This window comes from Barbatula barbatula, assembly GCF_947034865.1.
Source record: "Barbatula barbatula genome assembly, chromosome: 9".
NCBI lineage: Eukaryota > Metazoa > Chordata > Actinopteri > Cypriniformes > Nemacheilidae > Barbatula > Barbatula barbatula.
Window position 1 is genome coordinate 18,987,455 of NC_136772.1, and position 67,807 is coordinate 19,055,261.

At 36.4% G+C, this 67,807-nt stretch overlaps 4 protein-coding genes across 5 annotated transcripts; 2 read left to right on the plus strand and 2 right to left on the minus strand.

Annotated features, from left to right (window-relative positions):
• Positions 1-2,923: 2,923 nt before the first annotated feature.
• Positions 2,924-6,258, minus strand: vgll3 (vestigial-like family member 3). The gene is made up of 4 exons (XM_079464846.1): positions 5,937-6,258; positions 4,690-5,014; positions 4,007-4,504; positions 2,924-3,629 (listed from the first exon to the last, which is right to left on the minus strand). The coding sequence occupies exons 1-4, from the start codon at positions 6,066-6,068 to the stop codon at positions 3,589-3,591; spliced, it is 996 nt and encodes a 331-aa protein (XP_079320972.1). The 5' UTR covers positions 6,069-6,258; the 3' UTR covers positions 2,924-3,588.
• A 6,279-nt stretch (positions 6,259-12,537) lies between these two features.
• chmp2ba (charged multivesicular body protein 2Ba) lies at positions 12,538-24,681 on the plus strand. Its single transcript, XM_079464222.1, has 6 exons — positions 12,538-12,743; positions 16,642-16,733; positions 19,141-19,335; positions 21,356-21,458; positions 21,554-21,660; positions 22,534-24,681. Exons 1-6 carry the CDS (start codon positions 12,710-12,712, stop codon positions 22,651-22,653), a joined length of 651 nt encoding a protein of 216 aa, XP_079320348.1. The 5' UTR covers positions 12,538-12,709; the 3' UTR covers positions 22,654-24,681.
• A 1,418-nt stretch (positions 24,682-26,099) lies between these two features.
• pou1f1 (POU class 1 homeobox 1) lies at positions 26,100-48,421 on the minus strand. 2 transcript variants are annotated; one of them, XM_079463779.1, is made up of 8 exons: positions 48,325-48,421; positions 47,697-47,768; positions 29,799-29,939; positions 29,617-29,715; positions 27,942-28,187; positions 27,165-27,329; positions 26,967-27,027; positions 26,100-26,881 (listed from the first exon to the last, which is right to left on the minus strand). In XM_079463779.1, exons 3-8 carry the CDS (start codon positions 29,902-29,904, stop codon positions 26,671-26,673), a joined length of 888 nt encoding a protein of 295 aa, XP_079319905.1. In that variant the 5' UTR covers positions 29,905-29,939; positions 47,697-47,768; positions 48,325-48,421; the 3' UTR covers positions 26,100-26,670. The 2 variants fall into 2 exon arrangements, with proteins under 2 accessions (XP_079319905.1, XP_079319904.1); XM_079463778.1 differs by lacking the exon at positions 47,697-47,768 and having other exon boundaries at positions 26,101-26,881; positions 48,325-48,415.
• A 15,302-nt stretch (positions 48,422-63,723) lies between these two features.
• htr1fa (5-hydroxytryptamine (serotonin) receptor 1Fa) lies at positions 63,724-64,827 on the plus strand (the record flags this gene model as incomplete). The annotated part of the gene is made up of 1 exon (XM_079463552.1): positions 63,724-64,827. One exon carries the CDS (start codon positions 63,724-63,726, stop codon positions 64,825-64,827), a length of 1,104 nt encoding a protein of 367 aa, XP_079319678.1.
• Between the last annotated feature and the right edge of the window lie 2,980 nt (positions 64,828-67,807).

The window sequence follows — 67,807 nt, forward strand, 5'->3', positions numbered from 1 at the left end:
ATATGTGGTATTTATTAAATGTTTTTCTTTAGCAGTTTTTGAAATAAGCATGCTCTGGTTTTGAAAAGGTCTAAATAACACATCAAATAATGCAGCTTCAGGAAAGATAGGCCTATGTTAAAAGTTTCAACTGTCATAGGGTTTGGTCAATCATTGCTTCATAAGAATTATAATGAAATATGACTCAGATGTTTTATACTCTGATTTCTAGGGTGAATTGGCATGGCCCTCCAGTCTTACGCACAGTGCTTTTGTATGTCACACAGTAAACCCATTCATTTCATTTCACTGACTTTAAAGGAACTATTTGAACCGATTGGCTGATTCTAAACTGTGATGAAAAGAATTTATTCATTGGCTTACCCCAGTACTTGGACATTGAACTGTCAAGTATGATGGGACAAAACGGTCTTTGAATGGTTTGCTGTTTAAGAATGTTGTTAGTTCATAATTAGACTAATTTAGACTTACTATGGCAAGGAATTTTTTTGTATTTGTAAGAATATAAATTGCTTATTGTGTGCATCCTGTTTCACATTCCATATAATAGTTGTCTATCAATCATGACATTCATCATGTTGATATTATTTCACATTTTCAAGTGCAGCTAAAATGTCCTGCCTGCCACTGTTTAGTATTTACGACTATTAACAGGATGCTTATGAAATCTGTACACATGTTGGAACAAAAAAGATCAGCATACACCCTTTGCTGTACTCTATCTGTGCCTGGTTTGAAAGTTCCTCTAATGTCTCCAAGGGGTGCCACTGGAAGCCGACAGAAATTAGCATAGAAGTGCATTACATGCTAATGTAAATGGCTGTAGCCTCAGTGCTCAGATTCCCATGATCCAGGCAGGGGCTCCATGTCTCCAATGGATGGTTTCCTGAAGGAGGAGCAGAGCCTGTGGAGCAGTTTCCTTGTACACTGCTGAGATATCATGAGCCAGAGAAGAAACTACAGCATCTTCCCCTCTTTTAAATATATATTTATTTATTAAATATATTATGAACTATGAACATTACATTAGCACTGCATCATCACAATGTGCTGTATGATTCTTTGCAGACTTTGTTTTGTGTCTATATTCAGTACTGATGTCCGCCTATTTGAAACAAATCTGTTCTACTGTATATCGCAAACATATAGTAGGTAAGGTTTGGCAGGAATGATCTGTGTCTTATCAAGAAATCTCTGTGTATGATACATTGGCTTCAAAGTTGCATTATAATTAAAGATACATTACATAAATTACTTCATGATAAACACATACAGTATTTAACTCAAATACCTTGATTGATATTAATGGTTAACCAGGCCACAAGGTATATACAATAAAAAAGACAAGGAACGACTCCAAATGGACAAAAAGGACTAAGCACCGTAAAAAGTTTTGAAAATGTCCTATGATAGAAACAGATAGAAATTTTGCTTTTCACTGAAAATCTTGTTTGACAGTATAATTGTCGCATATAATGAAACAGCTTGTATATCGGCCCTGTCCTTCTGAAAACCTCCATATTTTGTGTACAACACAAAATACAAAACGGTATTTAATCATAAATCAAAGTATAGTCCATTTCCCGAAAACAGCGAATTTGGACATCTGAGGTTTCGGAAGGACATTCACATTGGCCTGTTGATCTTTCTTTGCCATTCTCCCACACTGAAAACACAGAGTATCCGAATCCATGTGTTTTCTATTAATGATGTTACTCTTGTGAAGAGTGGGTGAATGTAGCATGCAGGTCTGTGTATCCCTCATTTATCTGCTGCTCTGCTGTCTTTTAGGGGTACTTGAGAATCTCTCCTCCTGCCTGTGATCAAAGGGCCAACCCGCTGCATCTTAAAACTTACATCATCGAGTACAGCAATTAGCAAAGAGAGATGATGTATCCATCTAATATGAGTGGACTTCTTCATCCACTAGAACACGATAACAGCCATTATTCGTGTCCCGACATTTTATTTTAATGATCAGCAATTTTTGATTGTCATCATGGAAAAAACATGGATAAAGAACGCAGATTGTGCTCTTGTTGCACAAAATACAATTCCCTTAATCATTATTTTGTTTATTCATTTGTTTTTATAATTACGAATTTCCAAATGCTATGTTTGTCTTTGGGCTCGAGCAATATAGAATGACATTGTTTCTAATTATGACTCAGTATATGAAGCAGTTGGAGAGGTCCTAGGGTCATTGCAGCCACCTGGTCAGAGATCTCACTCTCAAACCCAACACTCACACTAACTAAACCTCTCCACCCACAAGACGACCAGCCCAACAGCTGTCTTTTACAAAGAATATAATGCAATATCTGGCACAGTGCTTGAATTAAAATATTTAAAGCTGCAGCTCTCCAAAATAATGTTCAATTTCACACCAGAGTGCATATTCTACGCTCCTTGCATTCTTTGGGTGGATATGGGTCGACGTTACGCAAAGAGTCATATATCCACATTCTTTTGGTTTATCACTATTAGGACATATCTGCAATGGATAAGAGGAGTCTGTTTTAACTGCAATTGTTCAATTTGTCTCCAATTCAGATATGCCAACTTTTGACATTTAAAAGCATTCACATAAACATTTTTGGAATATAGTACAGTTTATAACACATCCCAGATTCTGTGGCTTTGTGAGGGATGAAGCCAAATGTGAATGGAATGACACTGTCCCTACTGGGATTTTGCTCTGTCTGTATTTTGTTTCCAAAATTGGTCAAGACTCTATAAGAGTTAGCCTGCTATACAACCCCACTCATGAATGTACTTTAGTGCCATTGACCTCTCAAATGCCTTACTTAGTGGCTTGGAAAAGTACACTTTATGCCAATAACATAAGTAGTTATCAAGCAATTTTAGGGACAGTACTCATAATGATTGAGTGAATGTATTCAAACAAAACAGCCTACTGTTTGCCAATAAAACTTAGCAGTTTATTATTAGCAGTAATGACGTATTCCCCAAAGGCAAGACAATGTGACATCAAAAAATAAATACATTGATGAACACATATTACAAGCAAAAAATTTAAATCAGTAACATAACAAGACTACTTCAGACAAATATATTAAAGTAAATAAACTTTTATTTGAAAGTCCACCGTTTAGTCAACATTCACAAATTTCTGCCTTTTACTGTACTAAGACATCCAGTTCTTTCAACAGAACCTGTGGTGAGTACATATAAAGCAACAACCAATGAGAAACCTCTCTTGTTTAAAGAAAGAAGGAGATATACCTCTTAAACCTCATTTGGGTACGTGGCATTGTACAGTAGATACCACTTTGTAGACTGTGGAGCTCTTTAAAAGCCCAGATGGCAGAAGAGTCCTCCTGAATTGGATCTGATCTGTATCCGTGAGCACGCATTAAAGGCACAAACTCAGGCAGGATGGTATGCTTTACAAAAACACTTGTTTTCCCCACAGCTGTTTTTGTGCCTGTCTCACTGATAAAGACTGATGCCTCCCTGAATAGTTCCCAAGAAAATCTTGTGGGGAAAGATTCCACATGCAGTACTGTGGACCCTGACAGAAACGGTCCAGTCCACGGCATAAAGTCCAATTGAATCTTCTCCTTCTTAGAACCAAACACTGGCCTTTACTTTATCTTGCTCGACTGCTGTGGGTGAAGACATAAATCAGGTTGAAATACTTTGTCTTTATTCTACAACTTCACATAAAAGCAGTGTCAATGTAAATGTGTCAACTGGTAGGAAATATGTTATACTGTTGTTAATATATTTGAATGGCATAACCGATCAGAATAAGGAAGTAACAAAATAATAGGAACCAGAGAGTGAAAGTGGTCAATATATATATATATTATATATTAATATGAGCATAGTGTGTAAGATCATAATCATCATAATACCCTTATGGTCATGAAATTACTCAAACTGTGATATACAATTTATTCTGTTCAGCACTTTACATTGTAATATTAGTGAGACAAATGCTATATACATGATTTGTTAAATTTGCATGATCTCATCTCACCTGTATCATAGATATCCACTGACCCATGGAAAGAAGCAGGCCAGCTAGGTGTTGTGATGCTGCTCGGTTCCAACTCTGTCTTGATTCCATCTGTACAGGAAGTAGGGCTACAAGATGCTCTGACACCAGGTAGCAGAAGGGGGCTGAAACGAGGGTCCAGAGCGGGGCTGTGAGCGTGATGGAGCATGTGGTGGGCGTGGGAATGCGGGTGGCGTGGATGCATGTGCGGGTACATTTCATGTACATGGGCGTATCCTGCTCCGCTTTGGCCGCCCAGGCCATAATGCCAAGAGTCAGTGAGAGCAGAATGAGGGGGCAGGCCAGTCTGCGTGAGGTTGTGGCTGCTCCAGATGCCAGTGTCTGCAGGGTGGAAGGGTGCGGTGTGGGGGAACTCGGGGTGAGAGGAGGGGATGCATGGGCTGGTCTGAGATGGGTAGCTGCTACCCCACAGGGGTGATGATATAGAGCCACATTGACTCTCAGATTGGGAGCCTCCATCTGAAACAGAGAGCCAAACGATTAAATTTTATATAAAAAATTTAAATTATTTTGAGCTAATTCAGTTGGTATCTACTGCTATCCATGCTGCATACAGTAGTTATATATTGAGCAGTTACAATATTGTATTGTATTATATAAATTTTTAAAAAGTTTTGGATCTTTATAACATTGACTTATCCTACCTTTCCATGGTCCTCCAGTTTGAAGCCTGCTGCTCTTAGCAATATTGGGGAAGGTGCTGGGCTGGCTCAAAGCTCGGGAGAAATGTTCATCTACTACATCCCCGATGTCTCCACGGAAATAAGTGAACACCACACACCTAGAGCTCAAGTATTCCGTCTCGGCAGGCTGCGCCTCCTTACACCGCTCCTCTTCTTCAGCATTCTGCTCCTCTTCTCTCTGAAGCTCAGGCTCAGAGCGGGGCTTCAGCGTTGCATTCTGTTTATTCTGGCCGCAGTGTGAGGAAAACTCTTCGGAATCCTCCATCCTGCTGTAGAGACCTTTCTTCTGAAGAAAGACACAAACAGCTCAATGTTATTTACGAAAAATGACTAGTCTGGGTTTAAAAGCCGCAGCACATGCATTGACCACCTGGAATTTTTCCAAAATAGATTACTGAGGATTGTCTTTGAATTGATGGCTTGGTGCCCACACTTGGCACATTTGTTGTAAAAAGAATTCCGTGCGACAGTATAAACACAACCAGTTATAATTCACAGCTTGGAATTCGAAAAATTCCAGATCAAATTTCATAGTATAACATTAGATTTTTAATTTACTTTATTACAATTGTGTTGAATTTAGTTATACACTACTAGTCAAAGGTTTGTTCATTCTTGTTGTAGAAATGTTATTGCATTGTAGAAAGTTAGCTATTCTATAAAAGAAACTGATTTATAACTAAAATAACAGGAATTACAGTAGTGACCCAATTACAAAAACTTTATAGAAATCTTTAATTTTATAAATATCTAAACGTATTATATTTTTAGCTTCTTTGTAGTAACAACTCCAGATAACATATTTGCATTTGTGCATTCTTTCATCCAACTTCATGAGAATCCATGTATGCATATGTATCCATGTATAAACATAATTCCTATTCTCATATCAAGACACTTAATGTCTCATCATCAAACGAAGTTGTTATTAGTCTAAATATCATTGAATTCAGTTAGGTAGTAATATAAAATGCAACCTAAATATCTTATATTATAAAATAACAATCATTGCTTTATTAAATCAACAAATATATTAAATGTTGTGATCTTTCAAAGGAATAACGTGGTATACGTTATTACCACTATATAAGTTAAACCTGTAAAAGTTTTACTAGGAAAGTGACACAGACGATGTTCAGTAGTTTTTTCTAATTCAGTAAAATAAGCAAAACTTTCTATTTCTAGCTTCTGAGTGATGTGTCACGTACCTGCTGCTGCGGCTGATGATGATGATGGTGATGGTAATATGCCGCTTTGTACGCCGCTGCTGCCGCAGCCGCTGATGTCGCAGGCAAGTAATGAGCTCCATAACTCTGATACATAACCTCCAAACAACTCATGGCAGAGGCTTACACGATCTCGAGAGGTCTTGAGAAACCGGACTCAACCACAGACAAATGTCACCATTCTCCCCCTATATAAACCTGAGCGTTGACAAAAGCGCCGCAGTCTGTAAAGGAAATATTAGCATAAAAACAAAAGTGTCCCCATCTAGGCTTCACCACCTACAGACTGACAGCGGATCAAAACAGACCGGCCGGAGCGAGCGGGTCCGTAACTGTTCTCTAAGTTACAGAAGCTTCTCTGATAGGTGGAAAGTATGGAGCGCCACGATTTGATTGGTGGAATCAGGTCTCCTCTGAACAAACTTGAAACAAATATTTATAAACCTCTAACTTATCAGTCAACACCCTATTAATGACATAGACTGCTTGTAACAGATTGAATAGATTTGATAGAAATTGAAAACATTTTAGCCTGTTTGTCTAAAATGATGAATTGATTTGTTTCCCTGCTTTGATTTTTCTTATTGGATTTAGAAAGCCTGTTTCAAATATAGTACTGACTATATCAGTTATTAAGTTGACCGAATTGTAATAACTGAGACTTAAATCCAATTGTTTTTATGCCATGTTTTTCTAATTACTTGTGGTTAAGATAGATTTGCATTAGGCATGTGCTGCCATCTGCTGTAGACTAATTGACGGTATGGATCAGATTGCTTTCCCAGTTGATCCTGCTATAAGTTTAATTGGCAAATGTAATAATGACCATGTAATAAAACATAACATTTTTTAGCAATGAGTTCTTGTTTTAGTAGCTCATGTATATTTTTTAAATAGGCTATAATTGTATCAATGTATATTCATCGGATTTGGCCTATTGTGAGGTATATATTATTAGATATAGAATACAAATTTCACATCACACAAATATTGTCCAGACATCTTATTCCAAATTAAATATATTTCCAAATATTATCCACAGCTTACTATGAAATCTGTGTTTTTGTCCATTTTCGTTGATCTAATGCAACAGAGAACAGTTTGGAAAACAATATGGATGCTTTTATTATTGGTCTCATATGGAGAAGTGTGATCCTTATTGATTCATTCCCTTTGATGGTGAGACACAATATAGAAGGAGATCTGAATAATTGAAAGGCATTGTGAAACTTTATTGAAAATCTAGGGCGCAGTTGTTGAGACTCATTGTCACAATATGCCTTGTCCTGCAGGTCTAAATGAATGAGAGGATTTTTCTCCCTGTGCTCCACTTTTCTCGAATAAGATGCTGTGATGATTCTAATCTTTTTTTTAACATGCGGTGAGCAGGAAATACTGAGCAGCTATTTACTCTGTCTTTTCCCCCTGTGTCTCTCCTTACTCACTGCTCACAAAGGATATTTCAAAGTGTATCCCTGTGGCATGGAACACCATAAGAGGCTGCCATATTATCAGATTCCACTGGCACACATTTGATCAAAACCCTGTATGTGGTAAAGTAATTTTACTTGAGAACAAAGGAAGTTTAAAGCGCAATAAAAGGAAATGTTCTTTTTTTTACTTACCGAAAAAATCTTAACAAATGCCCACCTGATATTGAAAGTGTAAATCAGTAAAGTAAACCCAAAAATGAACATTCTGTTAACATTTACTCACCCTCTTGTCGTTTTAAACCTGTGTAACTTTCTTCTGAAAAACACAAATGAAGATATTTTAAAGATGGCCGTTGTTCAGTTCAGGTAGAAAGCCATACAGTACTGAAATGACAAGAGGGTGCGTAAAGGATGACAGTTTTCATTTTTGGGTGAACTCTCCCTTTACTAAGCATTCAAAATTAATGTGATTTATGGCAAGTCTGCGTCCAAACATATTTTGTTTGGGATTACTGTTTCTTAATGAAAGCATTGCTCGTATGACCAACCTCACCACATATCTGCTTGTTGAGTGAAAATAATTTTACATTGCAACTAGTTTACAGTTCTAATCACCTCATCATTTGCACAACCAAGCTGTATACAGTAGTTCACACTGGCATCTGTCACAGGCGTAGCACAATCAAGATGCAAGTTGATGTATTGTGCAACCTAAATACCATCACTCCAGCCAGGACCTTCGCATGTCTGCACACAAGACTTGTATTAAGAGAAATAACATCATTACCCCCAATTAAATACAAAAATTAAAGGCACTTCCTTGGTTTGTGCTGAGGTAGGACTGATTATTGAAGACGGCAATTAACTTGCACGAACAAAATAACACTGAAGATAAACTTTATACCCCTTCATCAGAATCCATGACAACCAGTTTGCTGAATTTATACAGTATATTAGTGTGTTTGTGTACTGGGTAATTATCCATGATTTGTCTCCTTAGGATATTTTTGGGGAAATGAATTAACTTTGGTTAAACAATTTAATTTATTAATCATTTTCATATTTTAAAAGGATCTAAAAGGAGACATTCTATTGTTTCACACAGTTGTAGTTATGTTGTCAGTTATACTATACATGAATGTCCTTGTGCCTCTTCTCCAGATGTCTGTGCAGCCCTCAGGAATCAAGAGTCTTCAATAGAAAAGTGCACTAGAATGTTTATTTTTGCCTCTCCTTTGCTTTCTTTTTACACTTACTCACTTTATGTAAAGGAAGTCTGCAGTTTTCTGTCAGAAAAAAATATATATAAGAGGTTTTATAACATATATGATCAATGATGAAACAAAGACAAATGTTTTAAAACAAATGTAAAATATAATAGATATACTGTATATTTACATACATAATTGGTATTACTGTTTACATACGTTTGAAACTGTTATATACACATTGTAAAAGTTTATTTAAATTTCACCTTATTTATGAGATCTTTGAATGTCTTTTTGTCACATAATGAGCTTCAAATTGTCTTAAAATAGAGGTCCATGTGAAATGTTGTATTCTCCAGAGAGCTATGATTCAGAACGTTCATGAGAATCCGAGAACACAGCAATATCTAAACCAGAACGAGGCAATCATGTCTCGAGGCTGTGTTACCAGTTATCTATATGACATCTGTGAGGCTGAAGGTTTAATGGGGTTCAATTTGTGTCACTGGCAAAATCAAAGAATATAATTTCTTGGTTAAATTTAAAATCCTTCCCCAAGACAAATGTAAAATATGTCAGTGAGGTCTTAATGGAAACATCAACAAGCGTGTCCTTGGACACAAAGATACTTTTCATATTTTTAATTGTTTCAGAAACCACCCAGCTGGATGGGAAATCACATTTTCACACTGGTCCCGCATCACAAATTTAAATATTAATTGCATGTGCGACTCTTAAAAGACATCTGATTCTAGTTGGTGCGGCCACTGTGGAGCATGTTCATACAATGGCTTTTCGTCTTAATTTTTGTACACTTTTAAGACTATCAAGTCTGTCTTCAACATACTGACCGCACGAGGCTCCTCTTGGCAAATTTTGATCACGTTGGGGGGAGGGGCTACCAATTAATGCCATGGCAACATTTTCAAAGACTTCATAAATTGAGATAATCACACGTATCTTTGCTCTTGGAATGTCACTGGTGCTGTTATTTAACATCAGATAACACAAAAAGTCATTTATTCTGAATTGTTTTGAAAAGGACTTTGGATTTTACTTTTGTCTTTTTTTCTGCTTACACGGGTTTGACGCACATTGAACGCCTATTTGCTATTACAGAAAAGATGCTCCGAGTACAATTGCTCATCACGCAAGCTATTGTTGGTGACAAACCAGACCGATTCAGTCACAAGATCTTTTTCTGCTGCGCTAGCACTTTAAATAATTAACACAGAATGCAATCTCTGCCTGAATTGCTTTAATTAAATGCCTTATATTGTGAGCACTATTAAACCATGAGGTGTGTGCTGAAACACGGTTTGTCTACCTTTTCTATTAAGGAAGGACTGTGTGTGCACATGAAGGACTCGTCCTCCCAATGCCCTTCTTTCTTTAATGATTCTATTTCCCCATGCAAATACCATTCATTTGCCTCCCTTGAATAATTCTGGCTTCAGTTTAAACCCGGGGGCTGTACAGAAGAAGACCTGCAACTGGGACCCCAAGTGTGCAGTATCTCCCTTAAACATTTTGAAGACTGAGGGTCACTATCCATGCGTTAGACATATTTGGACTGATTAATTATGTGGTCATTAATGATGTGGTATGTGACAAGCACTCATGCAGAATATGTAACTGTAGCTGTGTGTGTGTGTGTAAAACAAACTCAACAGGGGTGATAATCTCTCATTACCCGGAATCCCAGTTGGCCTTGTGCAGTATGGCATGGGAGAGTCCGATGCTGTATTCTTCCCCGGGGCAGATGGAGTGGAGTCAGTCACTCGATATATTACCTGCCAGCCACTAGTCTAGAGCACTCGGGCAAAACGCATTCATCACCACAAAGATGTGACTGCTAAATCAGTGTGATAAGACTCAGACTGCACTCTTGTTTGCACATGTAATACTCTTTTTAAAAGTCAACAATTACTGTACATCATGTATTGGCATGGAAATAACTGACAGTCAAGGGCTAAACTTCTAATTTTATATGTATATGTTGGCTTTTAATATGTGTATATTGCCATACAGCAACAATTCACCCCAAAATTCTGATATCATTGATTTACCCTCATGTCCAAACCTGTATGATTTGAACGTTGGTAACCAAACAATATTGGACCTTAGTGAGCTCTATTGTATGACAACATAACCACTGACATTCCTCAGAATATCTTCTTTTGTGTTCCACAGAGTTATATACAGGTTTTTGACCATAAGGTTTAGCTCAGTGGTCAGCACTTTGTGCTATCAACGCCAATGTCATGGGTTTGATCCCAGGGATAGCATGTACTCAGACTCAAATGCAATGTATGTTGCTTAGGATAAAAGTATTTGCCAAATACTGGGAAGTGAATAAAATATTAAATAATTCATAGTTTTGGCTAAGCTATATATTAAAAGGTTTAATTGGTAAAAAGAGTTAGACATTTTTGACAAAGCTGCTCATATTTAAACGATGGAAGGAAATTCAATTTCAGTAATTTTTTTCTTTTTTATGGTGCCCCTTTTTATAGAGGCATAACAGCTCATGGTCATTCTATGAAGTTTTCTCATTTAATGAATTTCTCATCAAATGAAAGAAAGATTCATACAGGTTTTGAATGACACAGGGATGAGTAAATCGTGGAAAATATTTCAGTTTTTGTATTCCACTATTCCTCTAAAGAAAGGATAAAGCACATTACAATTAGCTTCCACGTAATAAGTGGGGAATCTTTAAGCATTATGTAAACATCAGCACAATAACAGAAATAATAAAAAGTGTCTATTTCACAGATGAGACGTCTTACTTTATATTAATGTCTGGAAACATATTTAGCACATTAACATTAAACGTCTGCTACCCTCAGGCACAAGAGCGAGACAGATAAATGTTTCAGAGAAGTCTCTGCGGTACTTCTCCAAATGCAATGAAACAGATTCGCTCTAATATGAAATGGAGATTTTAATATACTTTAAAGACACCCGCTATAGTAAATAAAATTGTAGCCTTGTCTCATTATTTCCTGCTGGCACTGGTCTGTATGCTTGGGGCAAGATAGATCACCAGTGGGCTTATTACCATTATTAGCACATTTAGTGCTAGTCCCTGATGCCAACCTTGCTGATTGTACGAAAACATCTCCCTAATAACCTTAACTAGAATAATGCCCCGGGATGGCCAATGTCCTCCTTAGAGAAAGGGTGTAATGTGCTGGGGGCCGCACATCAGCTTTCCTTCCCAAAGTCACCCATTCTGCTCCTCCTGTCTAGCTGGCTCAGTTTTCTTTGCTGTAGGGCAGTAATCTCCTGCCCTCGCTGTGTCCGCCTGCTCCACTTTACCGTATGAGAATTACACCCACAAGGAACTGAGCCACAAATTGTTCAAGTGGATGGAGCGTAAAATTGATACGAATGTTAAATTTACCACAGACAATGAAATGGCATCTAACCTGCATTAAAGTCCACTGGTGTGATGGATGTAAAAGGTAAAAGGCTTTGTTTATAATGCATGACAGTATACAATCGTTTAAGTGCTGTGTAATCCTCTACATGTGTGTGTGGCCCCCACACTGTTTTATATTTATTTAATATATTATTATATACAATTTGATATTCTCTATTGTGAACCCATTAACTGTGAAATATTATGGGTTGGAAGTCATATTTATTCATAAGAGTAGCCTACATGTATAGATTTTACGAGTTCATAAAAACAAAATGTGCAGTTCAATATCAGTAAATAAATAGGTTCAATGTTTTTTGTGAAGAGCAGTACCAATCTCATGTCAACTGTGCAGTTTGCTTCTTTGTGAAAGTGACAGAAAATCCCAAAGTAGAGCTTTTGTTTAAAAGGAGGACGAGCGTCAGTTCACGCAGAAGGTATTTATAAGAGAGTGAGACACTGCCCCCCAAAGGACGCAAAATGAGCTGCACTATAAAACCCCGACCGGTGACGTCACAGCATGCGTGGCTCAATGGGATCATGTGCTGAAAAGTCAGTTGTGCTTACAAACAAGGAAATCTCAACCTTTGAGTAGATCGATAGTGTGTAGTTTCTCCGGCCGTTAGATAGTGTTTAGATCAGCTAGTTTTATATTAGACAGTAAAAGAAAATCAAAACTAAGCAAGTATGGCATCTCTGTTTAAAAAGAAGACCGCCGATGGTAAGTCACTTTTGGTTTATTATACTTTTGACATAAGTACCGTATCTCTGCACCTGTTTGACTGCTGTCATTTGCAGCTGCATTTTTTTAAACTTTGAAACTGGGTTCAAACCAGTTTTACTGTCTGAATACCGAGTCATTGCGAACTACTGTAAGCGGCTTTGTGTTAGTTTGGTAATGAAGAGTAAATTTCATTAAAGATTTTGAAACGAACTGATTTTATTTTGTTTACTTGTGATTCAGTTTATCTAATAATATGATTTCCCTTTCTGGAAATTAACCATGGTTTTACCACATTACTATGGTATTTGTGGTATAATGGTATTTGTCTTTCAGCAATAGTTAAACCATGATATTTGTTGTAAAACAGGGGAAAAACAAATGGTAATCAATCTGCCCATAAATCATGCCTATTACACATAATATAGTAAGGTTACTTCATGACACAAGTAAAGAAATCACATCTAGATCTTTTATAATGAATCAAACACAAATGTAAATTGTATTATTTCATTCAGATGCTGTACAGGTACAATGGTAAAACCATTGTTAGCAAAAATCATATTCTAAATGAAGCAAACATACACAATTATTGTTTCTATTCATAGCTCAGTACTTCATGTACTCAATGGACACTGTGTGTGTATCGGATTGAAGTTTAGCTGGTTTAATACATGAGTTGACAAATATACCGTACTTGTGTCCTATTGTATGTCATAGCAAAAATGTAGAAAACAAACTGTGGATGTTATATAACATAAAGAACCATAAGAGAGATTTATCTTCATTAAGAAATCAAATAGGACACATTCAGCTACTCGCTTTCTAAAGCATAAAACAAGTAACTTTTATATTATTGAGACACATCGTTGGATAACATTTTCTACACCTTTAAACCACTATCAACACTTATTCACTACTCCTGTTTGTTTCTCAGTTGGACAACGTTTAAGCTGTATATTCAAAACTACAGCAGTCTCACCATCTCACATTTTATTATAATTTATTTTTGCAATACTAGCTATTATAGGATTATTGGACAACAGTATACAGACTCACACATATGACGCATGACACATAATAAATGGCAAAAGAGTATCATCACAACAAAATGAGAAAACACGTTGGTGGACGAATGAGATGAGATCATTTTAATCAGCTGTAATCTTTACTTACTTTGTAATGCATGTGTGTGGGTTAAGGTCTCATCATTTCTGAGCCTTTGTTCTCCTGATGTCAGCTGATGCCAAGGTGAGCGGAGAGTCCCCATGCCAAAGTATTCACTTAGATGGCGGAGTTGGTTTAGCTCATCAAGTTTTGTAGACGATAACCCTCCCTCAATAATACGTTGTCGGACACGTCATCTTTTGCGTAGACTCATACGTGTACACAAACTATCGAATCAATGTTTAAGGATAGGCAAGAAAGAAAATGTTAATTAAACTTATAAAAAAAACTTTTAACAATAACTATTAGAGACTTTTCTTGGACATTTACCTCATTTGGCTCATGCCTTACTTTTTCCACTTTTGTACAACTTATTTTAACTTCTTTATTGCCTTACTGTATTGTATATAAAATGAGAATTCTTAACTTTTGCTTGAGTTTTCATTTTAATTAAAATAAAAATAAAAAGTTATTTTTATTTTAATTGTATTTTATCTTTAACTTGACTTGGATTTGTTTACATTTTTAGTTTTTCATTATTCTTTTAGTTTTTTTAATAAATCTTTATTATTATATTATACCGTTACCTTTTCTTATTATATAGGTCAAAACTAATAAAGTCCAAAATCTTATTGATTAATCATCACTTATTTCTATAGTGGGATTATAAAATAACACAAGGAGTTACCTCACAAACAACACATTCATTATCTGATTCGTTGACATTTCACACAATACATTTGCTCAGCTTTATTCTTCTAAAACCAGTGTCCTCTTAATGGATCTTCTGTGGGCTCTAACAGTGTCCATTAAACACATGGGATGTTATGATATGATTGGCATTCATGAGGGCACAGGAAGGGCTGATTGCTGTGTAGGAGAGCGTAACTTCCCTATAGGCACTGTGGCTCCACATTCGGGCATCCTTATAGAGAGGAGGGGGTGCGAGGGTGAAGGTTGAGTGCGAATGCTTTGCCTGTCCCTTTAGTGCAACAAAATGTGATGTGCTTTATCTGGTAGCCCCCTGTCTCCGGTCTTATGAGGCAATGTTTGCATTCAAAAGTTATTATTGTGTAATTGACACTGAATATTCATAGTGAAGAAATAATATTGTTTTACATGTAGGTCTCCGGTCCATTGTTCACTGATTAAGTGACATTAAGCACAGACATTTAAAATAATACCAGTTTAACTTAAAGGGATATTTCACTACCAAATCAAAATGTCCCCATGTTTTACTCACCCTCAAGGTATCTAACTGAATATGGTCCATTCAGAGTTTGAAGACCATGTATCATTTTGCGTCCAAGCGGTAGAATGGGAGTGAACAGGTTTTTATTTTTTGAAGCTCCAAAAAGTGCTTCCATCGATCAAAGAACTGCTCGACATGGCTCCGTGGTCTTAACAAAGGTCTTCTGAAGCGAATTGATGCCTTTGTTTAACAGAAATATCCATATTGACAGCGCTATTAACGTTGATGTCTAGCTTACAACATCTCTCGAATGCGCGTGAACCAGGAGGCTTGTTCTTCCGGCAAATGACGGTGATGCCAGATTTGACGCTATCCTAATGGCTAAAAACGTTCATCACCTTATGACACTTATGACACATCTGCGTCATCTGCCTGAAGCTCAATTCTCTTGAACCAGCCTCAAGCCTCTGGTTCATACACCTCGTGCGTCATAAAAACCATGTTACTGCACACAACCTATTTGCGCAGCCCCATATTAAGTTAAACACGTCTGTTCCTGAAGACGCTGATCAGTTTGTTCAGGTGTGTTTTATCAGATTTGGGGCTCGGCAGGAATATGGATCTTACAGGGCAGAGTTCAGAACCACTGGCTTAAAGTAATAGAGAAAATAGAGAAATAAGTCATTTTGCTTTCACTCAACATGGAGTATAATGTGGTTAACTTCTACTATCGATAAATGTTTTCTGTCCATCTGCTTTGCTGTTTCTCGAGAAAATGCTACTCTGGTAGCAATTCTGGTATTCTGCCGTGTAATGTCAGTAAAACCAACTGCAGACATACAGTTTACAGCAGTGCAAAGCCACCTTATCCTTCCATACTGGTGTGTTTTAGTTTACACCGTGCATCTTAAATCTGGTATTTTTGTATAATTTCAATGCATGATTGTATTGTATGAGTGTGCATTATCTCCCACTTTACGGAGCATAAGCTTTACATTCCATTTCTTTTCTTATTTCTTATCAAATTTTATTATTATCGTAAACATACTCTACAAATACACATTTTCAAGCAATTGTTAGTGGTTCTAGCTTAGTCTTATTGAAGAGAGCTGCAGTTACGCTTGACAAATTTTAACACGGGCAGAAAAAATCCTTTACACATTGAAGGAAAAAGTAGAGCTTTATCAAGAAGCCAAAATCCTTATAAAGACATAAGGGCAGGTTTCACTCAGAACATCTTAGCAACTATAGCAGCACACTATCAAACAACTTAGAATTGTGTACCACTCACATTTTCTATAGAAAAATCTGTAACAAAGTTCAAATAAAAGTTAAGTTTCACTTAAACAACGTACGTTTCAATTGATCAAGGAATATATATATATGCATTTCATTTTTGTCTTCTGTGGCTGTATAAGAGAAAGATTGACGGGAGAGAGAATGAAGGAGGAAAAACTCATAGTTTCGGATCAATGAACTGCATGAGGATTTTCCAGACTGTTTTATTGCATGTTCCTCCTCGACCCTTTTGTGTCACAGATATCATTAAGGAGCAGACCAAAGAGCTGAGAGGCACCCAGAGACAAATCACCAGAGACAGAGCTGCCCTGGAGAGACAGGAGAGGCAAATGGTAAGTGAAGCAAAACACTTTCATATCTGTTGACTTACTTTATGTCCCAGCGTCCACCTCCTCCCGTGCGGCATCAACCTCGTTCAAATGATGCCTTCAAACTCTGATAGAAAGTATGTTAAGTGCTCAATACTCTTGGGGGTCACTTGAAAGTGTTCATTATGGACCCACTGCACTCTGAAGCAACTAAAATTTCTCCTCACTTTCCCCGTTGAAATGAGTTGTAAACAGAGACGTGTATAATTACCTCCCGAGAGAGGTCCTTTTTGTTCATCTTTATTGTAATTAATGTATGATTTTCTTTGTTATTTTATTTCAATTTCTTAACATGATCTAGATTGAAAGGAAGCTGCAATGTAGTCTGCTTTTCCTGATAAAAAGGTTAATTTCAAGAATACAATAATTAGATTTAGTTATTTTCTTTATTAACACAATGGACAAAGGCAGAATATCTGAGAAGCAAAAATAGCATCTTTATTTAAATATGTGTATGCACAAATTATATTTTAAAAATCAAGTTATTAATCATCTAAGTTGGTCTTTTTAATATAGAGCTACAACAAAGCCTGTGATATTGCGCTGTACTGTATTTCTGATGTTTTCTATTTTTTTGTTAAGCACATCAGTCTGTCAGTTTTATTCTAGTTTTCCAATCTAAAGTGCTTCCCTGTGGCTGACATGATCATAAAACATATCTAATAGGCCTTATTCCACATGCTCCATCTCACTCAGCTCTCTCCACATGAATATTTATAATCACGGCACATCATTTTTATTAGGGTGTAACAGTAAAAAAAGCCTTACTTCAGTCATATTTTGTTCATGACAGGCAAACATGCACAGTATGCCCAGAATGTGAAGCTAATATATAGTGAGATGCAGTTTGTGTGGTAAAGTGGGACAGTTCTGTCTGCTTGTCTGTGCGTGCGCGTCGATGCATTTAATGTGTGTGAGCGCTGGCATATTGCTTAGCAGGCATCATGTGAGCTGTAGCGTAGCACCTGGTCTATTGTGTGTGTGTTATTAGAGTCTGTTAGCTAATGTGCCAGAACAGCTGATCAGCATGAGTTTACCTGAGAGACTGACATTAAGAACACGCAGGAGAAAGCAAGATCTGCTGAGTTAAATATTAAGACGTGCAAACTTGGGCTTTGTAGTCGTAAAACGTATTAATTTTAATTATAATAATGACTGTGGTGAGGTGTTTATTTTTTTTACCTCTAGAGGCATAATGACTGTTAACAAACAGGTTTTAAAATATTCTGTCCATCCCCTCTGACCTGCTCCTCTTCGATTGTTCAAACCGTAGGTTGAGTCGACATATTTAACTTCTTAAAAAATGGGAAGTTAACCTATACGAATGGTCTCATGAGAAGAAAAGTTCACCCAGATGTTTTGCATTCTGTGTAGCAAAAAGAAACCTAATGAATAAAGTACATTATATTAAAGACCCTTTTCACCAATAATGACTTATTATAACTAAAATTGTAACGTCCACACCAATGCATGATACCATTATGTTTATTTTCCCTGGTTTTCTTGTAAACCCGTTTTTAAATGTATTTAAAAAAAACATAAAAAAATCTGTAAAGAAAAAAGAGAGAGAGAGAGAGAGAGAGAGAGAAAAATTACAGTTTTTTGACATTATACGTGGAAAAACTGAACAAATATTACAGAAAAAATCTGTAAATTTCAGTTGTCTTGAATTTAGTAAAATTTTATAGTTATTGTTACAACTTTTGTTTTTTTATTTATTGTTATACGTGGTGTAAACAAGCTTAAAGACTCAAGACTAACAAAATTAGGCTTTCCCTTTTTAAGATTCTCTAAAGATTTCCACATTTTCATGATAATTTTTGTTCTCTTCGAACGAGTAAATCTCAAATGAGCCAACATTTTTCACTTATACCAGATTCTAGTATCAACTAGTCTAGAGTTAATAACATGAAACATTTTTGTCTAGGCTTACAATAATTTCCACTCTACTAGTTTATAATCAAAATGGAGTTTGCTTTGTAAATGCAGAGCATTTAAAGCTGATGGGATGCCCCATCTATCACACAGTCCCATGGGATAGTTCTGTATACACAACCACTTATGTTTCCTGCACTAAATAAAGAAAAACATGAATTGTGTCAAGTTCTTCAGGGCATAGAGCTCATCAGACATTTACTAATGTAAAGAAAAAACAGAAATTGTTAAACAGTAAACATGACAAATTTAAGCTGTTTAATGTGCTCTGCTGAGTTGCATCTTGAACACCTCTGCGGTTGCCTAGTCTGTCTGGGTGACCTGTTTGGTTGTCCCGAAATAAAATGTAGAGGTCCTATTACAGTATGTATGGATGCTACCACTGTTGGTTACCATTGGAAACTAGCATGTAAAGTAGCATGTTTGTTTTTAACAGGAAATGGAAATCAAGAAAATGGCCAAGACTGGAAACAGAGAAGCCTGTAAAATTTTAGCCAAGCAACTTGTACACCTTAGAAAGCAGAAGAACCGAACCTACGCTGTAAGCTCTAAGGTCACCTCCATGTCCACACAGACCAAGGTCATGAACTCTCAGATGAAGATGGCAGGAGCCATGTCTACTACAGCGAAGGTACTGTAACATCCCCAAATGTGCCCGTCTGGCTATTGTTTCTGTTATTGCAGGATTGTCACTTAAATTTCAGCGGTGCCTTCCTTTGTATTCTATGAGAAAGCTGTAGTATAGAGAACCCTTGTGGGCTAGGAATCCCTTTTATTTCCCCCAATGTCCCTGTATTATTCACATGTAGTCTGGTGTTTTTTTACTGTGAAGCGCTAGAAAAACAGAATCCCTTATGCAGCACAGTACTTCAAAGGAATGCTTAAATAGGCTTTAATTAGCAGGCTGTTGAGTAGTTATTTAATTCACTATTGTGACCCAGTTTAGATTTTTTTCTTTGTGTTGAATGGAGACTTTAAGACTACGTTTACAAGATAAAACACTTTTCACGGACACACGACAGCATTATCAAACGATCTGCATTTACATGGATCTGGGAAAACGAATAAAAACGATGCTTTACGCACGCCAGGCCAGTGGATGGCGCTATAAAGAAACCCAATGTGCTTGCGTACATCCACTGTTTTAATCTAAAAAGCATTTTTAATACACTTTGTCAGCGTTTGTGTGTGTTTATAGTGCATATAAATGCTATGGTTGTAGTGGTGCAGTTAATCAATTTTGTGTTGGAAAATTTTTAGTTAGTATGTCATGCAACACAAAAATGTAGCATGAAGGCCGCCATTATTGTTTGGGGAACATTCCGCATGCCTACAGACTGAACATGTAATACGCATGCGTATGACTTTCATCGTTTTTTGGAAAATGCCGCCGTCTGAGTTTACACAGAAACGATAATGCCATCGTTTTCAAAACCTTTTTTGTTTGCTTTTTCAGTCACGCAAAAACACCTTTTTGAGCAGCCAAACGCCTTTTTGAGAAGCCAAAACGCATAAATAGCCAAAACGCATTAAAAAGTTTTCAGTTTTTAGTTGAAAATGGTCTTGTACAAACCGCCTCCATATAATTAATTTATTTAGAGCTTTTGACAATGTACTGTATATCTGCATCTCTGTGTGAAACATGAAATACAGGGTTACTTTACATACCTGTCTTTGTTGTTTTAAAGTCAAATGACGTCAAACTGACATTTTCCATCAAATAGTTCCTGACAATATAAAAAATTGTGAAACATGAGGCAGCTTTGGTGTCTACTTTAAACAATTTCCATCCACCCCTGAGACATTTTATTCACTTAATATAGACCAATTCGGAAGAAGATCTTCCTGTTTAAATTTCACAAACGTTTAAACAAAATGCAAACAACAGAACAATTATTATAACCAAATCAAAATGTTAAACATACATATTTTAAAATTGATATAGAGCGTTAAATAATAATAACAACATTTAAAAAATAAACTGGAAGTGCTTCTGGACCAGTGTTTATTTACATCTTGCGAAGTGGTCTCTATATACAATTACACCCATTTACCAAAACTATGTATATATCTGGAGCCATGCAGTATCCCACACTGTGATATATGTCATTTTATTATTGAATTCACTCTGTGGATCCCCTTTGGCGTTTTCTTTTCACCCATTCACTGTTAAATAGGCCATTTGACACTCACAAAAGATTCATTTTATCTGTATCTAATTCATACTGTATGAGGCAGGAAGCAATTATTAAAGTTTCCCCTCCTGAAACGTATCCTGAGATTTGTAGTCAATCACAGCATCGTTTATAGAATAGATATGAGATTGTTGATGATGCTGTCAGAAAGCATGTGTGTAAATAATTCTCTTTAATCGGATAGGAGTCTTCCTGTTGTGTCTAATCTGCCATATTGGAGACAAACCCAGAGGGACAGTAAAACAGGCTTCTCTCAACTTGACCTATTTTTATGTTCTGTGTTATCTACTTACTGTACGATGTTGAGATTTATGTTGAGCTGTATTCAGAATGTATTGGTCCGTGGTGGATTTTTTGTCAGGGCTTGTGTTTTTTATCACTGTTTTGTGCACTGTAAGGATGCAGCGTTTCTCCTGTGGAATCTGATGAATTGATTGAACTCTTTCTGTCTCTCAGACAATGCAGGCTGTCAATAAAATAATGGATCCCAAGAAGACGCTACAAACCATGCAGGACTTTCAGAAGGAAAACTTAAAAATGGGAATGACGGAGGACATGCGTAAGTATGCCTTTTGTAGAAATTAGTTTATTTAGTCAACTTTGGCCAACTTTCACCTGAAAAACCAAGTGAAACCATCTGTTTTCTGCCCTTAGTTAATGACACACTAGATGAGATTTTTGATGAATCTGGCGATGAAGAAGAATGCCAGGATATTGTAAACCAAGTTCTCGATGAAATCGGCATTGAGATCTCAGGAAAAGTAAGACACGTTCTACCATTTTTCTTTAGGTTTTTAATCGCTTTGGTTCTGTTTTTTTGTTCAATTGTTTTTACAACTGTTTCCTCAACATTATTAATGCTCAACCTCAACAGATAATCAAAAATGCTAATTTTAATATTTAAATGTATAAAAGTATATTTTCAGTTCATTTGAAATAATATACTAAATTTATTACACTGTAATAAGTGTTTCGTTTCGACTTGCCTTTTATTTAAAGCAATCGCCTTTCATAAGGTACTGTAAGTGGTTGTATTATTTTTACATGGTATCGACACAAAACAGATTAAACTAAGATCATTCTGGTGATTAAAATATAATAAATGATATTTAATACTCACAATATCGTACTTACTTTCAGAAGCGCAATAGCAGGTTTTGCATGAAGGAAGTTCATTCAAAGATGAAAGACGAAGAGTGATCTGTGTTGCACTAAAAGTTTTGTACTTACTAATGAAAGCAATATAGAAACCACAAAAACGGTTTAAAATGTGATACTGGAAGCCCAAAGGCTGATTTTAGCAGATGTATGGACTCTAGCTGTGCTTGTGATTACTGTAGGCAGTTTTTTACATTCATGAGATGCAGAATCATTGTGCCTATGCAACAGATGTGTGTTTCCTCAGGCCAAAGTGTTATACTCCTATTACCATAAGCACTGCTTCTTTGTCCCGCTTTTGCAAAAGTGCTTGGGTTCTGTTTTGTCGAACATTTTTTTGGGCGATGAACATATCCATTCAATACTTGCCCCAATATGACAATTAAACCATATGTCTTAGGCTAAGCGCATATTAGCAGGTGAGTTGTGAAATGTTTTACTACTTTAATGAATGGCTGTAAATGTGGTTTTTGCAGATGGTAAGAGCCCCCACAGCAGGAAAATGTCTTCCCGGTGCTTCCCCGGCAAAGTCTAAAGCTGCCACCATCTCAGACGCAGAGATCGAGAGACAGCTGAAGGCTTTGGGCGTGGACTAAACTCTTTATGCTCCACACCTGTTCACCCACTGTCACCAAAGGACTGAGTTTATACAGTGGGAACAGGGAATTTGTAGGGATGGCCGAGTAATAAATGAAGGAAGAAATGTCATTAGGCATCTGGTCCTGAATAAACATGCTGTTATTGTAGGAATGTAAAGACCGGTACATTGATAAAATGGACTGTTATAACAACATAATCTCATGGCAGTCATAATTCTTTTACATCTTGCTGAATTGGTGGGAAATATGTATTAATTTCATGCTTGCTTTTGTATGATTCATAAATATCAAATTCAAAATCTTGTTAAAAAGTATGTTTCCCATGAGATTAAGTTGAATATAATGAGCAGATCATGGATAGCAAATAAGAGTAAAGGAAAGACTATTTGGACCAGATGCATTCATATTGCAATACTATTCAAGAACTCTGATTTCTTGGCATGTAAAAACACTGCACATTTTGTAGGCTTAGAAGTTTGCCGCTGAAATTACGCAGTTGACCTTTAAGGGCGCTATATGTCCCAGCTGTGGCAATGACTTCTTCCTTCAACCATTTAAATGAATGCTTCTTAACCTTTCCCCCAACATTACAAATGTATGTTTTTTTCAACTCATTAGAATGCAGTAGATGACATCTGAACTGTCATCTGATAAGCAAAATGTGTGGTGCCGAGATAGGATTCTAAAGCCCTAATTTACATGTACATAGCTGAACATTGAAAGGTTTTGGCACTGCATTGGTCCCCATGTGTTATAGGGCTAATCAGCTCAAATACTGTATGTTTAAACTCATAAGATGCTCATTATGTTTTGTCTCTTTAGGTTATGTTTGACTTTAGGAAGTAAGTTAAGGAAACTGCTTTCTTTCACCGTGTGATTTAGTAAACATTTCCTCAAGAAAATATCTTGCATGAGATACTTTGTTGATATTATAATGATGTTACAGGTACAGTAGCAGGTGGGTGATCCTTAATCATATGTATGCATTTGACATACACTTTTATCTTGTGTGACTTACAGTGTATTTTACTGTAGTTATACTGTACATTGTTTTAATTGTATTTGTGTTCCCTGGCGATCTAACTTACACCATAGAGCTCAGCTGTTTACTCAATGTTCTACCAATTGAGCTGAAACACTCTTTATATGCACTTTGTTCAGGTGTTGCAGAGAGATCAACCCTTTTGTTAGTTCTATTTGATAATGGGATATGTTTACGAATATCATTGATACATACACAAAGTGCAGTACGGAACATTGTCCCAGGCCCTGAACTGTTGAGAAGGACCCATGAAGGTCCTTTTGGAAGTGCTTAAAAGGTTCTTTACAGCGATGCCATAGAAGAAACTATTTTGATTCTACAAAGAACCATTGAGTCAAAGGTTGTTTAAAGAACCATCTCTTTCTTACCTTTTTATAATCTGAATAACGTGTTTTTCCCCACAAAGAACCTTTTGTGAAACAGAAATCATAATGGAATTATGCTTAGGGCACCAAAATGGCTAGCAGCGGCACTGCTTCAGATGTTAATGGTTCTTAATGGAACCAAAAGGCTGTTGCACTGTTTTTTTAAGAGTGTAGTTTTCGAAAATGAGGGGTTGAATGGAATTTGTTCTACATATATACATGCCTTTCATTCATTTTTAACAAGATTGTTCTTGTGTATGACTTGAATGGTACTGTATATTGAAACAAATCAGAGAAGACAGTGGGGGCCACCGTCACAATGTTGTACATGGCTTGTCATTTATAACAATGTAGGACCCAATGTACCATAATGTTACAATTGTGTTCAAAACCACAACTTCATTTTCATATTGTGGTCATGAAAGATGAGTAATACCGTATCAATGAAAGCAGTTTTTTTGACATAACTTTTGTTATTTGTTGTCATGAAATAATTTTTACATCTGGCAATGTTTTATTATGACCAATTTAATGTTTAAATGAATGTACAGTACATTTTTATGTTTTGATTTGTTTGTTTCTGTCTGATTAATAAAATACCAATTTTTTCTCTTATTATAAGAATTATAAGGTTCTGTCTTGCAACACATTAATTTAATAATTTTCAAGAAACATATATTATTTGAAATTTGTTTTAAAACATAAAATTGGTGCTGTAGTTATGTGTCAACATATTAGCACATTATAAAAAAGGAACATTTACTGCTTTCTATAAAATTTATTTGATATTTTAGGACGGATAATTTAGCAGTGCTAAATATCTATGTCTTTTGCAGATGTTAATTCTTTATTCAAAAGAAAGTGCGACAGGTAAAATGTGTGGCTGAAATATCATGGCAATGTTTAGCATCGTTATTAACAACCCATCAATTCAATTATATCAACTATTTGATCTTTAAGGCTTATTATTGTAAAATAAAAGACATTTAAAGAACTTGATTGTATAAATGAAAAACAAAAAAGATAAAAATAGGGATTTCAAAAAACAAAATCTGACTAGCCGTCTTGTGTCTATTTAAAGTGCTGATGAACTCACCAACAGAACCAAGTTAGATTTAGTAGATCTATATCACGTAACGGTAATAAGTTGTCACAGAATAAGAATATGTGAATAGCTCAATTTTGACCAAAATGTCAGATTTAACCTTCATGACAAGTTGCTATGGCCTTTTACTGTAGATTTCACATTTCATTAAAGCAGACATCATTATTCACAATCACAACTAAGCATGATTTTCAAATAAGGTCTTAATGAGTTTGTAGAGCGACCTTTCTTAAATCAAGTGAACCATGGTGGAGTCTATTAATTTGAAACTAATTTAATGAACTATGGACGTGTAACTGCTCCAAGCACTACCAAAACCAATCCAAAGCCCACACCAAAATCCCTCAACCCCCCCACCGCCCGACCACAACCTTTGTGTTAATATGCACAAGGAAAAATCCAACATTTGATTGTTTTATTATATCATCATCTTCCTGCCATTGGTTTCCCTTTTGTGGTGTAATAATGCAATAAATACTATATTTTTTGAGATAATGTCAAACCCTGCCAACATTATCCCAAATAATATAGTATTTATTGCATTATTACACTACAGTAGGGTGTTATGGGACAAAACCAATGGCAGTAAGATGATGATATTGTAGATCATCACCCGTATCTCTCTGCTGAGAGCGCTTGTGTGCAGGTGAGAGGCCTCATTATAACGCTGTCAGGAGCAATATAATACAGCAGAAAAACTCCCTCAGTCAAAGCCAGACAGGACAGGGCTCCTCTGTGGAGCAGATATCAGGTGGACTTAATTAGTATGCACCATGGCGTTGTTACAGTAGGCCTACAAATAATCTGGATCACACTTACCATCGTTGTTGTAAATTAATGGAAAGCACGTTTTTCGCATTTTAAATGCCAACAGTTTCTTGCAGAGTGACTAATGACTTATGAGATCTTATGATAATATAACAAATCAAGTGTGACTACACTATTAATAATTTATTTTAACATTAATTATATCTGTACAAATGACATCAGAAAAAGATTTGAGAACCACAAACACAATTCTTTCTATATTTGCATATTTAGCCAATATATTAAACTGTGAATAGATTATATTTTAATCAAATTATTATACCAGAGATATCAAGACGCCGTTCTGCCGTGACAGCACTTATAAATGGTCCCTTTTGCATAGACCTCATAACACAAACATTCCATTATGCCAGAAAGATGAAGTTTATAATTTTTGTGCCACTCAACTCAAACAAAATATCTAAACCAACCACTGGTTAGAAAAGCTCTAAATTCACAGCATTTAGACGATCCGGTGTTTCTAGTCAGGATGCTCAAACTGTGTGAGAGAGCGAGTATTTGAACAATAACACCATAACATTTCATTAATGGTTACTATGCTTATTTTGTGATCTGTAAAAAGTAAAACATTAGTTCTAAGATATAACTCTTGTACTGGAAACCCAGTGACTGCCAAAGGCTTGTGTTGATTCTCCCAAAGGTGCTTTTTTGCACAGTGCATCATGAGAAGGTTTTCAGGGCCTACAGGATGCAATCTCTTTGGCCATGAATGAGCTGTGGTGTAGGCTGGTTTTGACTCTTTTCTCCCTCTGTCTGCGGTTGCAGAACCACACACGGACCACCTCCTTCTCCAGGTGCAGGCCCTCTGCCAGTCGCAAAATCTCCTGAGACGAGGGTTTACTCTTCTCCACAAAATTCCTTTCTAGGGCTTCCTTCGCCCCGAGACTGAGAATTAATTAGATAATAATTAGATGGAGATGCTGATATAATGGGTTTTGTTTCCTTAATGTGGTTCAAATTCCCCGTTTACCTGATGGTTGTTCTCCGTTTTCGTTTACGCTCATGCATGCCCATCTTCTCATTAAAAAGAGCTGAGACAAATTACAGATACGTGAAAGGCTTTCTTCAGTCTTATGATTTAATTGTTGCTCAAGAGCAATAGAATGGTGGTGGGTAAGAATACATTTAAAAATCACACTTAAGAGTTGGCATTTAGCTGTTGACTCACCACCGGCTTGCTCAGCCTCCTCCAGCCATTTTGCCAGGATGGATTTGAGCTTGCAGGCGTTTTTGAAACTGAGCTGTAAGTTCTCAAAGCGACAGATGGTGGTTTGGCTAAATTCAGAGCCGTGCACGGCCGCCAGTGCCTCACCCACATTGGTCTGTGTGTAACCTGTCAATCAAAGTTAGTTGATAGTAATAAGAATGAAAAAGCAAAGGATTTTCCTTGATGGTTTGTTAAAATATATTTTCTATTTATAAATGTGTTTTTATAGTGTTTCATAGTGTAGTACTGCCCACTTAGTCAAGACTGTGTTGTAAAGCAACCAACCACAGTTTGTTTCATGTTGAATAGATTGAACTGAAATAGTACAGTATGTTATACCAGAACAGATTAGAGTGGATCTATTTTGGTGATAATAATGCAAATATGATCAAACATTTATGATCCAAGTTCAAATCAGTACTTATTTCATAGACATATTGTGTATTTAGTTTATTTTCTACCAACTATCCCAAATAAATCTTCAAATCTTCCAGAGATTTGTAGATACAAAGTAATTATAGCTCAAGATATTCATACGGCAATGTGCTAAGATATGATTTTGATAAAACCCTGTGCATTTCCTTACTTGTTGCATTGCATCATGTGAAACTCATTGAAGCTTTGGATTTTCTGAGTATGATCTGTGGGCTTGCTGCAGCATGTCACATTCAGTATATAGTGATGTTGTGTAGTCTTCTAATATCATAAACCATTAGGTCCAAATAAAAAAGAACAAACCCAGTTTGATCCTTCTCAGTTTGAAGTCATTAGCAAACTTCTCCAGTTCGCGGATTTGAGGAGAATCCATATCTGGGGGCTCTTCCAAAGGCCGGTTTTTCCTGCGCAGCTCCTGCTTGATGTCACAGAGAGTGGGTTCATCAGTGAGAAGAGCTTGTGGCAGCGGTGGGAAGCTGTGGCTCAAAGCACAAGATCCTCCACCCAAACTGTGCTCAGGGAACTTATAGAGGCATGGGGCTAAAGCTCCTATTGGATTGAAAGAAGATAGAAATAAAGGCTGTGGTCAGAGATAACAACTGTGCAAAAAGATCATGACAGAAACAGAGTATCTTTGATTAAGATATAGTCCTGCACTACGTAAATTACTAGGTAAGTTGTATTTTATTTGGGTGTTGTTGTGATAAAGAACATTTATGCAGTTTATATAATGTAGCTATCAAACCATTGTTAATTTTGAAAAAAACATCACTACTTTTGTTACAGCTATAACTTTCAGATATTTTTTTTATAATGTCTATGCCTGGCAAAATGAATACACTAAGAAAATTAAATGTATTAACCTGACTTAGCTTCTTCAATGGGAATATCTCCTCAGCCCCCTATTTTCTTTCTTTATTGTGATTTAGGCCTACATGTAAAACTAAAGATACTGTTTTATGAAAATAAAAAATAAAATATTTTTGCTTGGGATACAATATTAAGCCTTGGGAAATTTCTGAACCTTATTTAGTCTGAATCTGACTAACTTATATTTAAAAGATATTTAAATAAAAACATAACAATATAACATTTTTACACCCTTGAGTACTAAGTATTTAGCAAATCTACAAAATGCTCAATGTAAGGGTGTTTTATAAAATACATTGATCTGTGTTGTCCTCTTGTGGCTGAATATAGTCAGTGCATATCCTTGGTTCACTTGGAATTGTATTTAGCTGTTTTGATCCTGTTTGAAAGGTATGCCTGGTTAAATTCAATGTGGACAATTGCAGGATCCACTCTTTTGTTTTTGATCATAATAATACACCCCTAAAGGCTCGTTAAACGTTTTTTTTGCAGTCTATAAATAACCTTCAACACTCACAGAATATTTCTGTTCCATCATTTGTTCATAGCAGAAAAAAATTCTTCAAGCTATTCAAAGGACTTGACGAATAGGTTCTTTGCTGAGTAGAATGGTTTTTATTAGCTAATGTGATACAAGCTAGGATTTAATAGCCATTGGGCGAAATACTTGCAAAATAATCTAATTTATCTCACCAGATATAGAAATTCGATTTCAAGATTATTATTTCTTTAACAAAGCACCACAACAGATAATGCTACACGTGTTACTTCTTTCTTCAGACACTAGGTGGAAGCCTGACATAGGCTAAATAAAAATCTCTCTCTCTCTCTCTTAACATACAAATAGACTTTTATTTTTACACTTAGTAATGATAATTACATTCAATGTATGCATCTATTAAATTTTCTTTTTTCTGTGTCTTCTGCTTGTTTCAAAATATATTTTCTGATTTGGAAAATTGCTAAATGTGTTATAGAAATAAATTGTGTTGAGTGTGTCTGGGTTTAGCGGTTCAGTTTGCATGAATTTGGCAGAAGTGGGAAAACAGCAAAAGATTCCACAACTTAAGCTGTTCTGTTTAGGATTTGATATTAGCACAGGTTTTACCTATTAATGAGTTGTCTCCACTGACCATGTTGGCATGAGGAACACTGCAGGTCTGAAGGATGCGAGTCTGTGAGATGCTGGCAGAGAGCATTTCTTGTGCTGCAGGAACAAAGTCACGACATTAAAACAATGCATGTGCGCTTAGACATAATACTTTTTGCACTAGCGCATTATTGTCACACCTGCCATCATGCCATAGGTGGTCTGCTGGTTGCTATAATGACATGGGGGCATTGGGTAGTGCAGGCTGGCTGATGCGTTGCCCAAAGCAGAAGCGGACAGGTGCATATGAGAACGTTTGGACGACTGTACGAGTGGTAGACCTGAGGGGAATAAACCAGACAATAAATTAAAATCAGTGATACATTCATGGCAGACAGACACAACTTCAGCTAAACTTTTTAACAGATTCCCACAGTTTAACAGAAGTCAAACTGTGGGAGGTAAAACCAGCACCATTATACAAAAAAGTAGTGCTTTGTCTTTTCAAGAACAGCCTCCACAAAATACTTTAAGTATGTCATGATGATCCTCTTGCATGATGACCAAAAAGTATGATAATCTCTTAGTTTAATCAGACAGTCAACCCATAAACTCCCATAAAAAATCATTGGTTTATTCCATCCGTATCCTACGTGCCAACAGTTAAGTGTTACAATACGATAACAAGTCCTTTACATTATAGCTCTTCAAACTTTCAAAGAGCCCACACTCTGACATCGCAAAGACTCACTTACTGCAGGTGGAGTTGACAGAGGGCATACAGTATATGTATGAATAGATATGCCAAAACATTTCATTTGAAATGAACAGGGTTTTGTGTCTCCTGGCTGAAAGCCAGAGTTCAATTGCACAGTTTAGTAATTATGCACAAGAGCTTTATGATAGCAAACAATGTGCAGGGATGTGACTCAATCTGGTAAGCTTTGCATGTGAGACGAAACTGAGACTAAATAAGTACATGCTAATTTAGCTATCAACACGTCAATGTAATAATATGTCTGCTTTAATAATTATCTGTGGAAAAGTAACAGCTGCGCAAACTGAGCTGATTAAACACGTCTACATAATTTCAATTTATCTCAATAAATTACAGTTTGTCTTGCCAATCTCCTCACTGCTTCCTGGGGTAGTGGGTGGCATTCATTTAAAACAAATGAAACATGTTGTTGTTGAGTTAAAATCAGTTTGGTGGTATCTGTTTTAAAATGATGTTGCTGTATTGCATGACAAAGTTTAATGCAACCAGATTTATTACATATAATGTCAATGGGCTAGGATATGTGATTAAGAGGAAAAAATATAAACCTACTATCTCCGTGTTTCAAGACACACATTTATCGGACTCAAAACATTCGAAACTAAAGCGAGATTGGGTGGGACAGATATTTTTCTCATCTTTTAAAACAAGCACAAGGAAGATTTTAATTAGTAAACATGTTCCCATTGTTTTAGAACACAGAATGAATTAGGGAAGATATGTTTTAATTACAAGTACAGTATGGGTAACCCATTACTATACTTCATATGTATGCTCCAAATGAAGACTCCAAAATTATTCTTACATGTAATCAATATTGTAAGGGCATGGGGGTCTGTGTTGGAGACTTCAATTGTGTCATGGATCAAAAACAGATCAATCTATTTCAGAATCATTTAAACTAACCCCAGATCTTCCCAGATCCTTGAAGAACTTTGCCATGAAACCGGCTTTATTCGATGTCTGGAGGGAATTTAACAATGGCAGTAAAGAATATGCTTGTTAATCTATGAATAGATTATATTTTGAGTCCTACTCAATGCCTCCAAGCTGTAACTTCCTGCCAAATTGGTTATATTGTTTTGTCCGACCATGCTCAGTCCTGTTTATTTAGATATGGATTTAAGCAAGCACAGGACCACCAGGATCTGGAGATTCAATTCTTCCTTGCTGACTAACAAAACATTTTGTTTCCGTGTAGAAGTATAAGAAATAATATGACCTCTGATTGTATAGCTTTAAGCCGCATCCCAAATGGTTGGGGATGATACTGGTGAATTTTCATTATCCGTCCAATAATTCAAATGTGAATAGCTCAAGAATTATTGGACAGAAAATAAAATTTGCCTTTGTTGTGCCATGTGCTCTCTTGTCGAGTGTCTTGGCCCCTGCCCCCTTGTTTCCCCGTCTATCTTCCCATTAGCGTTTCATTCCCCTCACCTTCCCAGTGTAATTATTCCTTGTTGGTATTCTCCATTTAAGACCCTCTTGTTACCAGTCCTGTGCTGGTTCGGTTGGACTTCTAGCTTGTGTCCTAGTCTGCCTTGTTCCTGTCCTGCCCTTAAATAAGTGAGGTTTTTTGGCCTACGGTTTTATTTCTTTTTTTTGCCCCCTAATGGGAAGGGTTTTGTTTTAGAAATGGTTGTCCACCATTTTTTGTGTTTATTTCCTGTTTTGCCCCATCATGTGTTTTTTATTGAAATAAAGTATTATGGTTTGCAAACTGGTCGAAATAGAGGATATTGAAACTGCGTTACCACATGTAATTTATACCAGATCAGACAGGATTCTTAAAATCTTGCTTCAGCACAGATAACATATGTCGACTTTTATGTATGTTATAAATTTAACTCAAACATAAAAACTTCCTTCGCTTAAAAAAAGCCTTCGACAGAGTTGAATGGGAATTAATTTTTGTCACCCTCAAGAAATAAAATTTGGGCCCAAAATTAATTGAACTGATAAAATAGCTAAATGCCAGCCCTCACGCTTCAGTGACTACAAAGAGCTCATTTCAGAACCCTTTTGCTTTGAAAGGCGTATGTGGCAGGGGTGTGACGTCCTCTTTTCTGAATTCATTTGTAATCACAAAATGCCCTGTCTTAATTTGAACAAATTAATTAAACCAAAAGAAAGGGAGGGGCTGCCTTATCAAACTTTTAGTTCTATTATTGGTCAGCACAGATAAAGCATATGGTCAGTTTATATAAGGAAAAGACTGTTGCATGGCCACTTTAAGCCACATAGAGTCAGTGTTTCATGCATTCTGACTTATTTACAAGGTTAAACGTTTTGTCTTCTCTCGCTTGACATTGTCAACTTGCAAAAAAACCGAGTTGGACATATGTATGACGTAGTATTTCTGTGCTCGATACACTCCCCCAGCGTTCGTACAGGTTTTGAAAATACGCTTCGTAACAACTTTTCTTAGTCTCTTATTGGACAATTCTCCCGGAAGGCATTGCATGTTTTTGGAAATATTCATACAGCTGCATCTGTCTTATAAATGTGATCAAACTATTTGATATTTGAACGATACTACGATACTATTCTGTAAGTACTCAAGAATAACATGAGATATGCAGAAGCTGTCTGAGTTATGGCTTCTTTAACATGGAAACAATGGCTTGTGCACCTCTCCCAATTAAAGTTCTGCCTTTCATCATAAATATAAAAAAACTCCAATGCATTGAAAACATTTTCACTATTTCGAAAACACATTTCTGGCATGGAGAGATGTCAAAACATGTCAAAAGATATCTTAAAAATACTTAATTTTACTTTGCTTTTAATCTTGACCTTCCTGTTACTCTGCAAAATATTAGTCTGTTAACTTCGTTCAAATGAGGAACCTCAAATATATCTTGCTTATTTTTAGGTTACACGTTAAAATCTTCTGAACAAATATCATTTAGATATAACATACTACAATCTTATTATTTTAAATAGGTTCAATTATGTCACTTCATAAAACCTTTGTTTGATAATGTAAAACTAAGACTAATTTACTGCCACTGAACAAACAGTTTTTCCAAGGGGTTAATATCTGTCATATATGATGTCTTGGCTTACACATGTAATTCCTCTTTAGAGGGTTTGAAGAGTGTCTGGGAAAAGGATTTTAGGTCACAGAATGGATAATGCAGATTTGTTTACTTCACTGGGGGTTCATGAACTTTAGTTCATTAATATAATTTACCGTACACCATTACGTTTGAAAATAATTTATAGAAACTCTTCTGGTCTTTGTTTTAATTGTAAAAAATATAAAGGAACATTTCTCCATTGCTGTTGGTATTGTGAAAAAATTATTTCTTCCTGTACTAAAGTGCATGATTTCTTACAAAACCTCCTTGAGATGCAATTTTGTTTCTCTTTGGAATTACATAATATACATTATCTATTGGAGTAGAGACCATATTCGATTTGTATACTAAATACTTTTTTTTAAATCTTGGTTAATCTAGCAAAGAAATGTATATTGTTACTGTGGTCACCCCCCAGGTATCTTCTTTCAAATGTGGATTGCTCAAATATCTGTGTTACTCCCACTTTTGCCAAAAATCTGATGATTTTTGGCAGATATGGACAACTTTTTGGCACTACATTAATGATCTCTCTTAACTCATTATTTTACTGTGTATTTATTTTATTTTGCTGCCCGATTGTATTTACTTCATTACCGTATTATATAGTTTCCCCTTTTACTTTTATATATAAATTTTGTTTAAACATTGCACCATTGAGGCTGTAATAACTGATAAAAAAATTATGAAACAATGTTCAACTCAATTAAATGTTAATCATCTCTTTAATTGAGGACTTTCAGCCAATTGTACCAGTGCCCTTGAAAACATTTGTCAGAAATACAGACACATTTCTCAGAATTTGTTAATTGAATACAAGTTGTATTCTTTCTCCTCTCAGGCACAGTCACTAGCAGACGTGACGATTAAATGCTGCACGATATTTCTCCAAACACATTTCCTCTGGGAACAGGAGATGTGATCTCTTTAAAGGTCATTTCCTCTGAATGATTGTGAGTGATGACAGCAGTGTGGATTGGAGATAATACTGAAGAATATGTGAACTTTAGGGTCACATTGACTAGGTTAAAAGGACATCCACTTATAGCCCAGACTCTCTCTTTCTCCACCTTTCTCTTCTCCACATAAAACCCTTTATGAGAAATATTCCCCAGGGATAAATGCTGCTTTCTCACTGTGAATACATATCTATGAAAGTCTAGTTATTGGTCTCCAACTTAAAATGTTTCATAAAATACAGCAGTGTTTGTGATTATTTTATTGCCATAAATTGGGATTTTACAACTTTAAGATGTATGTTAGAATTTACTTCCTTTTAGACAAACAATAGATGGTTTCATCGGACACACAACCCAGGCCCGAAGTTAACTTCGGTCTGTATTTGGTTATATAATAGATTTTTATTAAAAAGTATATTAATATTAATATATATTATACCATATATTCATTTTATTAAATTACATTAAAAGTACTTAACGATTAAAGATTATTTTGCAGAGGTCTTACAAATATTAAAGTAAGTTTGGGACACATATGTGTTTAAGTTATATTAACCCTTTTCCTCTGGTGTAGCTTCAGGTTGAAGATTCTACATTGAGCATCAAATAGTACCACAAACCGGTACAAAAGGTAAGCTAAACTAAAACTAAAATAAAAATGAAATGTATTAAAATGAACATAGCTTACTGTATTGTTAGGCCTGTGCAAGTTATGTAATGTAGAACTATTAAATATAACTACCTGAATAAGATTTTTTTTAAATGCATAGATTACATATTATCCATATGACTATAGTACTTGTCTCACTTTACCAGTGCACTTTTACATCAACAACAAAACAAAGGGAAGCATTTTCTGATCGTTTTAAAAACTGTTTCGCTACTCTATGTATTTCCCAATCCAAACTATACACAATTAAATGGTTTAGTTGCATTTATTTATTTGCATTTGGCATTTTTCCTGATGACAGTGACCCTTTCATAGCAGACCCATTTTCGGGTCACAACCCACCAATTAAAAAATGCATTGTTAGATTGCCGCATCAGATTTACCTGAAGAAATCATGTTGGCGTGGCTGGCGACAGGTAAGCAGTCGGAAGGTCCAGTGTGGTGCATGAGCAGAGGCAGGGCAGCTGATTCTCCGCTCAGAGTAGTGAAGGAATCACTGGCGCTAAATGCCTGGCAGGTCATGACCGTAGATGTTCACCTACTTACAGGCTACGTCCTAAATGTAGCGCATCTGCCCACCTGTGTGACACGAGCAGGGCGTGTGCAGGTATTTATATCGATCCCCTTCAGACCCTCTCATTTATGTTAATGTCCTCTTGCTTTCAGCACACCATGGAAGCCCACAGCAGCTTCCTGAGGCAAAGCTCTGGTAATTAGGGCAAAGAGCTGTAATTTAATACTGTCCATTTTCACTGTGTGTGGTTTTCAGCAAACCAGGGCTTATGTGACTTAAGTTAAAGTTTCTGAACTGATCTGCAATAATTAGCCACCTAAAAATGTCTTTAGTAATGAGTTTGACTGCATTAATATTGATTTATTGCTGTATGTAAGATTTTGAACAATATTCATATTTCATGAGGGTAGATGACACAATGTCTACACACATTATATTGTTGAACTTTATTAAACCTATTTTTATTTGTTTATTATTATATTTGTGTATTTTATTAATTATTTCGAACATGTCAATATGTTTAAAAAGTGCATTGATAATAACATGGCTATTTAATTTTAAAACAAGATTTAGACTTTCAATTACATATTTGTCTAAGCCTTAAGCTTTTCAAAAATACTCCTGGAATACTGTGTTTATATTTACACTGGTGACTCACTCACATATATATATTTCTCAAATTCAATTGATATCTGTGCCACATGGTTTGACATGACTTCATCCCATTTCAAACATTTTCAATAATTGAGTGTTGTTTTTGTTTGACCTTTGACGATAAAAAAGCGCTAAAAGCCTTAGTCCTGAGACAAAGATGTCTTTACTTGTTTAACTAAACTAATCACTCTTCTTAGGTAAGCAGGTGCCCATTTCTGAGAGGCAAAAATAAGAAATCTGTTCCCCTTTCTCATAATGTTCCAAAACTATATGCTTAATATAGGCCACTATATCGATCAAACCCAACCAAAGAAAGTTAAGAAAAAGATTTATTTTATATAAGTCATTATATTAGCACACATTGTTTAGAATGACTTAGTGTAAAAGGCATTCTGTCATCATTTGTTTACCATAAGTAGCTACAGGCTATCAAAATGAATGATAAAAAGGAAAATATTATTTTATATATATATATAAAGTGTATAATCTAGCTATAAAATTAAATCCCAATGCTGCATTCAAGACTGTTCAGGTGATCATGTTCGACTTCCCATGGTCAGCTAACAGGGAACATACTAAAACACTTAACATGAAAATAATTTTTTGATATGTTTTCTTACTTAACACTCAACATCACAGACATAAAAATGTATACATAAAGACAATATTTTTATGTTAAGCTTTTTCTTCCCAGTAGAAACCTTTTAAAAGAAGGTATATTATACCTATTGTATGAGATTATACAATGCACAACCTGATCGCACAAAATTTGTTACTTTCGAGGTTTAATTTACAAATCATGTGAATTGTACAAAAATGTATGATTGATTGAAAAAGCAATACTGAATCCCATCCTTAACGACAGCCCTAAATGTCACTGCTGCAAAAGCAAGTTGTGCTAAAACTTGCAAAAAGAAAATTGTACAAACTCGTATGAATTAGCCACCTCACAAAATACTGTAGTTAGGAATTACCATGAGATGAAATGTATTCATATGTTATGATGGTGCCATATTCTGTTTTTTCCAGGCAAAATGACTTCATATCTCACTAACTTAAGGTTTACAGTTGAATTGTAAATCAAGAGTTTTGAACAATTAAGCACTAATGCATTGTGACTACACAGTAGACTACACATTGTGACTACACAATTTTTATAAAATGCGCTGTGTGAAATTATGAATTATTATATATTTATTTTTCTGTATATTTATGTAGATTCTGAGAATTGTATAGTAAAGGTTTGTTTAATCGACCAAAACAACACAGCTTGAAAATGTAATTGCTGTTAAGTCCTGTTGTCTGTTCTGCGTCAGTCCTGAGAAAGACATTTAGCCCTGTCTAATCCTCCTGTCAAAGGAAGTTAGAAATGCTGGTGAATGCAATACAAGTCCCAAGGTAGTGAGTGTCTGCCCTCAAAACAAAACCTATTGTACAAGTTTCTGTTATGAAGGAGGGTATACCAGAGAGATAAATGACGAGAGAGAAGAAATGGGAGGACTGGTTAAAAGAGGTTTCAAATACAGGATTAAGGGGAGCGTGGAGAAGACTCTTTCCCATGAGAACAAACAAAGGACATGTGATTTAAAAAAGACCATGTTCATTACATCCCTCAGGTAAATCCCTGCACATTGAGTCCACATAGCCTACCAAAGTAACCAAGCACGCCCTTACAAAGCCTCTGAACTTAATTAGTTCAGGCGGCATGAGCTGAGGACCAGAGCTTGGCTCCTGCACCTGTTCTAACCGGGTCCTTACCCCAGCCCACAACACAGACACCTATCCAGTGCTGCAGTGGGAACAGGACCATCACAGACCTTCTCACAGGTATCACATCCATTTAATGCAAAAGATACATACACTAGACCTGATTCTTGAAATGTATGTGTTTAGAAAACACAGCGATTGCATTCCAAATAAGTGGTTCGTTCCAAAATCAAAGGTTCACAGGTCGCTTGAGGATGTAGGAAAATACAAGGATAAACAATATTTTATTTTAAGGATATTTCTGTTCTCTCTTTAAACCGTGGTCCTTAGGCAACACAGACCTCAATCACAAATTCCTTATTCATTGCATTACAAACACAAATACTTAACAACATAATAAACAAAAGATTTTGTCAATAGATCGAACTCAGTGTGTTTATTATCAGATCCACAATAATATAACTAAAACAGGGGTTTTCATTTCCTTGCATTCACATTAGCAGTTGCAAATATATCGAAAACATGTTTCAAATGCAAGCTACTAGATTTATGCAGTAGGAAACATCTATAAATTCAAATCCAATGTCAGGCAGATCAAGCACGGATCCTTCGATCAATAAGAAATAAAGGGAGAGTTGGCCGTTGTTAATTACATTGCAGAACAGTCATTACCCCTGATTTTCCCTCTCAGTGTAATGAGAAATCCTAAATGACTAATTTTTGTGTGTTGGAGAACATGCCATACAAATTCTGATTTACTTGCTATCTAGGAGCCTGTTGCTTTTGTTAGTTTCATACACATTAAACATCTGACTTTGACTGAGATGAATGTCATCTGCAGTAAACAGGCCACAGCTTAGGAGCAAAGCAAATGGCAGATCCCAGCTTTAATGCCTTAATTCATTATGTAAACATGATCTATTACGGAACCCAATGTACTGATGAATATCTAGAGTACCTTATGTTTAAGTCCTGGAACATCTGTCAAGAGGGATCAGTAATTTAGATTTCAATGCATAAACAAGAAAAACATAGGCAATAAAGGTAATTTCATCAGTATATTCAACACTGTGACTTTTTGTAAAAGGTTAAAGCAGAAAGGCAGTGAGGGAGGACATGGTTTACCGGTACATGATTTTATCTCACTTATTTGTAAAATGTGATTTTTACTTCTTAATTAGTTCATGCAGGATCTTGACACATCTTGCAAGATGTGTCAATATAAATTGTCATATTCTATATTATAAAAATTTTCATCTAACCATGTTTTGTTGTAAACACTGCTATTGTAAAGCCTACGTATATTTTTTTAACAAAAGCAGCAAAAAGAGCACAACATAGTGTAGATGGAAGCTCCTCAATGCTTTTAAAAAAGTTGATAAAATGCTAAAAGTATATTTGACAAATCTTAGGAGTGGCTACAATAAAGAACAATGTCCAAAATTGCATTTGTGTTACATAGTTTTGATAAGTTGACTATTATTCTAAAAAAAACGTAATAATCAAATATGCACAGTGACCCTATAAATAAAATAATGGTAAAAATATGATATGACAAATGCATAGGTGCATTTAGTGGAAAAATACACATTTTAAAATTACCATGACAGGTCTGCTGTGGAATACAAACAGCATGTTCAGTATAACATAGTTTAAAATATTGGTATAATAAATACTGTTTTTTCTTATAGGGCCTATATCTTTTACGAATTTTGCTAAAGAAATAAAAAAAATAGCAAAACGCTCCAGAAATAAAATCAAATAAAAGAAAGTACTGATTTGATTTATTTTTATTTTAAATCCAAAAAGGTAGCCTACCTTGCCAGTAGCACCTGATTTTTCGTTCTTCCTGCATAGCTTATTATTCTCATAGACTAAAAAGCATCCAAAATAGGGTCTGTTCTCTTCAGCAAATTTATCCGTACTGCTCTAGCCCCAGGCATTGCTTTTACGGTATCTCTAAAAAACAATTATTGAAATAAATGCTCAATGTTTAAAGACAGTTTCAGCTTAGCTACACCTGTCTGAATCTATCTAATCTTTCAATAGGAATCATCAGCATGTCAAGTTTTAAATGTTTACTTATTCAGCTTCCAAATGCTTCATTCATACCTTCTCTATTTTCATTATGTATTGAGTCTCTGGAGTTTACAGGCAGCAATTCGCTGTAAATATTGATATTTCTGAGTCATGTTTTACCTTGCTTCTCAACCTCAAGGCAAATTATTATATGCCTATTGGCTAATTGTAATATTTTTATTATTTCTAACCAGAAAACATTTGTTAAAAAATGCATATATTTTTTTATGATAATGTGCAAGCACAGTGCATATTTAATGTAATGAATGGTGACAAGGATGAAATTCCCAGCAAAAACATTAACATGCACATTGTCTGCAGACGTTTCGCTGGATGGAAACGTTTAGAAATTGTTGGTAACTAAGCAACAGGCTAAGTGAGGTACAGTATGCTTGTTGCTGTGGATAAAAGGCTATCATACTGCCTAAAGGATTGATGATTTTAGACTGTTGGCATTATTGTTGGAATTTCCTTTATGTATTTCTGAAATTTTCTTAGTTGAAATCAGTGATTTTACAGTGTAATGCAAATTTCATGTTTTAATTTGAAAGACTTCAAAAATCGCAGACAGACTGTAGGTAAAAGTAATGCATCAGGCTTCTTGTAAACCTCAAACGGATACTTTCGCACAGAACAATGCACTTTCCTGTCCACGAAAGGGCTTTTGCATGACCTCAATTCACAGACAAACATCCATCTAGCTTTGATAGATGTTAGTTCCTCCTGTTTGGATTGACTTATTTTGCTTGTGTAGTAATTTTGAGGGACTGATTTGGTGTTCAAGACAAGAAAAGAGAACAGCAAAGAAAAATTGTGCTATATAATCTGCTATAGGGTAAAGACTAATGTTTGATTTGTGCCATTCACAAGAACAGACAAATAAATGTTGCTAATATGTTGCTTCGGTGGTTTTGCACAAAATTATAACCATGGCATTTCCATCATGATTTATGAATGATATTGTCCGAACATTGGCTTTGATGTTAGCTTTGCAGATAAAAGTGTCATGGCTAATGACAGACTACTGTTGGTCCTCGTAGTCCTTTAATATGAGCCTGGAGGTTGAGATCAAACAGGCTACTTGAAACGGCAATGAAAGTGGCCTGCCGCTGTCTTACCAGACTCAGATTCAAGATGAACTATAACAGGCTCGTGGCAGTTCACCCTAATCATCTGGTTCTGGCTCAGTTCATGATATAACATCATACAGAGCTCTATCAAAGGCTAATGTGTGGCATCTTCGGAGGGCTATAATTGTTCGTTTAAGAGTGAATGTTGTCTTGACTATTTCAGCTTTATTAAAACTAACACTGTTGTGCTGCTCCCTATATCCTATTTCAAAGCAGACGAGCTGAAGTTTGTTTAAAACAAATGTTTAGAAAGTCATGTTATGTTAGTGTTTCATTGTAGGGCAGAATTAAAGGGAATGTCAGACAAATATTGGTAATAGGTCCGCAAGAGCAGTGGTGAAGGTTCCATTTGAAAGTCAGCATGCGCTTCACTCCAGGGTTGACGTCAGTTGTCACAGTGTGCTTTCTATAGACCTCTGAAACAGCTAGACCACCAAATATAATTGATGTATTATAATAGGTTGAACAAGGTTTTAAGAACAAAACCTGGTGTCAAAGGAAAAAAAAAGTTTTTGCCTTCTTAAAGGTATACAAATTTTGAAAATGAAAATCAAGTTTGATGAAGACAATGAAACATATTTGGAAGAATGTTATAGCAACTGACATCTCTGGGACATCATTGACTTCCATAGCAGGAAACAGTATTGTATTTTTTGGTCATATTGTACACAAAATATATTTTGAAGAATTTAGGAGTTCTGGGGCACCTTTGACTACCATTTTTATTATTTCTATTGGTAGTCAATGAATGCATTTATATGCACGGTCTTCCTCTGATTATACTTAAGCTGCTAACATGTAAGGTCATGTAAATGCGTAAAATGGTTTTCTTTTATCGGGGAAAGGTCATAAACGGCTTAAGCAAAAACTGCTCGGCAGAGGTAGTTTTTTGCCCAGAATCCCGATTTCGCTTGCAAAACAACTTTACCGGTTTTCTCTCAGTTTTGTGAGCAACAGCATAATAGTAAAAGTCTTAAACAGAAGCAACAGTAAAATAATGCATAAAAGTCCGCTCTTGAATAACATAAGATTTTATTTCGGTCCTCAGACTCCTCACAGATAATCACTCACAAAAATAAAGCTATACATAATAACCGAAAAAGGTGTAGGCTGAAGCCTCTGCTTATTAAGCCTACCCTTTATACATCATTATCAATCAATTTAGCATAATTTTTCTAAGTAAGTATTATTTTAAAAGTACTAAACAAGACAAGAGAAAAAAATAAAAAAAACTGAGTAAAACAACATGGTTCACATTTCTGATACTATAATTAAGTACATAAAGAAAAAAACGTTATACACATTGAATTAATTAATAATTTTTTACCACCTTATTTTTAAACATTTTCTTGAATTTATAAAGTGAATTACACAATTTTAGATCCTTATGCAAATTATTCCATAGATTTACCCCTTTGACAGTTATGCATCTATTTTTTGTATCAGTTCTTGCCCTTATTTTTTTAAACATATGCATTCCTCTTAGTCTATACTGGCTTTCTCTTATTTCAAACAGCCTCTGGATACAGTTTGGAAACAAATTATAATAAACCTTATACATTGTCTGTACAGTATAGAAATTTACTTAATCATCAAATTTTAAAGCTTTTAAATTACTAAACAATTGATTTGTTGGTTCGTGAAAGTCAACGTGTTTTATAATCCTTATTGCTCTTTTTTGTAACATATATATTGGGTTTATATTGGTTTTATATGTATGTCCCCAAACCTCCACACAATAGGTCATGTACGGAACTATGAGGGCACAATACAAAATATATAATGAATTTTCATTCAGAATATGTTTAGTTTTATGTAATATTGCAATGGATTGTGACATTTTTCTCTTTACATGAATAATATGTGGTTTCCAACATAAATTCTAGGCGTTATAATAGATCATAAATTATTTTCATATACTCTATCTATTTCCTCATTGTTAATCCTAATTTTAACTTTATTAATACTCTTTCGATTACCAAATATTATGAACTTTGTTTTACTTAGATTGTCACTGAATTTATCATCCAACCATTTTTTTAAGATCATAAATTCAAGTTCCACTGTATTCAGAAGCTGTTCCAAATTTTTCCCTGAACAATATAAGTTTGTGTCATCAGCAAAGAAAACCATTTTTAATATTTTCGACACTTTACAAATATCATTTATATACAGTACAAACATTAAGGGGCCTAACACCGAACCCTTTGGAACTCCACAAATGACTTTCATTAAATCTGATCTAACATCATTTATTTGTACAAATTGATATCTCTCATCAAGGTAACTTTTTAACCAAGAATAGGCTTTGCCTCTTATACCGTATCTTTCCAGTTTCCTCATTAATAGACCATGGTCAATAGTGTCAAAAGCTGAATCATGCAGTTGGTGTTGAAACAGCAATATGAAAAACTATTGTTGCATTTGCAGGTACTGCGGACATGAGAAGAGATATAAAAATACAGCTTCTGACTGATTTCCTGCAACATTTTTAATTAAAAGATAAGACAATCGATGGTGACATTACAAATATATGTATTTTTATCTTCAACCGATCAAAGAAATAATGAAGTTTCAAAATCCATTCTGTTAGGGGTCAAGTCATGCATGCTACTGTTAATTACCAAAAGTCTACCTTTAAGAATTACACTGCCATAACAAAAGTAATCCTTGGATTCCGCAATGTGATTGGAAGTCAATATTAATGAGGATATTTAAGTATTCATATGACTTTGATGCCCCTGACTGTGATGTCTCACAAGACTAACGACAGAGGGTAAAGGGAAAAGTCTTTGGTGACAGGCTGTTAGTGGAAGATAAAAGACCAGTGCAGACACTCGGGCAGCTGTACCGTTTCAAGGCCTTTTAACCACAGAGCAAAATCAGAAATGAAGGCACAGACTCAACGAGAGATGGTGATACAGACGGAAAGAGAGAGACAAGGGAACAGATTGATTGGCAAACAGAGACAAGGTGAGCTGTCTTGCTGTAATGAACAAAATCAGTAGCTGTCTGCAAGCCCACGGACAGGTTTATACTGTATCTGTTTTCCCTATGAGTCTCTCTGTTAAAATCCTGTGAATTGTACGGTTTTACACAGCTCATTTGCAGAATGTGTTCCTATTCCAACTATTTTTTAAGCAGGACTTGTCATATTCATGACTAAGAATTTATAGTTACACTCACCTAAAGGATTATTAGGAACACCTGTTCAATTTCTCATTAATGCAATTATCTAATCAACCAATCACATGGCAGTTGCTTCAATGCATTTAGGGGTGTGGTCCTGGTCAAGACTATCTCCTGAACTCCAAACTGAATGTCAGAATGGGAAAGAAAGGTGATTTAAGTAATTTTGAGCGTGGCATGGTTGTTGGTGCCGGACGGGCCGGTCTGAGTATTTCACAATCTGCTCAGTTACTGGGATTTTCACGCACAACCATTTCTAGGGTTTACAAAGAATGGTGTGAAAAGGGAAAATCATCCAGTATGTGGCAGTCCTGTGGGCGAATTGTGCATCGTTTAAATGCCACAGCCTACCTGAGCATTGTTTCTGACCATGTCCATCCCTTTATGACCATCATGTACCCATCCTCTAATGGCTACTTCCAGCAGGATAATGCACCATGTCACAAAGCTCGAATCATTTCAAATTGGTTTCTTGAACATGACAATGAGTTCACTGTACTAAAATGGCCCCCACAGTCACCAGATCTCAACCCAATAGAGCATCTTTGGGATGTGGTGGAACGGGAGCTTCGTGCCCTGGATGTGCATCCCACAAATCTCCATCAACTGCAAGATGCTATCCTATCAATATGGGCCAACATTTCTAAAGAATTGGCATCGAATCAACCTTGTTGAATCAATGCCACGTAGAATTAAGGCAGTTCTGAAGGCGAAAGGGGGTCAAACACAGTATTAGTATGGTGTTCCTAATAATCCTTTAGGTGAGTGTATATACAGTAGATAAAGTGTAAATTGAGGCAGATTCAGCACAACTCTGTGCCATCCTTTGCCAACATGTAACTGCATATATCTACAACACCTCCATATTGCAATACATCGGCTTCGAACAGATAATTACAATGATTCAGTACTATTGCTGTTTGGATCGTGCTAGATCCGCCTAGACTCGCCTCGAACCAGTGTCGGTCCAGATTCGAGTTGGGCGCTCTAGCGAGGAGGCTTAAGACCGCAGTCTCTAGCATCTGTCGATAGAGCGTCTCTGTTGGTTAGGGAGTGAGCTCTTTACTAGCTGGCCTCAGTTACATAGAGAAAATAATAAGCGGTGCCTGAAGATATTATTATATGACATATGGTTAAATAAAATGTTTTCCTGTAGCTCAGTGGTAGAGCATTGAGTTACAGTAGCAGCGCAAAAGGTTTGTTTCCCAGATAGCACATGAAAATAAATTGAATGCACACAAGTCGCCTTGGATAAAACCATCTACAAAATGCTTAAATGTTGTCTAAATGAAATGACTGGAAGGCTGACTGACTTCGACCCTGTGCAGGAAATAAGGAAATTTCAATAGAGTTGCGTCTCGTGTGCTGCATAACATCCTCATTAGTAAACGCTGTGGAGTTCTGTTCTAATCACACACTGCAGAGCATTTCTCAGAAAAGCATCACCGTATGGAGGCACGAAGATGTATTTTAAGTCTAATTAAGCATTTCCGTCACTTTCTGGCGAGCTCGGTGGGAGGTAAACAAAGGCCACAAAGCTTTCTGTTGTGGCTGTGTAGGGATTCTCTGGAAACTGAAGCAAGAGATCTCATTAAAATATAAATGAATACATAATTCTTAATCTAATAGTGCAGCCAGGGAAAGTAAAGTTTGAACTACTTAGTTGTTTATGAACGGATTATTTATGACTGTTTTGTTAGTATTGAATTTATAGACACAATCCCATAAAAAGTTTGAGTCAGTTATTGTTAAGATGTTCAAGATCTTCATTCATAGCTGCTTCATGTTTTTGTATTTAACCAATTTGATGACATTGTAACGTGCGGTTGTAGATATATTTTTATATTACATTCACTGTATATATTCAATATTACTTATTTTGTGTAAGAAATCAAGCAAAGAATAATAGAAAATATTTAATTTGAGGCCACCAGCCACTGTCAATCTGGCTTCAAAGAAATAAGACAGAGAGTCTCAATTTATGCCACATCTTTGATAGTCACTGAGTCGAATGAGTTATGATTTTAATACTTTTGAATCTGTCAGTTTAAAATAAAACTATGATGTTTTAAACATTGTAAAATAGTGTTAAATGTTGATTTATTTGTGATCGTTCAGATAACAAAACTGAGATACTATAGGCAACAAATCAAGCAATCAAATCAAAGTCCAAACGAAGAAGGAAGCTTTAAGATTTAAGTTTGTAAGTAATTCAGCAGAAACCCAAGTGGAACATGAAGCAGAACACAAAGGACCAGGACCTCATTGTGTTAGATGCAAATGGGGAGCCAGAATGGACAGTAATTGTAAAAGTGGAAATCCCACTTGACCAGCCGTCTCTTCTTCCTGAGACGGCTGAGGAAGTTTGGCCTGAATCACCACTTCCTCACTCAATTCAACAACGGCACAATAGAGAGTATCGTAACTGGCTGAATGACTGCCTGGTACAGTAACAGCACACATTATTTGTGACAATTCTGTCATAATGCCATATTGGTCAGAACTGCACCCAAGTTTTTCACCTACTGATTCACTTGTTGATTCGATAATACATAGCAATTATTGTAATTCTGCTTTGGTCATTTCTTGACTACATTCACTCAACCGGTGGCCTCGCACCTTTCCCTCATGGCTCTCGCCCCGCCCTGTTCACCAGACACACCTTATACTGAATTTAGATGCACAATATAAATCTCAAAACCAAATCACTTACCTAAAAAAAAAATGTTGTACTGTACATTACCACACAAAACATATCTAACAGCAGGAAGCACAACATGTGTGGCTGCAGCACCAGCTGTATAATTGATCAATTCTTCTACTGTTAAATGCTTAAAACAATTGTTCAATATAACATGGAATTTTGTATCGAAACCAACCAAAAAAATTTCGGTTATTCTTTGAAAATCTTGCTTTAAAATTATGTTTTGGCAGCCATGGCAGCATTCACTTGAAAGGAACAGCTTATTATATATGTTATTTTTCTTTGGTTACCATACAGACTTTTCCTTTTCTGTTTAGTTTTGACTTTTTTTATTCTAAAGTGCAAGAAAATGTAACAGCATAAACATGAACTTTTTCAAGTTAAAGATTAAGCTGTTTAAATTGTGATCAAATCGAAAGTTGCAGTTTTCTAAATTATATTGTAACAGTTAGATTCGCTTAATAGGACGAGGTGTTATAATCAATACTATTTCAGCACAGTTGAAATGCCCAATATGACATTTCCCACGCCTTATACATGACAGAACATAAATAGCGGTTTCACAGAGTTCGTCGGGTAGGCATCCTCTGTGTTTCGGGGATAAATCATTAAAGAAATACATACTTACATTTTCTTGCTATTATCAGAGAGACATCTCATGAGTTGTGTGTCCGATCCCAATTTCATCATATCCATTATCCTGGGTAAAGGATTACTTTTTATTAACTATTATGAATAAACGGATACAGCACGATCGGATAATACAGTTAAACTGTTTCTATAATGTGGATGCTTTAATATGCAGTATGTTGCCAGACTGGGAAATAGGCAATAAATAGGGGTCATATAATTCGAACTGTGTAACCCAGTCAACTTAAATAAACTCCAGTTAATGGCATGATGTGCATAATTACAAAGCTAAAATAAATTCTCGTTAATAAACAAAAGGCATCACCTGCTTGACTTTGCATTAGAAAATACACATGCTGGCTAAGATAACCACCTTTTTCATTCCATTGTTGAAATTAAATTCTATGACATTTCCTTTTCCTCTTTAGTGTTATTCTACTCCTCTTATGTCTCTGGCGTAAGGGATGTTCACTACACCAGAGGATTTAGGCAAACACAGCAGGATAAGAATTTCAGTCTATTAAGTATTTTCACCAAAGTAAGTAATCGAAAAGTTCCAAAATAAAAAAAGAGCATTGTGATCAAAAACTCAACCGAGTAGGGTTCACACGGGAACAAGCACATACCAAAAGTAGAGGTCATAAAAGTAATACCATCTCGGGAAGCAAGCAATACTCCACATAGAATACAGAAGGTTGAGTACAATACAATCAAACTTAGTGCAAGGAACTAAGGGGAAAAACTGAGGCTTAAGTACTCTACAGAAAAACAACGCACAGGTGAAAACAACTACTCAAATTAAATCGGGATCCAAAACAGAACACCCTGGGGGCTCCTAGTGGCAAAAACAAGACATGACAGGCAGAATGGTGACATCTTATAAGTGTGCTTGCCTTATTTGTCTCTTCCTGTTTGCTGAGAGCGCCTGGTTTTGAGCCTGAGCTCTTTCAAGCTTATTCTTAATACATTGTTTATGAAGCCCAGGCTTCGAGAACACAATCAGCCCAAATTAACTTCACTACTGCACCGGCACACTCAGGGTGAAAGGCGTAAGTCAGGACAGGAGCGGATCTTCTGTCTGACAACATCTCATAGAGACAATGTCTCCCACCGGTAGGTAAAAACTTTAACCTTATTCTGTGTTCCTCCCACCGGTAAAACTGTTACTGCATCCAAATGCATAGAGACCGTATCTGTCCCCCGAATACTACAACAAAATAATAATTTAGGTAAAACTCTGAGAAAAAATGTGATTGAGATTAAACCTTGAGCAAAACAAACCCAAAGTGTGGGCTTCTTAAAAATTAGATCACTAAATTAAAAGGTCGTTATTTTAAATTAAATGATCACAGACAACAGTTTTGATATACTTTGCCTTATCGAAACCTGGCTCATACCAAATGATTATTTCGGTCAAAATGAGACCACCCCACCAAGCTAATGTTACATGCATGAGCCACGTCCGATTGGTCGAGGTGGTGGTGTTGCAACAATCTTTAGAGACTTTCTTACTGTAACTCAGAGAACGGAGCAAAAGTTTATATAATTTGACTTACTTGCATTGAACATAATTGTTTCTAATGCTTTTCTTATCGGACCTATGGGTTAACGTTGATTAAGTGCTGATTGTCAGAGATTTTCATATCCACAAAGATGGTGCTAACGATGCATTAACAGTGGCATTTACAGAGCTACTATAGTCTTTTGGAGTAACATAATCCATCAATAGACCCACTCATCGATTTAATCATACACTAGACTTGATTATATCTCACGAGCCGACCTTGCAAATATAGATGAGAAGAATGAGAAAAACATAGGACCATGGTACAATAGCACAAGTCGCCCCTTAAAAGAGAAACATGTGAACTGGAGCGCAAATAGAGACAAACCCAATTAGAGGTCTTTAAAATTGTGTGGAAAGAGAGTGCAAACTGTCATAAAAAGGCACTAAACAGCAAAGGCTGAACCTCCGAAACCTCATAGAAAGATTAAGCCTAAAGTTTTAAACCAAAACAATGCTAGGTTTTTATTTATTAGAGTTGCTAAATTTACAAATAAACAGACATCATCTGACCTGGTTATTTCGCTGCACCTTGGTAGCAATGAATTCATGATTTTTTTACGCAGAAAATCTAAAACATACGAGACAAAATAGTACAATCTCAACCTCAAGTCTGTCCTATGGATTAGTACCAACCGTCGCCTCAAAAGAAAAGCTACAGTGTTTTCACTGATAAAACAGGAAGATTTAATTAACAGCTTAACGTACAACATGCTTATTAGACCCCATACCAACTTATTGCTACCTGTTGCAATTAAGCCCATTTATAGCATTTTCAACTCGTCAATTAATCTAGGTCATGTCCCAGGACCCTTTAAGCTGGCTGTCATCAGGCCTCTTATCAAGAATCCAAATTTAGACCCCAATTAACTAGGAAACTATAGACCTTTTATAGACCAGGTCTCTACTTACCTCTTGGAGATGGTCATTGGTCCTACACCTTGTGCCCTGTGTTTATAAGGACAGCCCCACACACATATTCGATGCCTTGGGTTCCTTGTGTGCCCCATGTGCCATTGAGCTCTTGTGCCTTTTGTTGATGGTTCTTTCTGGTTTATACTATTTTATGTGATTTCGTGATTCTTGTGACTATTGTTTGTTGACTTATTCACCGCTACTTTAAAGGAGTTATAAATCTGTTAACGTGAATACGTGTGTTGTACAAGTAACTTAATTGGAGTATCTGTCGTATGTCTGAATATGGTCTTGTGAATACGGAGTTTGGACTTCATGTTATTTTAAGTACACTCTCACACTGTAAGTACCTTTAACAAGTGTGGTATCCTTTTCCTGTTTCGGCTTACCCCAAGAGGTCATAACAATGGTACTGAAACTGTGCTCGTTAAAATTACAAACGACCTGCTTGTAGCATCAGAATAAGGTAACATCTCACTCCTAGTTTTGCTTGACCTTAGTGCTGCGTTCCATACTGTAGACCCAAACATACATTTAGATCGCTTACACAATTAAACAGGTATTCAGGAACAGGCACTACAATGGTTCAGATCTTACTTATCAGACAGACATCAATTTGTCCAATTAAATGGGGAATCATTAAATCTAATGCAAGTAAATTATGGAGTACCTCAGGGATCGGTTTTAGGACCCTTGCTATTCTCCATATACATGCTGCCCCTTAGAACCAGTATTAGAAAACATGGAATTAGCTTCAACTGTTATGCAGATGATACTCAGATATACATCTCAAGACCAGATGATTCCTTCCAGCTATCCAAATTGGCAGAGTGCATCGAAGATATAAAACATTGGATGACTTGTAATTTCCTTTTAAAATCTTACAAAACAGAAATATTACTACCGGTTGAAGCCTGTGTCAGATTCAAGTCACTGATGTTTGCCTACAGGACTATCACTGGATCTGCACAGGTATACTCTCACTGTCACGGGGTGCGTAGTGGAAGAACCCAATTGCAGGCAGCAGATGAATGGGTTAGCAAACAGACTTTAATGAACAATAACATGTAGCGGTTTTAGCTGCATGTTAAAATAATGACGAGCTTAGCTCACCAAATAAATTCTCCACCAGATCTGCCTAGATCAAATTAATGAACTGAGTTATTTAAACATCAGTACAGTCAAGGAATTAGTTTAGCTCAATGTACAATATGTATAATAATAATTTATTAAATATACATATTTTACAGTGTCTGATTAGTAATGTACAGTATAACAATATTGGTATTCATTCGTCCAGCGAATGCATCAATTATTAATACACTTTACGTTATCTCATGGCCATAAGTTACGTTACTTCACTAAACAGAGGCTGGAGCAGAGGTAGCCTGGATCTAACATGGTTGAATTGACTTTGCGTTGTGAGCAGTGATCACAGAAACCCATCACAGATGAATATATGGTTGTTTATTAAACTATATCTAAATGGTACACTTAACGATCGCAAATACAAACAAACACACAACATGACTACACATATGGAGAGAAGAGATAGAAATGTGAGAAGAATAGATTGTGAGTAGCATGGAGAGTAGCATCTGAACACCAATAAAATATCTTTAACAGAGGCACAAACTTAACGCAGCTATTCTATGAATAGGACGGAATACTTGCGAGCTCTGTGCTGTATTTGTATCCGTAGCGTTTGGAGGGATGGCAAGGTTGCAATTGGTTACAGGATGCGATCTCGATGGAAAAGTTCTGGCCTCGTGGCTCAGTGGTAGGCCGCAGTCCATTGTTCCTTCTCCCACCCCACGATGGGGGTGAAGGTAATCTCCGAAGACTCCAAGAACTGGTTTCTGGTCGAAGCAGGTCCAAAGGTGAAAAACAAGAGCGAGCGAAGAGAGTGATCTCTTATTTAAGTTGTGAGGAGGTCACGCCCTGTAGCTGTGACTGACCCAATCAAATGGTGGCACCTTTGGAGGGAAAGTAACTTGTCTTTGTCTGTGGAAGGTGATGGGGGTCTTCTCACAAAACTTAGCTGAAATCTTGATAAGTGACTCTGGACAAACTACAGATGCAAACAGAGTCTTCTCATATATCCGTTTGCTTGCTTTGAAGCTTAGGAGTAGTAAATACCCCACGGAGAAGCAAAAGGGTTTGCCCTTTGATGATGGCAATCAAGGAACCAGAACAAAAGGGAGTGGGGGGGTTATGGTATTCCTCTCAATGATCCATACACTACAAACAAAAACACCCTCGATGGGGAAAACACCAAACAAGATACAAAAACAGAAAACAATCACTTCCCACAAGGGGGACAAAAATAACAAAACACTAGGTAATTTAACATTAAGCATGACATGACCAAAGGACTCTACATACAGTGCAGGAAACATGTACAACAAACAAGCACAAGACAATACAATAGACAAGAGGGCATTAAATAGGGAGACTAACAAAGGAGATAACGATGGGCAGGTGTGGGTAATGAGACACAGGAGGAAAGCCATACTAGGAACGAGAGGGGCGGGGCCAAATGACGAGACTGGAGAGAACGCATATTATGTCCTGATTGACAATAATATGTTTTTCTCCACATAAAACACGTGGGTCTGTCATGACTCTGCCCCTATACCAGAAAATCAAGGCAAGAGAAGGCAGAATCATGACATTCACACCCTACTACACTCCTACACTCCATCAAGAACCCTGCGTTCAGCAAACGAGCGGCGCCTTGTAATACCTTCTCATAAGGGCATTAAATCACTTTCCCGCTCATTCTCCTTCACAAGTCCTTCCTGGTGGAACACTCTTCCTAAAGCGGTCCGCTCAACCACATCTCTCACAACCTTCAAAAAACTACTTAAAACACACCTCTTCTGTGAATATTTGACAGACAAATGAAAAAGAAAGTACACTAACCCTCTTCTCTCAACAGGTAATGGTCTAGCTTTTGTTGAAACTAGTAACTTTGTATCAGCACCTAATGTACTATTGCTCTTTTATGACATATCGCTTATTGCTCCCCGAACTCTTTGTAAGTCGCTTTGGATAAAAGCTTCTGCTAAATGACTAAAAGTAAATGTAAATGTATTAAAAGACCAAAGACACATAAACAGAATATTTCGGATTATAACCTGCAAATTGAAGGCTACACTGTTACTCCAACAAATACAGTTAAAGACATATCAGACAGCAACCTTTCATTTGGAAATCACATCTCAAATGTCACAAAAACTGCCTTCTTCCACCTTAGAAATGTTGCTAAATTATGAAATATTCGATGTGTTGCTGACGCAGAGAAGCTTATTCATGCATTTGTGACCTCAATATTTGACTACTGTAATGCACTACTTAGTGGTTGTCCTGCATCATCAATAAACAAACTACTGTTTGTTCAGAATGCAGCTGCCAGAGTTCTAACCAGGTCCAGAAAATATGATCACATAACCCCAATGTTATCAACACCTCACTTGCTACCCATTAACTATCGTACTGACTTCAAAGTTCTTTTAATTACTTATAAAGCCTTAAACGGTTTAGCCCCTACCTACATAACAAAGTTTCAATCAGACTACAGCCCATCACACTCTATACGATCTCAAAACTCCAGACTTTTGATAAAACCTAAAATAACTAAATCCACCAAAGGGGGTAGAGCTTTCTCATACGTTGCACCTAAACTCTGAAAAAGCCTTCCCGATACTTTTTGAGGGTCAGACACACTCTCGCAAATTAAATCTATATTAAAGATACATCTTTTCATGCATTAACTAAATGCATAATAGGCTAAATAAACCAACGGGAGACTGCATTTATAAGATATTATGTACTAGAATGATCTTGCTTGTTGTATAAACACCATGCACTGTGCTCTGTTTGACCTTTGTGTATTTTTCTTATTTTCTCCTGTAAATCTGCTTTGGAACAATGCACACTGTGAAATGCGCAATATAAATAAAATTGAATTGAATTGAATTGAATTGAACTGAACTTTTTGTTCCTGTAAACCACAGAGACTGCACTGCTCTCAGTCATCGAAGCCCTGAGACTGGCAAAAGCATCATCCATGTCATCTGTGCTCATCCTACTGGATCTTTCTGCTGCCTTTGACACTGTCAATCATCACATCCTCCTGGCTTCTCTCAGTGCTATGGGTGTCTCTGGAATGGCGTTGCAATGGTCTGAGTCCTCCCTCTCGGGTAGGTCATTCAGAGTATCCTGGAGAGATGAGGTCTCCGCGTCCCAACAGCTCAACACGGGAGTGCCACAGGGCTCAGTGCTTGGACCGCTACTCTTCTCCATTTACATGACATCCCTCAGCTCGGTCATTCAGAAGCATGGCTTCTCCTATCACTGCTATGCCGACGACACACCACTATACTTGTCATTTCAATCGGACGATCCGACGGTCACTGCTCACATCGCGGCATGCCTCAGTGACATCTCGCTTTGGATGAAGGATCATTACCTGCAGCTAAACCTTGCAAAAACGGAACAGCTTGTGATCCCAGCCAACCCAAAGATTCACCACAACCTTGCCATTCAACTAGGCTCATCAACGATTACACCGTCCAGCACAGCCAGAAACCTGGGGGTGGTAATCGATGATCGGCTTAACCTCACACAACTCATGTTGCCATACAGACCCGCTTGTCAGGCTGGCAGGTCAAAGCGACGGAGGCGATGGATCTGGGGATGGGAGACCACCCTCGAGTGCGGACTATGTTTGTGTGTGTGTGTGTGTGTTTTCCCTTTCCTTCTTTAAAAAAAACAACCTTTTCTAACCTCTCTATTCTTAGCTTTGTATACTGTGCTAGGCTTTAATGGACTAGTTTGATGCACTTATGTATTTTGTTGCTATAATTGCTTCCAATGTTTCCTCATCTGTAAGTCGCTTTGGATAAAAGCGTCTGCTAAATGACTAAATGTAAATGTAATGTAAATGTAAACATAATTTGTTCGGTAAACCCAAGTTTTTAATGTATATTATGTGGCTTTTCCAAGATTTTTCCTTTTTTCAGTAAAAATGTTTTTGATTTTCACTGTTGAAATGATAACTGTTTATTTTAGCGATACCAGAGAGGAAGTATGTTTCTCAGAAAGGCAAAGTCATATTTCAACAGAGATATTCAATTTTCTTTATTGTTTCCAGAGTTCAATGTGTCTACTGACTTAGAGTATATTAAAACTAATATACTCCACAGATGAAAGGACTGACTTCAGAGGGGAAAGTATTTCCCAGACACAGAGATGCCTCTATGTACCTGTATACATGACAAAGTAAGTGAGGGTAAGACAGATGATCAAAATGCATCAGTAGTATACGGTTGCTGATTGGACAGTGAATGCTTCTGTTTCAGCAGTCGACACTGTGGAGACCAGTAGGTGTCTTAGAACGCAAAAATCGAAACCAAAATAGCCTGCTGCTCCAAGATACTGTAAATTAAAATATTCCATTTTTGATTGGACTATGATGACTATTGATTTTGATTTTACTTTATAAAACAATACACTTAATTACTCTTATAAGACAATAAGCTTCTCATCCTATCCACTACAATTGATAATTTCTGATCATTTCATATTTCATATCATAGTTTTATTGATAATATGTTGCCAGCTGAGCTTGCAGTAATGAAAATAAGAGGTAGGCAAACGCCAAGCAGACAGGAAGAGTGATGCTTTAAATGTTTTGTGGAAGCTGCAGATTTAATTGGAGACATACAGTTTACCACAAGCTAAAGAGAGAAGACCAATTTACTCATGAAAAAGGCATTACTGCTGCATGCAAAAAGAAAGTCAAAGGTCACCGATAGTGACAGACTGACCTTTTCAACATCAGCTCCACTAATTAAATTCCTTAACTTTCATTTGATCCCTTTTCCTGCATATTGCTTGGATGGCAGCTGTTTAAAAATGCTGCCTCTAGTTTATGTACATAATCTGTTTTCCTTATTCTTTCTGTGGAATGCAAACTGAACGTGATTTGATTTAGTTGCTAGACATTGGCTGTACATTAATATAAAATGACATCAATATAAAAAAAATTTTTAGAGGCCAGCAAATGTACAAAAAACAGATTGAGTTTGTGTGTGTAGTAGACTTTATACTGTAGATGAATTAAAGTTTAGCTTCTGATATTAAAGAGCTCTTGTTTAGTTTGCTTTAAAATAAAGGTTACATTTGAATTACTAAAATATTTCTTAAGAATACTGAAGTACTTTATTCAGAGATGATCTGCTTTATTTTCAAATCACAAGTGATTCAGTTAATTTTAAATCCTTCAATACAGAGGCAAAATGATAATATTTTTGGGCACTTCCAGATGTCTTGATATACATGTGTTCAGAAAGCTGTCCTGTACTGAAAAATAATTCTGCCAGATGTACTTACAAAATGTGGATTATTGTATAAATCATAAATAAACATAATATTTTCTAATTATTACACCAAACACTTAAACTTATTAAACTTAAAATGAGAAAAAAATACTGGTTTCCATAGCATTAGCAGTCGTTGCTCATTGAGTCAATCAACAAACGTCATGAACATGAAAAACACTCTTGAAGAATACGTTTACACTGTAACATTAAACAAACAAAGTTATTCTGAACTTCTCCACTTCTCATGTTATTTTAAAGGAAATTTTGAAGCACATATTCATTTCAGGATGTGAAAGACCTGGCAATTGAGACTGAGAATAAAAACATTAAGCAACACTGTTCCTGTAAAGCTCTCTGTTCACTTATAAAAGGCATGCAGCGGTATGCATTTATTACATCACATTCAGTAGTAAGTCATAGTGTTAGCTAACTACTGTAATATGTGTTATAATTATATTAGTTAGCAACATAGGTTTCTGCCAGGTATAGTCCCGTGATAGAAGCCCATTTTCAGCATTGCCGACATTGATCTACAAACTATGATGGAATGTAATACTGACATTATGATTAGTGCAATCGCTTGTCAGTCAACTTCCCAGCGAAGGAGGAATTCTGAAACACAACATTGCTTTTTTCATACATAAAGGCTTTTTGGCTTTAACATTTTTATCCCAACAATACATTAAAAGTATATGTTATCCCTCTGTTCATTGGGATTCAAACCAATGACCTTAATGGCTTCACTTGTACTTAACCATGCTCAACATGCTTGAATATTGTATTGTAATGTAAAAAGTGGATACTTCCTCATGAGCACAGCTGTTTTGCATTAGTCTGTATCACCACCCAACAAATACTGGAGTTCCATTTCTAGTGGTGTTTCTCATTTTTGAGGCACTTTGTTAAAAAGTGCGTGCAAGAGAGAGAGAGAGAGAGAGAGAGAGAGAGAGAGAGAGAGAGAGAGAGAGAGAGAGAGAGAGAGAGAGAGAGAGAGAGAGAGAGAGAGAGAGAGAGAGAGAGAGAACCTCACTAGAAGCGTTATTATTAAGTCGTATTATTTTATGTTATTCGCTTTATTAGCTTATTTGTAACTTTTTTGGTTGAATTCTATTGTGTTGTATATAACGTTCATGTCGAAATAGAGCTGATGTTGTTCAAATATGCTAAGCCACTTTGATTAAGATTAAGGCTCAGATGAAGCAGTCATTCTGTCTGTATATTTTAGCCCACCTCTCCACGACTGCCCCTGTGCGTCCGCTTGCGCGGTTGCCTTGCGTGGCGTAGTGAGCGGGGAGTGTAGTTAACCGTCAGCAAGCTTCCTTGTGCATGTGCACCTGCAATCGGTCACTATGGGGTGAATCGCATCTGTCTCATGGCGACATATATCTCACATTCCTGTGTGATTCGACCAGTGGAATGCAACGCGTGTGAGTGAGTAGCCTAGGTTAATTTCTTTTAGGCATCCCTGGTTTTAGAAATACGGCTTTTAAAGTTCGTTTTTTATTTCGACGATGTAATGGTCGCTTTTATAAAGTATAATTAAGTTTGCACTGCTGCTTAAATAGAAAAGCTTATTACCAAATTATAGTTTAACTGACAAATTAAAATTAAAATAGGCTTTTAATAAAAATAGCGTTTGTTTCTTGGCTGTTTTTTGCTGTTTTTAAACTGAAATGGGTATAGGCTACAGGTATCTGTACATTGTGGTTTGGAGTGGTAACGATGTTATCTCGTGGTACATTGGGATGACATTTTCTTCTCATATGCTAGCCTTATCTCGTGTTAACCGATGTCTCTGTAAAACGACAAGCTTTTTATCAGCCCTGAATCTGATATTATCTGACATTATATTGACTTATTTTGATTTAGAACAACAAATATTGTATAGGATTGGTTTTGCATTGTCAGTTTAGTCATAAGGTATGCCGTATGTCAAAGCGAATGTTGATTGAACAGCATATGAGAAGGATGAAGCCTGTTCACCATGAATGGGTTGACAAATAAACTGTACATATGTACTATGTTGTGACAGCAAAAATATAAAACTACTTTTGATACTGTATCATTTCAAATAAATTATAGGTATTTATAATTTAAAATAGTATAAGAGAGATTCATCTTTATTGTATACTATCCATATACAGAGCATATGGATCGGTATTTATGTTTATTAAAGGATTAAGAAACTACAAATAATGGGCAAGATAAGTACCACGAGAGAAGCCAAAAACCCATATAAAAGGATTTTTTTCTAAGTACACTTGTACTGCATATGCAAATACATGTTTTTTCTGTTGATATTAGAGAAATGAATGGTTGGTATTGTTGGTTGATCATGTTGTTGTTTTGAAATTACACACTTTGTTTTATTAAAACAAAATTGCTCATTATTTAAATATCTTACCACTGAATATCAATCCATCATGTTCCTACTGTCATTTTCTTACAGTACCTTCATGTAATGCAAATGATTGATTATCTGCTACCTCAAGCTTCTCTGTTTTAGTTAGTTTACTTTATAAGGGTCATTGCATCCAAAAACAGATCATCACAATAACATATGTTGCATAAGAGCATTGTAAACAATAACAGAGTTTGTCATATCACACAAGCCTGAGTTCCTTTATTTAGAAGACGTAGCCATGTGTTTAGACTACAGAAGAGTGAAATCATTTTGTTTCTTTTCTTCCGTTAGGGCGCATTTATGAAATTATCCATTAAATGATGCAGTATTGCATAAAATAATATAGCTTAGCTTAAATGTAAAGTATAGACTTCAAGGTTCCAGTTACTTTGAGTAGCAAATAGCAGAAATTAGAATAATGACAGGATAGTTTGAAGTAAATATGTGTAACAGTTGGGTTCTGTAATAGACACATTGATTTTTTATTATAATGTATTCACTTTTAAAGACAGATATGCTACAAGGTCTGGAATGATTAAGGGATACAGTATATGCTTCTATGGAAGCAAATATTCGGCATCATTTCAAATTTCATTAAAGACATCCCATAAAGCATTGATAATCATATAAAGTCATTATTTCTATACTAACAAAGAATATGTATATTTGTATATATATAAATAATCGAAATGAACCATATATAATTTTATGTATTTTATTTTATACTTTTTTACTTTAGCTTTTTTTATCCAAATAAATAGGCCTGTTAATATAAATATTTTTCCATGGAGAATATTTATATAACAGATATAACATAAACGGACGAATCTCTTTGAGAATATATAATGTTAATTGCATTTAAAGGTGCCACTATTCAAGATTTGACATTGCTACAAAGAAACAGTGACCAAGAAGAAACCTTCAATTATTATTCATTTGACACAGAATGATAGGTCTACAATTTGTCAGCTATTTGTTGTGGTTTTAGAATCCGCATGTGAGATATTTTCATTAAGAACAATCAAAACGCTTTTGAAGATGTGCAGCAGTCATTAATAATCTTCATGTATCCAAAACCCAAAGCACGTTGTCAACAAGCATTTTCCTCCACATAAGTGATTAAGGCAATTGACACTGTACAACTTTATAACTGTGGTGGCATTTTTATCTGGAAACCTTTGAAAATCTGTTGTTTTCAGTTGGCTTGCAAAATAGGATGTTGGGACCATAGGTGACCATCTTAAGGAAGTTCACAAAGTTCAACACAATCCCATGGCAGTTCACAACTATTTTACGAGAATTTGTATGAACTCATCCGTTTGTTTTAGTACGATCTGCTTTCGTGGTTTATGGGAGGAGCTTTATTATAGCTTTTTCTAATAATTGTATGGTTTTGGACAATTTGAATGGTTTTATATGACTCAGCTGCCACTTAAAATAATTATGGATTTTCATCAGGCTACCCGGATTTGTTTAAGAACAAAGTAATGTTGTCATAATCTGTTGCGGTAACAACCCTGACATTTCTAAAGAAGTTGACATTTGCTTTAAATAATAGATTTTACAGTAAATGTAAATTTTACGGGTTTGGCAGATCCTTTTATACAAAGCGACTTAAAGTGCACTATAGCTGTACATTTTATCAATATTCCGTGGTATTGAACCTATGACCTTTATGAGCTAACAATGCTCTGTCAATTGAGCTAGAGGAAAATGTTTTGTTCTATTTTTAGACAATGTAACTGGAAAATGACATAATGTACATTTCTATGCATGTACATACACAATATACAATCTCATAGTGTCAGGTGGATTTTTTACTGTGCAGAATGACTCATTTGTCCTCAGAGCACTTGGATCTTCCTGCTTGTAAAACATAGTGTCAGTGTCACAATGACCATTTTCATTAGAAAACATTCAGACACACTCTATTATCATTATCACTGCAGATCTTACACTGTTGTTTTAACAGTCCACATGGATTTGCTGTAGTGTTGCATGCTGTGCTCTCCTCACTGAAAGATAGGCGCCATCAAACAACACCAAAGTTTGTATTTGAAAGCAGACAACAAGCAAGCAATCGACTGCATGCCAGTCTCCTTCAGCCAACTTTCAATTTCTTAATTCTTTATACCTATTTGGAACTCATTTTTAGCCCATCATTCATAGGCTTTGTGTAATTATTTGCAATCCTGTCAGATTTCATCACCCTGGCTGTGGTGACATCACTGGTTCCATTATGACAAGTGACAGCATTATATTTTACATTAATACCTGGTGTGAGGAGGAAGCATGTATTAAGCACTCTCACGAGGAATGTCTTTTTATGACCTAGTGCTATGAAAGATGAGGGGTTCCTTTGTAAAAACAGGTAACTCAGTTTTTTTAAACAGCTAACCGAGACAAAAAAACATGATATCACAGTCAAGGTATCTGTTTTTGAAAATTAACTCTTTATTTACATTTTTATAAAAAAGCCTGCTTTCGATTTTTTTGTTTAAGTTGATAAATATGGAATTCAATAAATGCAGAGGAATTGTTTTATATAGTAGGGATGGACAGGATGGAAATAGCACAATCCAAGTATAAGGGGCGTTATTTTTAAATATTCTAATGTGTGTATAACATTTTAATTCATAATTTCAAGTTTGCATATTATTATATACTTTCAAGATATTAAAGCCTTTTTAAAATCATTTTAGGTGTTAGGTGTTAATTTCCCATTACTTTGTGGTTATGAATTTTAATTGAAAGCCATTTAATTAACATTCTCTCTGTTATCCAGGGGATTCGTGCATTTTTCTAAGAAAACGACAAGTGCCCCTCAGTGATTTTGTTCTCCATTATGCCTTCCGAATGAACATGACAAGGCCCTTGAATAACTGTGGAAGAAGCCCAATTTGATTTTACCGCATCAAGACTCTACCTCTAGATTTCAGGGACAAACTATTGTAATCTTTTTTTTGTAGTAGTAACAATTTTCAAAGATGCTAAGAATGTATGTTTTGTAGACCTAGAACTACTGAGGTTAGGGACACAAAGGCACAGGAGGAAAATAGACCGTTGAAATTGGTTGGAATCTATAGGTTGAAGAATACAAAATATGGGCTTTACACAAAAATAAACAATTATATGTAATATCCCAATATCTTTGCAAAATTCTAACAGATGAATGCACAATTTCAATGAGATAATACCACCTGATATCAAAGTAATGCATTAGCATTCCCATTCCCAAAGTAAAGTCAGCTACTTATTCATTTCATAGGGTCTTAAAAGGCTCCGTCTAAAACCATTTCTCATCAGTGAATTCTGATCAATATGACAACATGGCTATGTAATCAACATCTCTTTGTTGGGACCCTAATGTCTGGTGCTAATTGATAAACTGGAAGCATCAGCATGATATGACATTTGAACAGCACAAATTAAATGGATGAGACAATAATTATTATTTAATTCATTGTAATTAATTGTTGAATGCATTGTAATATGAAATATACATGCTCTTATATCAGATATATAAAAGCAACCTTTACATTAATATATTGAAAGGGTTTCATTTGTTAAATACAATGAAACACCATAAAGAGAGACACTTTATTTAAAATAGTTCACATATGGGGTCATTTGTTCACATTCACATTCACTTCTCATCTGTCTGATTTTTTTATATGTTTTTTCCAGTCTGCAAATTTGACGAATACTTACATTAATATACTCCTGACTAAAGAAAATTAGGTTAAAGTTCATCAGTATACCTCTATTATTAAAATCATTTTTATTTTACAAAAATACTAATGTTAATAATATCAAAATTATCAAATAAAAATGGTCTCAATCTCCATTTGATATTGCAATAGTTGTGTGACTTATATTTTAAAACCTTTACACTAACACACAGAAGAAGGGCTTGTTGTTTTTTAAATTAATTTTTGCCGAGAAGAGCTATCTAGTCTTTCTCCTCAAAAAGCCCATCCTCATGAGTCTCTATGACAACCGTATTCTCTCAGCCAGTGCAAACACGCAGACAAGGTCTGGGAGCATGTCATAAAATTTGCTTCAGTACAATCATTTTTAATACTCACTGACACATTTAGCCTCATTGCATGGGTGTGATTTATTGCACCCAGATGTCAGCAGTAGATTCTGACCCAGGACAGGTTCAAAGAAAACACACAAATACCTAATAGCTGTAATCAAAATTAACTAGCTGGTTATGATATTGAAAAGAACGAGATTAGTCAAAAGTATCATGTTGGCTCTTTTGTGTAGACTCTGTGGAACTCTCTATCCCAATTTCCTTTTGAACAGAGTGATTCAGATTGGAGAAAATTACAGTATATTGCTCTGGTATCAATGTCCTCAATGGTGCATAAGCCATTTCTGCGCCTGCAAGGGCGATCTGCAGAATGAAGAATGACACATTTCTTTTGATATGCAGTAATAACAGTTTTTGCTCTTCGTCCTTTTTAGATGCTTTGTGGCAAGTGAATGTTCCTGTAGTCGAGATCACTGAGCTCATTGTTGTGATGACCTACAGCTCATTTAATGTACACAGACAGAAGCCGTCAGATGAATAACCAGCACTTATACAGGTATGAACAGTCATGCATGAAATTCCAGTAGATCAAGTTCACTAAAGTCCTTAAAATTTCCAACACTATAATAATCACTGAATACAGATCAGCAGATTAATCAATTTTGCTTTCTTATATCTCGCTGCTTCAGACTGTTCTATTCTGTCCTAGGCATGGATTCAAACCACACATATGGACCAGTACCTACAGACGAGCCCAGTAAAAACACATGGGGTCTGATTCTCCTATCCCTCACTCTTTCTCTGTTGGCTGTGCTTACCACCGCGATGAACTGCTTGGTCATAACAGCGATCATTGTCACGCGCAAGCTACATCATCCCGCCAACTATCTAATCTGCTCTCTGGCTGTGACTGACCTTTTGGTGGCCGTATTAGTTATGCCCTTCAGCATAGTCTACATTGTGAAGGAGACGTGGGTCATGGGTCAAGTTATGTGCAATGTCTGGTTGAGCGTAGACATAATCTGCTGCACATGCTCCATACTGCACCTGGCAGCTATTGCTGTGGACCGCTACCGTTCCATCACAAATGCTGTGGAGTACTCCAGGAAAAGGACATCTCTACGGGCTGCTGTCATGATCATCGTGGTGTGGCTCCTCTCTGTAGTTGTCTCACTTCCTCCACTGCTCTGGAGACACTTTAAAACAAAATCAGAAAACGAGTGCATCATTATGCACAAACACATTGCCTTTACAATTTACTCAACATTTGGGGCTTTTTACATTCCTCTGATTCTCATTCTCATTCTCTACTATAAGATTTACCAAGCAGCAAAGACGCTTTATCACAGGAGAGGAGCCAGCTGCCTCAACAACTCAGAGATGAATGGACACATGCTACCAAAGTGCAGTGACAGGGAGCCTACGACTCCCGACACCCTGAGCCCCCCTGAGAAATCGGTGTCTGAACCCTCCACCGAAGGTGACAGAGTGCGCATCACTGCGAAAAGCCCAGAGTCTCAGTCTTGTAGAGACAGGTCTGTCAGGAGACATCGCATCTCAAGCACTCGTGAGAAGAAGGCAGCAACCACCCTGGGGCTTATTCTAGGGGCATTTGTTATGTGCTGGCTGCCGTTCTTTATCCATGAGGTGATTGTTAACATCTGTACCTCCTGCAACCCCTCTGCTGAGATGTCTAACTTTCTTACTTGGTTGGGTTATCTTAACTCCCTCATCAACCCACTGATTTACACCATCTTTAATGAGGATTTCAAAAGGGCTTTTCAAAAGTTAATCAAATGCAAGAGTTATCTCTAACACAGAGGGATTACATTATCTGTGACAATGTATGACGGATGAAATGAAAGATTCTCAAGGCACCATTTGGGGGTTTCCAGATGTCACATATGGGGGTTTCATAGTTCCTATTATTTTGTGAAATAATACTACAATTAATATATTATGTAAAATCTCAGGTGGTACTTCAAGTATAAAAATAAGGTCAAAGGGTTCAGCTGACTATAAAGTTTGAAATCTTTTTAGTCTAGGTACCACCCTGGTGGCTTGTTCATATTACAGAGTCCTACACAGTCCAAAACATACAGTAGATATATTTAACTAGATTAGCAGCTGTTTGTATCGGCTGCTATATGTAGGTCGTCCACTATATTGGAACAGTAAGAGTCGGTCTGTGAACTACTGTTGCCAAATCAATGGTTTGGACTATTTTTAAACTGTTGCTTTGGGTTGTTCTTTCCGTAAGTAAAGAGTGGAAGGACATCTTATTTATCTTTCAATCTTAAGATGATTTTATTTATGAAAGTGAAGATCTGTTAGGGACATTAGTCTAGTGATGATTTATTTTGTCACACAGATCTGGCAACCCTGAAACCCATTTATATTTAAGAGCAAGCTGACTGTGTGTTTGCAACTTTAGTTATACATGTGTATTTTTATGAAAACGTATTTAAAACATTATTTTTGATTAATTTACACATGACGGCAAGGGTATCCCATTTTTCAGGAATTTAAGTCCCTGTGGTTCAACTCTCAGTCACATCAGTGGACTATTCTAACATGGCGGACATGTCTAAGGTGCTCCAATGCCACATCTAGTAATATATATCTATGGCGCAAAGCCCTTACAGCACTCAAAAGGTTTCTCTAGTAACCCCAATATGAACAATTGATACACTTAACATTTTTATAGTGCTTTCCAAGTGGGATATATCGCCCTTCGAAGGGCATTTGGAGTGAAAACAATCAGGGTCACCATATTGAAGGGTCGTCCCAAACCGAAGTGCTCATAACTGGCCACTTCAAGGGCCCTTCGGAATAAAAAATTTCCAAGGGTACAACTGATGGACACTCCGGGCCCCCATGATTTTTTGCACATATTCTTTGCATGGCGACGACACCTCCTTATGGTTACAGGATGATCACTCAGAAGGGCACTTCAAGAAACAGTTGTTTGGTCCCCTACACCCTTCAACCCTTTGAAGCTCTTACTCTGGAGGGTAAACCCTTTGAAGGGATTAGGGGATAGGGATGAGACCTTCAAAATGGAATGCAGGGTATGTGCATACATACATTTAAGTACACCACATTTTTAAGATATAAAACCGTTATACTATTGCACAAGAGTGAATGGTACTGGGACATTTGGGATGAATTTGTGTGTGTGTGTGAAAGAGATAAAGCCCTGGAAATATGCCCTGTATGTACTAGCATCTGCTGTAAAACTATGAAAACAAGTTTTTAACCAAATGACTTTCACTTTTAATATATTTTTAAATAGTTTATCGTTAGTTAAAAATCTGCATTTGCATCTAGAGCTAAACTATATTTTTGTTTCTTTTAGCATTATAGACTTTAAAGTTTGGTAAGTAAAAAATATAAATTCGCTTTTGGTCTGGAGAAGATACATTAGGTTTGAAACCTTAAAACTTCAACCAAGAATATGTAAACTGTGTCATGTTTAGATAATATGACTACTGTATATATAGTTAGGGACTGGCACAATGAAATTGTTTATATAACTTTACATACTATTTGCAAGGCAAACATTTGTGAGGCAGAAGTGTTGTGCATTTGTTTGGACAGTATGTGTTTTGTCTGTCACAATCTTTGAATCCTAAAGTTGCAGTGAGACCAAAGAAGTGAACAGAGAAATGACCTTCAAAAAATACATTCAAGCGCTTAGATATGTATCTTATGACAAGGGCCCACGATGTTGTAAATATTTGTTATGATGTACAAATTTGTTAATGTAATAAACGTTTTACACAGTATGTGTTTCTGTACTAATGTTCTGAAGTAACCTGGAAAATATTATATAATATATTACATTTACAGTTATGCATTTGGCAGACGCTTTTATCCAAAGCGACTTACATAGCATTATCCTATACATTTTACATAGGTATCTGCAATCCCCTGGGATTGAACCCACAACCTTGCGTTGTTAACGCAATGCTCTTACCACTGAGCTACAAGAAAGCATTTTATATATTATTATATAATATTTTTTTAGATCAATTTGAGTTTAAGAAACTGACAGAATGGGGTTTGACTTGAGAACCTATCGTTTCAGATTCTACTTTGATAAGGCCAATGAACCTGGCGAATTTGACGGCATGCCAGACTCCGCCCCGTACATACGTGCCCATTCATTCAACTTTTTGTTTTTCAGAACCTGTGAGGCTTATGCTGAGCGATCTTCGATTCTTTGTCGCAGTTTTGCCGCAGACCAGCCAGGCCCCGTCACGCTCACCGTACCTGTCCCCTTTGGGTGTTGCCAGACATTCCCATCGCGGATCCACGCCACGGCGTGCAGAGGATGAGATTTCGGTCGCAACATCGGGTGGCGATTTCCTGCTTTAGACACTGAGGACTTCCTGCAGCTCCCAGCTACGGCTGGTCGAGCCCAACGTGGAGATGTCAGGCGTGCTTGCCCGGACCGCAGTTCACGGCCGGATTCCTGGACACGGTCCGGTGCCAGTTTCCCGGCAGTGCACGACGAGCTCACGAAAACCGCCTTCGGCACGTTTGCGGCAGATCGGCTAGGTTGTCATGACTTCCCTCTCCACTGGAGCAACTAAGGGCTACGTCGGTATCCGAGGTAGAGAATGCTCTTGTGGCATAAGGTGCACCTGGAGGCACCTACCAAGGCTCCCTCCAAAGCATGTCGTCCTCGCCATCACTGATGTCGAGGGCTTACACTGCGGCGGGTCTGCTGCCTCCGCCCTTCACGCCAGGACCATACTGCAGATCCACAAGGCCAACGTGTTGAAGTGGT

Excerpts from the sequence above, each read along its gene's own strand:
- vgll3 (XM_079464846.1), bottom strand. The coding sequence starts at position 6,068 with ATGAGTTGTTTGGAGGTTATGTATCAGAGTTATGGAGCTCATTACTTG. Across the intron at positions 4,505-4,689 it reads AACTGGAGGACCATGGAAAG|ATGGAGGCTCCCAATCTGAG; the intron begins GTAGGATAAGTC and ends TCTCTGTTTCAG. Across the intron at positions 3,630-4,006 it reads AGTGGATATCTATGATACAG|CAGTCGAGCAAGATAAAGTA; the intron begins GTGAGATGAGAT and ends CTTCACCCACAG.
- chmp2ba (XM_079464222.1), top strand. The coding sequence starts at position 12,710 with ATGGCATCTCTGTTTAAAAAGAAGACCGCCGATG. Across the intron at positions 12,744-16,641 it reads TAAAAAGAAGACCGCCGATG|ATATCATTAAGGAGCAGACC; the intron begins GTAAGTCACTTT and ends TTTGTGTCACAG. Across the intron at positions 16,734-19,140 it reads AGAGACAGGAGAGGCAAATG|GAAATGGAAATCAAGAAAAT; the intron begins GTAAGTGAAGCA and ends TGTTTTTAACAG.
- pou1f1 (XM_079463778.1), bottom strand. Across the intron at positions 29,716-29,798 it reads CACCTATGGCATGATGGCAG|CACAAGAAATGCTCTCTGCC; the intron begins GTGTGACAATAA and ends TTGTTCCTGCAG. Across the intron at positions 27,330-27,941 it reads ACTGAGAAGGATCAAACTGG|GTTACACACAGACCAATGTG; the intron begins GTTTGTTCTTTT and ends TTTGATTGACAG.